The sequence below is a fragment of the Pleurodeles waltl genome, chromosome 10 (assembly GCF_031143425.1).
Source record: "Pleurodeles waltl isolate 20211129_DDA chromosome 10, aPleWal1.hap1.20221129, whole genome shotgun sequence".
Taxonomy (NCBI): domain Eukaryota; kingdom Metazoa; phylum Chordata; class Amphibia; order Caudata; family Salamandridae; genus Pleurodeles; species Pleurodeles waltl.
The window spans coordinates 581,150,931-581,223,019 of record NC_090449.1 but is presented as its reverse complement, the minus strand read 5'-3'; positions in this window follow the sequence as shown (position 1 = coordinate 581,223,019).

Sequence of the window (72,089 nt, the reverse complement as noted above, 5' to 3'; positions counted from 1 at the left end):
GGCGCCACAGATGTTTGGTCAGGCACTAATATTCGGAGCCTCCTAAGTATCTGTCTCATCTAAGGCTAAAGACACCTCCATGCTATATACAAAGACATCTGTGGTATTGAGGATTTCTTCCTCAGCTAAATAGGTAGTACCTATCTTGAGCAGTAGGTTGTTCACGCTTGAACCTCAAAAGGACCAATCCTCACTTGGTGTCCTTATCTCTGAACATACATGTACCATTAAAAATTACAAACCCCAAATGGGTATCAATTGCAGTAAACATGCAACCACTCCTTAGTGCACATTTATTGGCTAATGGCCTAACAGCTCAGGGCGGCCCAGTCACTTGTGTATTAAGGCTCATCCAGCCTATAGAAAAGACATTTTTTATTCTTGGGCCACCTTTCCAGCAGTAGATGGAAACACAAATACATTTCAACACTATACAACTGCAAACATACCTGTGCAATAATATACATATTTAGAAATACCTTTATCCTATCAATACCATAATAACTGGCTTAATGGCGCCCTACCACATACAATATTACATGTTAGATTAGGTCCTCTGAGAACTGATAGCCCAACCTGGCCTTTGTTGGCCACATATACAGCACACCCTGATGCCCTGATGCAGCAACCTTAGTGGTAGCTGAGGTTCGCCTATATATACATATATCTCACGACAATATACAGACTATTGGTACAGTTTGGCATGCAAACATTAAATGCTAACCCAGCACGTGCTGCCCCAGTGCAACAACATGCAGTTATGCCAGGCATTAACCCTGCGACTGGACATTAGATCTCGGGTAAGTTACGCACCAAGCGAGAGGAAATTCAATTTTTCCTCATACCGGACCTCAGGATAAACAGAATTCTCACTATGTGCTTGTCATTCAGGATGGTGCCCCCAATTGAAAAATGCAATACATGGGGCACAGTATTCGCCACGCTCTATGCTACTGCACACAGTACAACAACACTTGCCAATCTTCTGGACGTTTTAAAACAAATTCAAGATGAATACGGGGCTGCCTCTGCCCTAGATTTAGGGATGTCTTTAATGGGCAATTTTGCCACAATATCCTCAATCATATTAAGTAACCTTAAAGGGGAAGCTGTTGCACTAGCAGTGCGCATGCAGCTCCATGATGTTCCTCCACAGGATCAAGAACGTGAGCTATCAAAGGTTTTTGCAGAGACTTATTCTAGTATTGGTTGAGATAGTCTGAGGCCAGACTGATTAAACCACAATTTAAGGCACATCTATAAAAGATACCACCAAGCAAACACCTGAAGGTTCCAAAAATGCTGGGATAAAAAACAACAAACACTTAAAAAACAGAAAGGGGAGAATCTCTGCACATGGAGACCTCACAAAATAGGTATAACCTTAGAAATAGGGATAATATAAAAACACCTGACAGATATCAATATATGCCAATCTCATTACTTTCAGGACTCGCCGGAAAAATGCAGTGAGAAAGGTGGGCGGTTAGAGCAGCAAACTGAGTACGTGAAACCGAGAAAGGACTCACAACGCCCCAAGAAGTTTCAGTTAAAAAAGAAGAGAGACTTCCCCAACCAAAGCCCCAATTTAAAAAGAAAAAAGTGGCAGCGCTTACAATTTGACATGCCACTCAAGAAGAGTGCTTTACTGAAGAACAGGAAGTGGGCACTGGCACTGCTCGACAGTGCAGCAGAGGTCACAATAGTTTGCCAAGATCTTCAACAGCATCTGGAGGTGAAAGCAACTGATGACTTCTTACAAGTTGAGACTGCGGGCATGAGTGTCTCCACGCCTGATAGGGTGTAAAGAGTAACTATTCGATTAGAAGGAAACATTGAACATAGGATAGACGGCATCTTTTGGGACCGCGTCGTCTCTATTTATGATATTTTTGTGGCTGAAAAAGATTGACCACCAGAATTCATCTGCAATCTCCATCGGATGTGATTTGAAAAATCCTTCTCGCCCCTTGTTCCTGAAAGCTCATTGAAATGCATGCCATTGATTGGGCAGTGAAAACTGGCACCTGTGTTTTATCGCAATCACGTGGAAGGGACAAAAATGTCCCCTACAATTAAAAAGCAATAAAATCTCAACCCCTACTACAACCTCAATACCCTATAAAATATGATGCAAAAGCCCCTGTGAGGGAAATCCTCAATCAATTGGAGTACCAGGGTGTCATTGAACTTTCAGACTCATCCATGAATAATCAATTATTTCCAGTTGATAAACTGACCATTCATATAGAGTAGTCTTAGACTACAGACATTTAAATAGTCACATAAAAACATTTGCTATACAAAATGCACACAGTCCATTACTTATGAACAATATATTGCGCAAACAAATACAAGATGAACCTGGATATATGCAATGGGTTTTTCTGTCAAAACAAAGCGCCTGAAAGTAGGGACTTAACAAGCTTTAGAGCCCTTGGCTCACTGAAACAATTCTGCAGGCTCCCACAGGGGTACAAGAACATCCCAGGACTGTTCCCAGCTCATGTAACAACCATACTACACAACATTGACCCTGAGGCATTGTCAGATATGGATGAGATTTATCTCACAGACAATGAGTTAAAAGAAATGCTACTTAATGTTCATGTTGTGCATACACTAGGACATCAGTGTGTTGGAATACACGTTGAAGGCAATACTCTGGCCAATGAAGCAGCCAAATCAGCAGTATCCCTGGCTTCTGTGGCTGCAGTAACTCATTCTAAACTAAAAGTGGATGCTGGAACACTAGCAGCTGTGAAAGCTTGAGCAGACGGCACGCCTTTACCTAAAACGTATCCTGCTAAATATTCCTACCGGATGGTAAGCATGTTTGGTGCACAAGTAACAATACCAGGCATGGGAGTTCAACTAATTCCCAACAACCACCTAAGACCTGAACTAATAAAAGCAGCACATGAGGGAGTTGCCTCTGCCCATGCTGGTGTGGCGGCTACAATTTCAATACTACAATCACGCTATTGGTGGCCTGGTCTCTTCAAACAGATCAAGCAGTGTGTCCTTTGTTGTGACATCCTTCAGCAAATAAAAGGGTCCACCGTGAAACGCCCACCACAGACACACCCTCCTAATTTCTAACAAACAATTACAATGTGTGTACCTGGACCACTGTGGTCCCTTGATACCAGATAACGCATACAAATACATCCTAGTCGCTGTTGACTCATGCTTCAGAGTTCTATGGGTTTGGACACAATGCTTGGCTCATGCTCGAACTCTTATTAAAGATTTGCAAGTCTTTATCAGCACATATGCAGTTGCGGCTTTCCATTCGGACCGGGGTCCTGCTTTTGCCTCAAGGGCTTACAGGGATGCCATGCCTTCATTAGGGGTCCAACTGCATTACTTGTCTTCATTTCATCATGAGTGAAATAGTGTTGTGGAGCGACGAAACCTAGATTTAAAGCAATCCTTAACAGCTAGAGTATTAGGTACGGGTTGTAGTTGGCTTACACACCTATATGGAGTCCAGAAGGCACTTAACAATCTGCCTAGAAGGTCCCTGGGGGTGCGTACATCATACAAATGCCTTTTTGTAACTCAAATGTATGTTCCAGATCTTGATGGTCCTGGTATGGAGGCAGCAGATACACCCTTTGACATAAATCGTGTAACTGTCTTGCAGGACTTACAACAGTTCCGTGATGACAACGTATCTGCCAGTGATGCCTCCTTTGGAATAAGAGATGTACCAGTAACATCTACCGGCTAGATTCCTGAACTTGAGGATCTAGTGCATGAAAAGATTGCTGTAAAAAAGGAATTTCGGCACACCGGTTCCAGTCCTCGGAATACACGATACCAGAACTGTGATTCTACCACCGGTGCCTGGCTCTAAATAAAATCGCTTTGTCTCCATTGACAATGTCAAGCTACAACATGTGGCAGATCCTGCACAGCAGACCTAGAGGACTCCTGAGTAGTGCCCGAATCCCTCCCACTACAGACCAGGATGTTCCCCTACAAGTCTTCGACAGCAACGTTGATACCTCTCCAAGCTTGGGGAGGTAGAAAATGAGCTTTCATTACTTCCACTTACAACTACTTCTACAATCAGTAATTAAAATAATGAGTAATTCCTTACAACTTCTACACAAACGGATGTCGTAATTTACTATGAACCACCAAGGGAGTCTTCAGCAAGTTCTCCTCTTCAAAGCACAGCTCCAGTTTTTGCACGAACAGTTTATGGTTATTTTGTTGATGTTAACAACACTTTCATCGACTCATCTGCCTCTACTCCAACAGAACTGTCAAGAGCACGTAAGCTGATATATTGGCTTAAAATTAACTAGCTTGTTTGTCCTTGGATTGATCTATGGCTTTTATTGACTGTACTTGCCTTTTTCCTTTGGATTTGGTTTGTCATTGTCTTCTTTTTCCTTATGCATGGTCATTTTCTTCTTGAACGCTCTACAGTAAAACTGGTGGATGAGGTCCTAAAACCACATTTTTCATCGCACAAAATTCACAGAGAGTTGTCTCTGGTGAACATTACAGCTATACCAATTCCAAATGGGATTGTTTGGGACAAAGCAATATTCGATATATATGGGCCTACTGAGGTCATTCAAATACCATATGTATTTAAACTTTCTATGACAGATGTGATCATACCCGGAGTAGTTTCTGATGATTGGGATGTGAAAACTGTTGATGCTATGATGTCTGATCTGAAGTATATACAGTATTTGAAAATGAAGATGTGTACCTGTTTAAAGGAAATTATGGTGATATGTTATGGTACAATTGCTATGGACATTATTTTATTCACAGAGCAAGTACCTCAAAGAATATTTTTTAATATACACAATGGGAACACTGCCCGACTTCATCTAGGCAATTCTAAAATGTATACTGAAAAATGTGCATATTTTTCTGGGCACAATGTTATGAATGCTGAGTCATATTATTTTACACTGCCAGAAATGGAAAGCCAACATGTTTTATTGACAGACACAAAATTGATTTACTCTGATTCTTTTGTTTCCCGATTGGCTATAGAAGGCTATGAATACAGGTTAAAGTCAATTGACTTAAAAAGTGTGTGGGGAACAAAAAATGGCAAATAAGGGGAAGAGAAGCTTTATTTAAAGCATGTATGATTCCTGTTCAAATTATATTTTTAAATGACACAGTACAACAAATAAGCTGTGTAGGCATAGCAAATATTAAGGAATTGAATGCACCCAGTATTCCTACTCCTGCTAAATTTTACGAATGGCAAAAGTACACAAATGTGTCTGAAGACCAGTTCAATGAATGGGTCCTGAATGGTACACTTAACACATAATTTTCACAACCTTGTGGGTGGTTGTTGTACCTTGTAGACACCAACGAGTGCCATACGTGTTTTGTTAACTCCTTGGGGTGTTTTAGAATGAATAGGCTGGACCTTCATTATGTGTCCTCAGAGCACTCAGGTATAGTGATAACATATAGTGAGGGAAACTATGCCAGCAGTGGATGAAGATCTCCTCACTAGATGCTGTTAAGGAACATCTTAGTCTCCTGTCCAATAACACAGAGTTACAGGATTTCCTGTTAGGCCCCAGAAGACAATGCAGAAAACGCTTCTTATATGCTGCATATAATGAAATATGGAAGCTTTCCCAACAAGAAGCGGCTTCCCAGTTAAGGCAAATAGATCAGGGAAACTTACAGAAGGCATTAGCGGTTGTAGATAATGGAATTAACACCTTGTCCAACTGAATATAGACCTTGAATAACATAGTATCCTCTTCAATAGATATTAGTACAGAGTGATGTATCATTTTTGCAACATGGACAAAGTCAGCTAAGATCCAGTATGCAGTTAGACTCTGAAAGCAGGTCATGTTCCTTGGCAGCGCAATTTTTTCCACATTTAATTTAATGCAACAACAACAAATAATGGCTAAGAAAGAAGCAAAATATGTCATGTTGAATATTGAAAAGTTAGAAAAATTGCCTTTTACTATGGCTGAAATACCATCTGCTGAATGGCTAATACATGGGGTTATAAATCTGCCATTTCATATCTACCCACTGGAATGTGTTTCAAACAAGATGTAAATTGAAGAGTTCAATTTCCATCTTGTTTGAAACACATTCCAGTGGGCAGATATGAAAGGCTGGGAGATAGCTACATACACAAAGTGTAGGAGCTTCCTTTCTCATACAAACATTTCAATGGCATAAAAGAGGTCTTCCTTAGTGGTAGTGAATGTGAGACTTCTATGAGCTATTCAATGAATTGTAAACAGCTGTCCTTGCACGAGGCATGTAATGCCTCTGCAGCAAATTTGGCATCTTATATGAAGGGAGTCCAAGTCCCCTCGATTAGACCTGCATTCCAGGTGCTCTCAAATGGCAGCTATGTGCTCCTTAGCAGTGAGAGCTGTTGTGGAATGCGAGCTGGAATAGCGTATGTCATTTTGGTCTCCCAAGTAGTTACGTGTTGCGGGAATGTCCTTTTTCCCCCCTATGCGGATTCAAGGAGTAGCAGACGTTTGGCCTCATATTGCTAATTCTGATGTGAATTTTGACAAGTTGAGCAGACTAAAGGCTTTATTGTTTAAAATAACATGTGGCGCTTACATCTGCATGTGAAACCTATGCACCTCAGGTTGCAAGGTCATCGGCGGAGATTCAGTCCCTTTCAACTACAAATTTCCCGAGACACTTTGGTGAACTTGTGGGACGAATCTTTGATGCCTCCAGTACTACTGGAATCGCACACTTTTTTAAGGCTGTTGGTTCTGGTTTTGTTCACACCTTCTCCTCTGTATTTGGTTTAATACCATCAGCCATACATTCAATATTTTTGAGTGTCTTCAGATGATTTCCGATTACTTTTGCTATAATAGGTGGCATTTTACTGTTGCTACTTTTTGTGCACAAAGGCTGTCCTGTCACAGCAAGGACTAGTGAAAGCCCTACCACCAGCACAACTGTGTCGTGAATGCGTGATGCAGTATTACAGAGCACCACTCCTGGAACAACTGGAGTGTGAATGGTCTTTGTCATTCCGACTGGTTTTAGATTGTGTGCAGCCTGTGTTTTGATACCTTTGGTGCCTCTTTGAATGTGTGCTGAAAGTCTGTATTTCTGTGCAGCGCTCACTTTCATAGGATGCTGATCTGTTGATGTTCTCGATGAGGGCTCATTATCAGACATGTGTGTTAAGAGTGCATTTGCTACAGGAAGCCGTTTATGAGTTGCCTTTTGTGGATTCCGCAACTCTTAATTCTAAGGAGGGCATGACATGGAATGATGCTGCCTCAGCTGGAGCTCAGGCTTTGGAACACAAGCGCTCTGTGGCTTTCCTTGGATATGATCTGGATATTTTACCACCTGCTGAAATAGAATGTCTCCTGGTTTCAATTGTCCCGGATGTAGTTGGCGATTTTCAAAGTGACACTGACTATTGAATTTAGATTTTTTTAACAGCTTGTTCAAATTGTACTTTTCCTGCCCTGGTTTCTCTTACCTTGTCACTTGTGACACATATGTTTTTTTAGTGTAACAATTATTAGATTTATTTTATCGTGAGCTTTTAAACCACCTTTCACTGGCAAGGGGAGGGTGTTGTATAGCTATTTTAGCCATGTTTTAGACAAGTTGGTTTAGCTTATTAGGCCTGGCGCTGTACACTTTAATTCAGTTACATTTTGTTGAGCATTGCTTTATTTTTGCAGCGATAGCCACATTTGCGTTGCTGTTTTATTTTCTTTATCTCATTGTACTTTTACCTAGGAAAGCATTACGTTCTTAGTAGGACATTTATTTCACTTTGTGCTTTCTCCAAGGCTACAGTCAGATAGGGTTGCCGACAAACGTGGTATGCTGTGTCTCCAACATTCACAGAAAACACAAGCTCATTAGTAGGGACTATTTCTTAGAATGTCAGCTGTTTTATTACAAAACACCCCTTTGTCCTAGACACATTAGAGGGAGATTCCAACCAGAGGACCACGACTGTATGCTGATTGCTTCACTGCAGCTACTTGCCTAGACAGCAGAGCCCCTGATCCACATGGGGACGGTGTCTCTCTAGACTACAGGCTTCTTCCTCCAGGTATGAGGGATGATGTACCACCAGGGGGAAACCTGTAGGGCAGCTTAGGCTTATTATGCTGTGCTCAAACATAGTGTAGGTAGGAGAAATATATATATACATCATTCCTAGTGAGTGTATGGTAGGGCTATTCTTGTGTTTTACTCTTTAGTCACCTGTTTGCTTTTATTGTGTTTTATCATTCTAGTTATTGAAATACATGCCTTTTTATCTAAGATGCAGTTATTTAAAAAAAAAACTTATTGAACTATATTCTGCATCTGTTGTCTTTGCCTGTATGAGACCCTTTGGTAACTGAGAGAAAGGGATGGGATCTGATTGACCACGATTCCCCTGAGGAGTCTCCTTGTCATGCACCCGGTTGCCACAATCATCTCGGCCAGAGATGAGACACTGTTAGTTAGATGGAGAATCCGGATTAGGCCAACAGGCGTCATATGATGTGGAATCATACTTAGTACCCACCATCCATGTGATCCAGTCTCCCAAATCCAGTAGCCTCATTACTGTAATGAGAACCTACATGACAATCTGACCAGTGCCCGTCTTAGCCACTATGAGTTATTGATTCTTGGATCCCTAATGCTGTGGCCAAGAGCTGTGCCATACTGAACCCTACCACATTACTGCCTGTCAATGGTAATGATTCAAATGATGTTAATGAAGTGGAACATCACTGCCTCTATGTCACTGAACTGTATGCCAAACCCACATCTGATACTCAGGATACTCCTTTAGAGGAAAACGATCAAGTTGTATTTTTTTATGGCTCCCATTTAAGAGACAGAGTAGGCATTCCAAGAGCTAGTTATGCAGTCTGCACCCTCTCAGAAGTGGGCGAAGCCTGATGGCTTCGAGGAGTTGTTTCTGCCCAAGTAGCCAAATTGGTTGCTCTTACAAGAACATGCTGCGTATCAGAGCAGATCAAAGTAACAATATTCACAGATAGTCAATATGAATTTGGTGTTGTGACTTTGGGCAGTTATGGCACCAGCATGCTTTTATGACCTCATCATGATCGTCCACTCAAAATGGTGAAAGAATTCATAATCTGTTCAATGCTCTAAAGTTACTTGGGAAAATTTTGGTTGTAAAATGTATTATCCACCAAAAGTCAAATGACTATCTATAATTGGGTAATGCCTATGCTGACCAAATTGCCAGATATTGTGCACTTCATTGCATCACCTTCCAAGAAAAGTAGGGTGGTGGAAGTGACACTGGTGAGACAAATCAGAATTTCTTGATGACAGTGGTTGATACCTGGAATGAAATCAAAAGGTTGCAGGAGAAGGAAATGGCAACAGAGGAAGAATACAAGAGTGGATAAAAGCAGGTTGTGCTCAAAGGGAGGAAGATGATGTCCTGATTTCAAACAAAGGAAAGGTTGTGTAGCCAAATTGTTTGTTGAACTCGATGGTGTGGTATTAGCATGGTCAGGTTCATCTCGGCAGAGATCGGATGATTCGCACATTCAAACAAATTTAGATTGATTACATGAGCAGTTTGTCACAGATGTGTTACATGTCAACAAATGAACATAGGGAAGTACATAGTGGTCAATTTGAGCCATATAGCCAGATCAGGAGGTCCATTTTTGCAGCTTGAATTTATTGAGATGCCTGCTTGCAATGCATTGAAGTATTTGCTGGTTTTGTGTGTGTGTTCTCCAATTGGATCAAGGCTTATCCAATACATAACAATGATAGTCTTACTGTAGCTAAGCTGCTGTTTGGGGAACTGATATCCAGATACCTAGATATGGATTCCCGACTTCTTTTAAATAGGATCAAGGAACTTAATTTAATAATGAGATCATAAAGTTGTTGTGTGCAGCACTGAACATTACGCAAAAATTGCACTGCAGTTACAGACCAGAGGCATCTGGATTGGTGGAACAGATGAAGAAAACATTGAAAACTCAGTTGGTGAAGTTTTGTGCCTCTACAGCGTTGAAATGGCCTGATGCATTGCCACTTACCATGATGGTCATGCTTAGCACCCCTGACAGGACTGTCTCCCCTCCAGATTCTAATGGGACGTGCAATTAGATTACCAGCAGTACCTGCAAATGCACTTGTGAACAAAACAGATGATTTAGTGCTGGATTATTGCAAAGATCTGTCTGATGTGGTTCGTACTTTGTCTCATTAGGTTGAAGAACAGCTTGAAGGCTGCCAACTAGATTCTAGTTAAGAAGTATGTCAGGAACACTTGCCTAGAGCCAAGGTGGAAAAGACCATTTCAGGTTATCCTAGTGACGACAACAGCTGTGAAGTGTGCTGGTCTTCCGAACTGGATCCACGCAAGCCATACACACAAAGTTCTCTGTCCTCTTGGAAACACTGAGTCTGATCCTGCAAGAGCAAATGCTGATTAAAAAAGGGGGTTGGTTTGATTAAGTTGTGAGGACGGAACCAGAGGCTGCAGCTGAAAATGTGCAAAGTGGCAAAGGTGCAAGCAGTCTGAGTGCAGACAAAGGTGAAGGAGAGCAAAGTCATTTGACTCCTGCCAGCACAGCAAGGGTTGTGAATGCAGTTTCACCAGAAAAGAGAACTGCGAAAGGAGACAAATTGCCTGCAGCTACACATGAACTGGTTGATGAACTCCCACCAATAACAGAGGCAGGTGAAGAGTCAAATCAGAGTGAAGATGAAGATGGTGCTGTAAGGAGTACGAAAAGGAAAAGAGTGCCATGTCGCACATACTCTTCACTTGAACTAACCTATCTTCTCACAAATGAATTGAAAGTTTATGGCCTTTTCTTTCGGCAGTGAGAATTCAGTTGAACATTCTGGGACCTGAAATCGCATTTGAACTGAGTTTTAAAATAATCTTGCCATTGATCAACAAAGACATTACACTCTGCAAGTGACCATAAGTGATCATCAAACTGTGTTCTATTAAAAAAGAACATTTGAACTATGTTTGTGGATCGGTTAAAGTAAGTATGACTGTGTGTATTTTATTGATTGCAGGAATGAGTGTTACAATGAAAGGAGAGGTGCAATGTACAGCAACTCCACTGCAGAGAATGACAATATCTAAACAGGATAAGTTTTATTAGAATGAGGGGTTCCTTCATTTAGATGACACAAACGGAGATTTGTCTTCCAATGTTTATTATAGTTTTCTGTATGAGTATGTGGATACAATGAATGTTCGTGATTGTTATGTGTGTACACAAATTCCTTTATGAGTATAAAAAGGAATACTTATCATAAGTGACCACTAATTTATGGGATTACTTGTTATTAACACTGTTATGCAATCAAGAATACATTCAGTATTTCTATTCAAATACTGATTTAGTTTTTCCTTTGTTCCCATTAATCAGCATTTGAGCAGCATTGCAAAGGCTAAGAACATACACATATTAGTTGATTCTTTGAATCTACACTGACATTTGGAACGGCATATGCACGCCAGAATAATCTAAAATGTCTTCTTACACAGATAGAGAAGGACCTCATTAGTCAAGTGGACAACAGAAGAAAAGCAAGATAGAAAAGGGTATAGTTTCCGGAAAGAAGTAAGTTCACAACACACCAGATACACTTAGCTTTAGATTGGCAACATGTAGGGAAGCTTTGTGTATATAGGCCTTTAATCAGAAGCTGATAAATTTGTAGGAACAAGTGAATGCAGATGTGTTTTTGTTTAAAAGTGTGTGGGATTTTATGCTAAATAGTCAAGATCCCGCTGTGCCTGGCTTATATTAAATATGTGGTAAGAACGCCTATTACAAATTACTGAGAGGTCGGTACAACACATGCTACTTATGAGTGTTTTTTCCGAAAATGTATCAAGTAGGCAATAGTGACAATCCAGCAGGGATTAAGAGATTTGAAATGAGATTCAGAAGAGGAGCAAGTGGTTCAGAAGTTACAGGAGACATTTTTGGAGCTTTTATTTCAACAGTGGGTGTGATCTTCAATGATATAAGGATAAGGAAGTTATTCACAATTGTAGGAAAGATGCTCCTAATGGATATGGAAATGGTTGCGGTAAGATCTATGGCTCTCCAGAATTGTCTTTAGCAAAGGAAGGCAGAGTCTGCCGAGTTTTTTACACTGCGTTGAATAAAATGGAAGACTGGACAACCCTGGTATGACAAGCTTCTCACAATGAACCACTTTTTTATCTTTGCCTGGGAGGCCTTGTTGGACCACTTATGGACACTCTCCTATGAACAATTTTTGTCCTTCCTGAATAAACTTCACATAAGCCCTCTGTATATATAGTTTATATGACATGTTCATTCAATTGTATATGATTAGCTGTGCTTGTTCTTGATCCATTCCCCCTTTTTTTCCACCATGGCTCACTTTCAATAATCCTGTTTTTTCTTCAAACTCTTCAGCCTCACAACCCTCCCTAAGATGGCCAACACATAATTTATTTACTCCCCTTGCTCCTACTTAGACATGTCATGCAATAGGGTTGCGGCCCTGTCAGTCGGCAGTATGTATGCCTTGATTCTCCCCAGTGAGTTTTCCCTAGAAAGCTCGGACTGGCCAAAGGACAATACATTCCCCAATTAAGTTTTCCTTACCAGTATACTCTTGAAGATGGCTGCCACCTTTTCCTCACTGCATTTCGCCATCTTGATTTTTTTTCTCTCTCTCTAAATGCTTTTTCCAAGATGGCCGCTACCTTTCTGCTGTATCCACGCGGGACACAGAACTTGCTGCCCCCATGCTTATACAAAGCCCCGGGCTGTCCTGCACTGGGTTCCACTGCAATTTGAGGGTGATTCTACCCCAGCACATCACGTGGGTGATGGGTCACATGGTTAGTCTCCTGGACCCGCACCCGGTCTTTTTGCCATTTTGTATTCCTATTGGTTAATTAGTTCATCTCTTGATTCTTGGTGTTGCTCCCCCAAGATTGGAGGAATTATGGCTTGGCCTCTATACTAAGCTCTTCTTCTGTGAGGTCCATTCCCATTCGTTACCTAATTCTATGTGGATTCTATCACAAGTTGGTTTACTCCTTCTCATAGGCAAACCATACTAGGGGCCCTTAACTGCCGCCTTCCGGTCACCCCATTACTTTTCAACTTTCTGAAGCCATACTGGCCCATTAAGGCTTATCCTTGATATATCAAGTTGTGAGTTACTTTTCACCAGGATTTCCTTCGTGCCACGGAGCAATTAGTCCCCCCTTTTGCACTGTCGTGTTTCACTATTCTCTACGGCAACTGGATTATATGGTTTCGCAGGGGATCCCTTGTCCAAGCTGCATGCCTTTCTGGTCACTTTCATATCCTTATTCTCTACCTTGTGGCACTTGATGATGCATTTGTATTGGCCTTCCACATTGCATTGGTTGCTATCACTCAAACACCTGGCTGCCCCCCACCACTGGGTGTTTTAATTTTTCATTATATTAATATGACTCAGTTCATGATAAGCTCCTTTTTTCCTTGTTCCTTCCCCTCCTAATCTCCTGTCCTCTCTCTCTCTTTACTCCTGATATTAATACAGGAAAAGAATAAACAGAGGAGGGAAGAAATAGAAAGGGAGAATTTATTTGAGAAACAGGAATTATCAGTCAATGAAGAGAACTGACAATTACTGCAGACCTAGACCTACTCATTGTCAAACTACAAGTTTTTGATTTGTTTCATTGTAAATGAGAAACGTTATTTTGTGAAGGTATAGATTGCCCTCAGAGGAGGGACTGAGAGAGATAACATTTTATTTAAACATTAGTGCAAAGAAGTTAGCATATGGTGACTAACCTTTTATGCAGGAAAACATAAGTTATGTGGGAGCACTTCGAGGGTTAAGTAAATTTGGTGATTTTGGAAATCTCACTAATTCATTAATAAGGAACCAACTAGTTAGGTGTACAAATGATCTAAAAATCCAAGAGAAATTACTGCAAAAACAACCAAACTTACAGGAAGCTGTGGAAATCGCGAAATCTCTAAAACACATGGCGATATGTTTGAAAGAAATGAAAGTCACAGTAGCTAATGAACAAATTAAAAAAAAATCAGAAGAGGACTTGGAGAGTAATATATGTAAAATTCAACCAAAAAAAAATCAAGCAAAGAATATTGTCAAAAAAAGGATTTAATACAGAATAATACGAAGTGTTATCGATGAGGTAGCAGTAACCATTTGGCAATTCATATCAATTGCCAAGCAAAATCTGCCATATGCAGGAAGTGCAATAAGAAGGGTCATTTTGCCAGGGTGTGGAGGGACTTATCAAAGAACCCAGAAGGAAAAGAGAATAGTGGTCGAGAGGAAGAGTCTCAAAGTGTAAAGAAAATAATTGTACAAATAAAGGAAGACAGCATAGTCAACCAAATAAAGTATCCTGTGTGCTATATTAGTTTAAATGGCAATCCTGTGAAGATGTTTGCAGACTCATGTTCACCATTCACGCTTATCAACATTTCTGACTTCAAGTTGATAACCAACAACAACAATTCTGAGATCAAATCACCAGATATTTCACTGAGAGGATATACCAAGGACCCGATTCCTCTCAAAGGCATGATTCATACACATATCGCTTTCAAAGACAGATCCGCCATTGGCAAAGTGTATTTAGTACAAGAAGGCTCTAATCTCCTTGGCTGACAACATCAGAAAGAATTAGGAATAAAATTAGATCCCAACAACCCGGAGCAAGTACTACTAGTGGATCAACCCTCTGCAAGTGAACAAATATGTAATGAATTCCCTGAAGTATTTACAGAAAGATTGGAATTCCTGAAGCAATACCAACATAAGATCAAATTGAAAGCAAACTACAAACCTGTTGTACATAAAACAAGACCAATACTGTACTTAACATGGGGCCCGTTAGAAAAGGAGCTGACTAGACTAAGAGAACTAGGGGTCATGCAACCCATAGACTGCTCAGAATGGTTATCTACGATTGTTTTAGCCCAGAAATCAAAAGGTAACGACATCAGACTATGTGTTGATCTACGTGACCTTAATGACAATATTTGCATTGAAAGACAGCTGCTACCCCGCATCCATGAGATGCTAAGCACTATGGGAGAAGCTACATGTTTTTCCGTACGTGACCTATCAATGGCATATCATCAGGCAGAACTACGCCCGGAGTCTAGGTGCCTAACTGCATTCACCACTCATATGGCAACTTTCATGTTCAACAGAATGCCATTTGGTTAAGCATCTGCGGCGGCATTCTTCCAGAAAATTATGCAGCAAATTCTAGAGGCGATACCCAAAACCATGTGCTTCTAGGATGACGTTCTTATTTATGACTCCACAGTAGAAGAACATGATAAAGTACTAAGCAATGTCCTCAAGAAACTCAAAAGAGTGGGGCTCACCCTAGGGAAAGACAAGTGCAGAATCGGAGTCAGTACAGTGGATTATTTGGGCCACACCATATCCAAGGAAGGGTTAAAACCTAAAACATACTTACTAGAAGCAAAAAAGGAAGCTTGTGCCCAGAACCTAAGGAGTAACTTAAATCATTCCTAGGCTTGGCAGAATATATGACAAAGTTCATTAAGAATTTTGCTTGCATAACAGCTAATTTGAGAGACGTATTGAAAAATCACCCTCAATACAGATGGATGGATGAACATCAAGAATCCTTTAGAATGTTGGAAGATGCTATTCTTACAGCTCCGTATCTGTGCACTTTTGATTCCAACAGGAAAACTATACTGACAACGGATGCCAGTAACAAAGGTCTGGGGGTACCCTCTCCCAAATTATCAATGGCAAGGAAAGGATTGTTGCGTTCGCCTCATGATCCCTCAGAAAATCAGAAATGAACTGCTCTGTAGTAGAAAAGGAAGCCTTGGCATGTTTTGGGGGGTCAAACACTTCAAATTTCTGTGGGGATTACAGTTCAAAATCCGTACTGATCACAAACCTCTGACGTATATGTTTACAAACAAAGGAGCTACCAATAGTACTTCACGTTTAAATGGGTATCAGGATTGGAGGATTTTTGCTTCAAAATAGAATATGCCCCGGAAACCTCAACACAGCTGCAGACTTCCTTTCAAGAGTTCCATTGAACAAAGTAGAAGAACATTAAACCCTTGAGTATCCCATTTTAGAAATTAACTCTTCAGCCATCACCAAAAAAGAATGGGAAGATTGCACTGTGAAGAATGAGGTGTTGCAACATCTAAAAAACGACATTCTGCAGGGATGACCTAAAAATAATAAAAACTTACCGGAGGACATCAAACAATATTGGGAGGTACGTCAAGAACTCAACATGAATAACAACCTCATAATGAGGAGTGACAAAATAGTCCTCCCAGATACACTAAAAGAAAAAGTCATAGATCTCGTACATGAAGGTCATTTAGGCAGAAGCCTCACAAAGGCCAGACTAAGGGAGCATTACTGGTTTCCTGGAATGGACTCTGCTATTGAATTAAAAGTAAAGAACTGTACTATCTGTGCCAACAGTGACAAATCCAAAATAATTCATAAAATTCCTACATCTCCGGTGTCTGTCCCAGACAAACCTTGGGAGAAGCTAGCTCGGGATATAATTGGCCCAACCAACCGTAAGGATGTGGCAAAGAGATTCACATTTGTGTTGGTCGATTACCAATCCCATTGGGTTTTTGTAAGGATGATAAACCAGATTACCACAGACTCCCTTATGACATTTTTAAAATACACGTTTAAAATTGAAGGAGTACCTTCTAGTATTATTACGGATAATGGTGTACAATTTACTTTCCTTGCTATGACAGAATTTTTAGAGCAGCTAGGAACCAGACATTTGAGAACAGAGTTGTACTGTCCCAGGGCCAATGGTATGGTTGAAAGAGTTAATAGAATGATAAAAGAATGTATTCAATTGACTTGTGCAAATCATATTCCAGTGGAGAAAGCAATTCAAGGCATGCTCTGGGCGTATCACACTACCCCTAACCAGATCACAGGGATCTCATCTTTTGCAGCACTCAAAGGAAGGAAACTGTGCACTAAATTCTTTCCTGGTTGGTTAGGAGGGGGAAGGGAGGTGGTGCACAACACAGGAAGAAGGAAGGACAAAATCATTCGACACCAGAACAAATACAAGGAACATTATGACCGCACACATGGAACCAAACAGCAAAAATGGGAAATAGGAGACTGGGTTTATGTTAAGAAACCGTTGAGGAAATGTGATGAGGTCTCCAAATTTTACAACCCTATGCGCATAGCAAAAGTAAAACACAATGTAGTCATAATCGACAATGGCCAAATGTGGTGCATGGACAGACTGATAAAACAGCAACCATCCGTCACCATAAATACTTCATCTAATTGTAGGTTAGGATATGTGTTATAATTTGTACTATGTTATGGCATTTTTAGTTAATCCTTTAGTTTAGTAATAAGAGAACAATAGTGGTACAGCCCTTCCTACCTCCTCCTCATGAGGTAATGGTATAGCCCTAGATTGGTGAAGCTTGCCTTAGAATGTTGGTGAGGAACTGCTGACAGGAGGCAACGAGGAGGGAGTGGCTAGTGGAGACTGAATAAATAACACTCCTGAATGAACCTGTCTTATTGGTATAATTACAACAGTATTAAACACTATGATTTAACATCAAATATGTTTTGCATTCATATTAAATAAAATACTAAAATGAGTTAACTTAAAAAATATTTTATTAGATGAATATTAGAAGTGAAATATTAAATGAATATGTGTTAGACCTGTCACCCTTGGTGTGGTCTCCCCTGTCTTTTGTATCTCTACCACTGCTGACCAGGACTAAAGTGCAAGTGCTCCCTGTGTAAATTGCATGTGTAATTGGCTTTTCCATGATTGGCATATTTGATTTACTAATAAGTCCCTAGTAAAGTGCACTAGAGGTGCCCAGGCCCTGTAAATCAAATGCTACTAGTGGGCCTGCAACACTGGTTGTGTCACCCACATGAGTAGCCCTGTAAACATGGCTCAGACCTGCCACTGCAGTGTCTGTGTGTGCAGTTGTAAACTGTCAATTCGACCTAAGGCCTAAACCTTTCCTTTTTGTAAATGTAAGGCACCCTTAAGATAGGCCCTGGGTAGCCCCATGGGCAAGGTACAGTGTATATTAAGGGTGAGTACTGATGTGTTTCAAATGTCATAACAGTGAAATACTGCTAAATTTGTTTTTTTACTAGTGCAAGGCCTATCTATCTCATAGGTTAACATGGGGACTGCCTTTAAATAACTTTTAAGTGAATTTTTCCTTTGAACGCAGCTAGATATTTGGAGCTTGGTGTCTCTGAACTCATAATTTTGAAATACAACTTTTAGTAAAGTTGAATTTTAAATCGTTAATTTGAAAATGCCACTTTTAGAAAGTGGGCATTTTCTTGCTTGAACCATTCTGTGAATCTCCACTAAACAGTGACACAGAGGGAGCTGGAGTGTAGCCTGTATACCCTGATGGGCCATCTGGCCTAAAGTGGAGGGAGGAGTGGTCACTTAATCCTGAAAGGGCTGTGCCTGCCCTCAGACAATGCAGTCTCCAAACCCCTGGTGTGAAAACGGAGCCAGGCCTGGGCAAGACCTTCAACAACAGAGACTTTCCTTTGACGTTTGCCAACTTCAAAGGCAGAAAGGGGTGTAAGTAGTGGAACCAAAACCCCAGATGTTTAGATTACTTCTGGAACCAAAAGGAACCTCTGCCGAGGAGAAAAGCTGAAGAGTTGAAGGAGGAGTACTGCTCTTTTGCCTGTGACTCTGCTTTCCTGGTTCGGCCTGCAGTTGCTGCTTATGCCTTGAAAAGGACAAAGACTGGACTTTGTGGTAAATTCCTGCTTGTGAAGTGTCTCCAAGGGCTTGGATGAGCTTGCCTCTAGATTTGAAATCTCAGGGCCATCAAAGACTTCCTCTGCCAGCACTTGGACTCTCTGCTGAGACTTCTGCCCTGCCAAGTGGTGCCATACCCAATCCCTGGGCCCTTGAAAGGTGAATCTGGTAGAACCAAGGTGGAAATCCATGCACAGGAGCCATGCTGGGGAAATTTCCAAGCACCACCTGGAATGCGGGTGTAAAAATGATGCACCACCCACCTCACGACTGAAATCAATGCACCACCTGCATCATGGTTGCGTATTGCGGCCGGAGAAACGATGCAACACTCGCTTGCGGCTGCTGAAAATGATGCAAACCCCATGCAGCATGGTTTTCCATCACTGTGCAGATGGATTTCGCACGCATCATCGCTGGGCGTCAAAATCAATGTGAGCCTGCGCTAATCTGAGGTGCTCCATCCAGAAATCAACACATCACTCTCTTGCAGGAGAGAAAAACGACACATCGCCTACCTGACCGCAGAAGAAATGACACACATCCGCACTTGCGTGGAAGGAGTTGACGCATCGCTAACTTTTTTGACACACGCTAGCCCGTGCATCTTTATTTTGGACGCAAACCAGGTACTTTGTGTAACAACAATGTTTACATTGTTTTCTATGAAGTACGAATCTTTTATTTTAAAAATGTATAACTTTACTTGTGTATGTTGGATTTTTTTTGTTTTGGTCTTGTTTGATTTAGATAAATATTGGCTATTTGTCTAAACTGGTGTGGTGTCCATTTTGTAGCGTTTTCATTGTATTACTGTGTGTGATGGTACAAATACTTTACACATTGCCTTTGAGATAAGCCTGACTGCTTATGTCAAGCTATGAAGATGGTGAGCAGGGGTTATCTAAAGTGTGTATCTCCCTTGCTCTGACTAAAGTAAGGGTCCCTGCTTGGAAATAGTGCAAACTGACTGCCAAATAGAGACCCCATTTCTAATAATATGAATTTATCTTACCTATATATTGAATTAAATGAATTTTATTAATGTGAGTTATGTGGGCAGAAAATATACATGCATGTTTGAAATTATTCCAACATGTCATAATAATGTTTGCAATAAAATAATTTGCTTTGGCTATTTGAATTGATTTGTAAGGTGCGCAATACATTTATTAATGTATTAAATGTATTAATGTGCATTTAGGCTTTTTACCTTGACTAGGCCTGAAATGTTCATTTTGCCCTAGTAGTGGAAAATCACTTGTTTATTCTGTTCCCTCTGACCTGATTTTTTTTCCCATGTTGCTGATGTCATGTTGAATGAACAATTTTATTAAAGGCAAGGGACATGTTTTTACTAACAGTGTTGCATTATTTGTTCTAGCTGTTGAAGAAGACAGGACAATTATGATTCCCATGTAAAATGCATTAGTTTATTTAGTGTGTCATGAGAGAGGAACCTGATGTTGCAAATAACCAGAGAATGTCATATTTTGGCAGAATTGTTTGAAATCATTGAAATGAGAATGCACTTTTGCTGAGAAAATCCAGAATATTTGCAAACTTTGGGGTGCCATCGACAACCACTGGACACTGAATCTGATATCTAAAGTAAGCCCACGTGAAGGACCAATCAAGAGGATCATGGATATTTCTACTTAGTGAGGAACTTTGGAAATCTAGAGTTACTTAGTTAGTCCTCCCAGAACTCTGCCAGAGTCAGTCTACCTCTGTCTTAAGTCTGCTGTCACCCTCTGTTCTCTTCAGATCCCCTTACTTTCTCATCTTAGTCTTAATTGTCCCATGTGTTTATGTTGTTCAGTACTAATATGCCAAACTAATTCTGAATCGCTGACATCATCCTATGTGCAGCTCATGTTCTGCACTGTCCTGATGCTCCTGTCAACAGAAGTCAGAAGAAGGTGACTGTTCTTGCAGACAAAACATTGCTGTCTACTGTCCCACGAGGAGAGGTATAATTAAAAGTGTTTTTTTTATATTTCTTTTCCAATTTAGGTACTTGCACCAGCATTTTGTTTTGTGAGTTGCCTTAGTTAGATAATTTTTCACAATTATTTTTGCATTTATTTTGCTTTTGTCTGCATGTGTTAATATGCTCCCACACATGCAAGTCCTAATTCCTGTTAGAGATAAGAATGGCCCAACTCTGAAACTGATTATTAAATTTATATTTTGATGATCTACTGATGTCACCATCATGTGCTTTAAAATCTGAACTTAATGTGCATATTGTACTTATACTTTTGGAGTGGTTAACAGTATTGATGTATAGGCCTATATTTATACTTTTTAGCATAGCATTTGCTTCATTTTGTGACGCAAAAGCTGCGTAAACTTACAAAAAAATATTGTATTTTGTGAGTTTGCGCCACTTTTGCGTTAAAAAGCGGCACAAATGCGGCACTAAAAAAGTATAAATGTGGGCCTTAGTAGGTTAAATCTTTTCAGACGTTTTGGTCAGTCAATGGTTTTCATGCATGTTTATAACTTAGTTTTGAGCACAATATACATAACATTGATTTTAGAATTGTAATAAAGCTTTGAAACCTATTCAGTTTAGAGTTTGATTTACTCAAATTGTTTATGGTGTATAGAATTGTTTATGGTTTTATGTTACTGATTTGTGATTGAATGATTCTGACTGGTACACTCTTCGCCATGTCCAAAAATTTAGTTGACCTCTATTGGTGAGAATACTGATGGTGTCGTACCAGCGCGTTTGTGGTTTCTGAACCAGAAGTGGAAAAAAGACTTCTGTGAGTTATCCAGCTCAGACTTCACCTTACCTTCCCCAAAAAGGGCCGTGAATGTTCATGGACAATCTTAGTGAGAGACCAGATACACCTCTAGTCAGTGAGCTTATAAAGGACTCTGAGAAGGGCAGGGACAACTGGTAAGGAATTAGAGAGTTCAGGGAAGCTATGTTGTGGCTTCATGGGCTACAGACTGGGCAAATTTGTGCCGTCGTTTCCGGTGCTCAGAACCGGCAATTAATTGTCAGCACAGGCCCTTGTGACAGTCGACAGCATGGTGGAGTTGTCTGCCTAATTTTGAGATGAACACAAGTGTGTTTAAAAAGTCAATATACACTAAAAAAAAAAAAATACTTGTGGCTCACAGTCTGAATTGTCACACTTGTAGGGGGTGCAATGGTTAGTAGTTGTGTTGGTATTGTCATGGCAGTGCTGGCAGGGGCAATGGGCAATGCAAGCAGCAGTGCCCTCCAGAAAAGGGCCCTGTCACTTAGTTATTTTATGTATTAAGCACTGGCTACAGATAATATGAAAGAGAGCTCCAGATAGCTCTGTGGTGAATCTGGGGCAATTCTTTCTTTACCTACCCATATCACCATTTAAATATTTTGGGTACTGATGTGAAAGGCGTCTTTCGATATCTAATGCGTTCCAAATCCTGCCAGTCATTATCAGTACATGTTTTTGCTTTATCCCTAGCTCTGCTCATAAACTATGCACTTCAGTTCCTTTTTTATTTTCCTCATAAGAGTAAATGCTTGTCTACTAATGTGACTTGGAATAAAATATTCAGCTGCTTTTTGCAATGAAGTCAGGAATTAGATTTTTTTAAACATGTATTATATTTCAAATATTCGAGTTTACAGTCCTGAGGACCTATGTTAGACGTGCCCTACCTCGTAAGATGTGCCAGATGAGTGTTTTATTTAATATTAAATGATTCTATCTTTTTGAATGAGGCTTTGCAGTTAACCTTTTTCGGGTATTGTTATGTTTTAATCCCCTTTCCTCTATCAGTAATTTGCCGCCGAGTTCCCTTTGCATTTAAATGCCCTTTGCTGCTGAGAATCCGTCTCTGGATGAAAGCCAAAAAAAGTGGTCCTTTGAACAGAAAGCAGATTGTCAGCAAATCCCTTCTTTTCCAGCATAGGAAAGTGTTCAATTAATGTTAACTTTCTCTTTATAGGACCTCATTTACAAGCTTTTGGCACAGGGCAGTGCTGGAAGCCTCCTTGCGGCTCATCCCCACATCAAAAAAACGGCAGAAATGTGCTGTATCTACAATATACGTGCATTCCTGTCAGGCGTCATATTTATGGTATGATGCTAGCCGGAGGGAAGGTCCGGTTAGCATCGTAAAAAAGGATGCTAGCTGGGTGTGGGAGGCGTAGGGGGAACAGGGTTTTAGCATCAGAGGCTGACGCTAGTACGGGCAGAGGCAAAATAAATGCCTCTACCCAGACTCACGTCATTTTTTTATGTTAAAACAAAACCCCATGCACATGACTCCTGTCTCAGTTAAGGCAGGAGACATGCCCCCCTGCCCAATGGCCATGCCCAGGGGACTTATGTCTCTTGTGCATTGCCAGTGGGCACCGTGCCATGTAGGGGGGCCCAAATGATGCCCCCCATGACACTTTGAAAAATAATTAAAAATACTTACCTGGGATGGGTCCCCCCATCCTTAGGTGTCCTCCAGGTGTGGGTGTGGGAGGGGGTGTCCCTGGGTGCAGGGAAGGGCACCTATAGGCTGTTTCCATGGTCTCTGACCATGGAAAAAGGCCCACAGATCCCCTAAAGCCTGCCATACCCAGGCGTTAAATAATGGTGCTAAGCAGGCTTAGTGCCATTAATTAAGGCCCTCCTCCTCCCATGCGTGCTTTTTGCACGGGAGGATAAATAAGTCAGCATGGCCTTAGAGTCATTTTTTGCCGGAAACACCTCCCTTGCATCTCATTGACGCAAGGTAGTTTTCTGCAGGCAAACAATGACTATAACTCCAATATTTGGGTGCTAGACATGTGTAGCGCCAAAATATAGATATGGAGTTAAGGTGGCGCCAGATTTGCATAAAAACAAATTACACAAATCTGACGCAAACAGAGTATAAATATGCCCCTTGGTCTTTTCACTTACTAATTTGTGCTGGTGATGGTAAGGGCACTACCACTCACTTGAGGGGACCTGGATTAATTTGACCCAAAATGAGAGAGACAGAGGCAGAAAAGTGAGAGCGAAACAGGGGAGAGAAATAAAGGCAGCCGTGACACTAGGAGAAAGCAGGGATGTAAAAAGATAAAGCAAGAGTGAGCTACTGAGACAGGAAGATAAGGAGGAGGAAGAGGCATAAGGTGAAAACAAGACTAAGCATTCTTGGTATTCAACATCCCGCCACGCTGGCTGTGAGCTCCAAAATTTGTTTTTGAGGTACTGCACCTCTTCTATTTTTTACACAGTAAGCACTGCTTCATTCCATGTAAACCCCAATATCGTCACCTTACAACCCACAAAATGGTGGATGGTGGATGCAATCACCACGCAACTGGCCACCCAATTCAAATTCTGCTATTGCAGCCTGTCCAAGAATAGTGCTTGATTGTTCTTTTCCATATAAAGTTACTGCTGGAAATGCACTTGAGTTATTTATTGAATACCCGGTCTCTCCTTCATATATCAAATAACTTGACCTGCATATGTAGACAGGCACTGGCAAAGCCAGTAGGCCTGGCCACAGCAAACTAACATGTTTTTTTTTTTTTATTGTATTTTTTACTGCAAACATGTGCCAACAAAAATAATTAAAAGCAAACATCACCCTGCATAAAGGTACTGCCCATAGGCTTAATATGAAAACATACATATAATTGTAATAAAACAATACGGAGTGCTTCATAGCAAACGTAAACTTGAAAGAGATATAGAACCATGTTTTAATTTTAATGTACACCACAGAAAATATGACTGGTATTGGTACTGCTTTTAATTACCTGAAGACGTGCTTTAAACACATAAGGGTGGCGAATAAAAAAATAGATAAAAGATGGAAAACAATTGAAATAAAAATGCATTTACAAGGCAAAGTATTAGTCTCCAACCCTGTAGATGAAGTGCACTTTGTTTTCGCAGATGCGCACATATGATCATGCAAAATACCACCATTCAGTGTTCACGAAAGTTACCGGCTGACTCGGGCCATCTTTTCGGACTTGGTGCCGTATTCCGTGGTATCATGGAGGTATGAGGGGCAACAAACGAATGGATGAAATAGGCTGACCCTGAGGTCCTTGGTATGTATGTATGTATTTTTATTTCTGACTTGTTGGGGCAACTAAAGATCTCCCTAGGCGTGACCTAAAGAAGACAGATGACTACCAAATATTATAATGGGCACCCCAGGAAGCGGACATTGCTCACAATGGACTACAGTAGGATAAATTCTACTAAATTGTCAGATCTAAATTGCTGTCATTATCAGTCTCGGCCTATAACTACATCACAAGCACTTTTGATGTAATATGGAAAACCAACTGGTAAATGGGAAGGAACAAAGAAACGTCCCTGTGCTACTCTGTGCCAACCAATGCACTAGCAGTTAAGCAGTGCTTAATTTGAACCCTAATAAGTGCGGGCTTCCAACGTGTTGCTCAGAACCCTGCAGCCAGTGCTGACGTGTGTGTTGGGATTGCTGAATGCCAGGTTGGTGTAATACTGATTCCACATCATGCCTCGTTCTTCACCTGCTAGCTTTGCTGAGTTATTCCACTCGCAAGTTATTTTTCGTCCTTTCGTTCTGTTGTAATTGCTTTTCTGCCTTTCACTTCCTCCTCCTTCCTTTTCATTCTTTCTGTTTTTTTCTGACTAGTTCTGGGTCAAAGTTGAATAAGGAAACATAAGTGCCGGTGGGCCCCAGCTGCAACCACGGCTCAAATTAAGCACTGCAGTTAATGTGGAAAAGTGACAGACTTGTCAAGCATTGCAGTCCCTCCTTGAAAAGGATTCACACTGCAGCTGATTAATGTGCGTTTCAAAAGGCAGCACGCCGAAGTAGGCTGCTGCCTTAGTTGAAAATGTATGCTGAAGTTTTAATTCCATCTTAAACGTCATTAACTTAAACTAAAGCAGTCAAATATGACTTTAAGTCTTTTTTCAAATCCAAATACAATTCACTGGAAAAACTTTTAAAGTTCAACATGCAGAAAGTAAAACATCTGAGTAAAGACGTTTTGTGAATAACTAGGGTTTAAGGGGGACACATTTTTTATTTCTGAGCGATGCCAAGTGTAAGCTTGAAAGCTCCAGGCAACGAGTTGAAGGCGAGCTTTAATAAGAAAGCCAATTAGATTTTCAAGAGGTGTTATTATCTCTCAAAAACAGAGCGGATTTCAGTTACATATACAGTGTTGTAATTATAGAACAAAACCTAGCTAATAAATATGGATTTGAGTAATTAATACAAAGTGCTGTGGCTTTCTGAAAAAGTGTAATGCATAATAGCAAAAACAGCTGGTGTTTTCACCTCCTACAGCCTAAAACAAACATCAAAATAGTGCCATATTTTTTAATGTGCATTCTCCGCGATCGTAATACTTAGCATACGCTTGAAATTGACACACCGTGAAGCCAGAGTCCTAACTACACTTCCCAAAGTTTTTTTTTGTTTTTTTTTAGTAACATTTCTATTTAAAAGCTAATTTAAAATCATATACATACAATATAATAGCCCTTCAGAACATTTTTAACAGTAGATGATACTGGACACTGGCCCAAACCTTACAAAACACATTAGTGGTACGTGCACGGGCTTTTCGACCATTGGAGACATTTAGGCCAGATTTAGGAGGGCCTAGCGCCATTCCAACGCCACATTAGAATCATTTTTTGATGCTGATGTGGTGTAGAAGGCCAAAATGCTGCGCCATATTTACAAAGTGGTTCAATGTTTGCTTTGCGCCACTTCGTAACCCTAGGAGCTACATTATGCCTGCTCCAGGCATAATGTATGCAAGGGGGTGTTTCGGCATGGGGGGCAAAAAAATGGGGCAAAGATATCTAAGAGATTTCTTTGCATCAATTTTATCAGCATTGTGAATGCCTGCTAAGAGCGATCGTTTAAGGGAGGCTCCCATTGTTTTCAATGGGCCTCTGGATGCTTTGCAGGATTAGCGTCAACATTTTTTACGCTAATCCTGCAAAGCGCCAGACTTGCGTAAAAGATTCTGATGCTAGTCCTCTATCTACTGCCATGGTGCACCATATTTTAAATGCGGCGCACACATGGTCGCATTAGGGGTGCTAGGGGGGCACAAGAAAAGTGAGGTTGCACTAGATGCAACAAGCTTTGCATAAATGTGTCCCTTATTTTAAAACAAAAAATGACTACCGAGAGAGGGATTTCCGAAAATCAATTATCAAGTATCCTTCTAGGCCACTGCGATTAATAAATGCAAGCACCTCTTTGTACCCAAAGGAGAAAGTTATGAAGAGGTAAGTACTTGCATGTGCCAATTTTATGTCAATTTGAGATGATGTTATGCTGTCCAATGAACTTAGCCGGGGGAGCTTGTCGATTTTTCGGAGAAACATCTTTTTATTTGTGCAGAGGACACTTTATAGAATCTTTCAAAGGTGTTTTTTCTAGCCAACAAATATGAAACGTTTTTGTTAGCGAAATATGCAACAAAAACACTTAAACTATTCACTTCTAGAAGGAACTTTTCTCTAAATATTACAGGAGGAAAGTATTGAATATATTAAGGAACGAGGTGCCAAACCTTCAAAACTATATTTACGTTATCATTAATTTAAGTTTAACTTACTATTTATGGTATTTATTTCAATGTATAAAATGCCTTCACTACTGGAACGAAAAAATATATAATGATTTGTGTGGTGGTCCTGCCTTCAAAGTACCCCTTTTCTCCTGCCTCCCTTCTTCTAATGTATTGCAATTACACATGATGGTAGTGAATTATAGGGTTTTAATCCACTACATACTCAATTGATGATTTTATCCCATTACTGAACACTTCGCTATATTTGATAATATTTCTTGAAGATATTCGGGGCTATTTATCAAAGTCTCTATCAGTAATAAGTAATCTTATTAGAGTACAGTTTTCCATATTCTTATGTGCCTTCGAGAATCAGCCCCCAAATCTAATCATATTCTATTATGATCATTATATTAATTCTGCTCTGTTGATGTACTAACTGGAAACATTGTTTTCTTCTCCATTAAATCAAATACAATCTCTCAGACAAAAAACGGCATCTAGAACAATAGATACAATGCCGGTGTCATTAAACCTTAAACGAGAGCTGTACAGAAGCCAGTTCTTCACTAAAAATTTTAACTTCACAGGGAATTACAGAGGAAAGTAACACATACTCTTAAAAGCGCATACACGCTTATGGGATATTGTTACCTAGGAAAAAGGCCATTGACTTGAAGTAAACTATATAGCCTTCCTGAGTGTTTTGTCTCAAGTAGGCCTTGGCCCTGCAGCAGGTATAATGATGTCAATGAAATGTCCATTTGGGAACTTGAACCACATTCGTTTGGCAAACTCTTATTGAACATCATTGTAACACTCAATATCGAACATTAGCTGTATTATCACCACAGGCAAAATATCTGAGTTGGTATTACTTTACTTAAATATTAGAGACATTTTAGCATGGCGTACTCTGCATTTGGCACTGTGTCATTGAACATCAGTTGTACTCTCACCACAGTTATAACACCTTAGTTGGTAATACAGTGTCTAAATATTTCAAAATACTTTAGTATGGCAGACTCTGTATTTGTCACTGTCAAAGTTCAGTTCTTGACTATGTCACTCTTCTAGTTTTGCCAATTTCTTCTAGTCACAATTGAGCAGCAATGTGTTACTTACCATTTGGCTAATGCTAGCTTTGATAATCTCTCCATCTTCAAACAGGAGGGCAGACTCAGGGATAGGTGAATGTATGCAGGATGTGGCCATAGCTATGTGTCAAGTCAGTTAGAAATTACACTCTGATATGCCTTACTTTGCATGTCTATATAAGAGTCTTTCATTCAGCAAATAAACCCAGAGAATATTAAATGTTCACACACAATTAGAGATAACCATTCGAACTGCTGATCATTCAAGTGTTCCAAGGCAAGCAATATGTTAGATTATCCGAATATGTCACCTTAGGGTCAAATTTGTGTGAAGTGTGCAGCTCTTTAGAGGCATCAGCCTCTCTGACAAGCAATGAAGGCCTATTTTGAGGTCTGGCTAGAACAATGCTTCAGTACTTGCTGGAACTCATTGGAGCAATTCATAACATATAAAGAGAGGGTTTAGCTAGATTCCTGTTAGCCATTGGTTACTGTGGATCATCACCATTAAGCCGTGGCTTGATAAAAGAGTCATTTACACTTTGGATCAGCCTACAGCAATGGTTCCCAACCTGTGGTCCGAGGACCCCTGGGGGTCCGCAAAGCCTCCTCAGGGGGTCCGTGACTGCTTGGAAAATTGAATAATATTAACAGATTAGGTCCCCAGCTTTAAGTAATGACTCAGTGAGGGGTCCCTGGATGCCAATAGTATTCAGAGGGGGTCCCCAGGTTCCAGTAGTGAGAAATAGGGGGCCCCAGAAGTCAAAAGGTTGGGAACCACTGGCCTACAGTATATTTCCTCTTTGTTAACATGCTGTTATAGAATTAGGCCCTGATTGAAGAGGGCCTAGCGCCACTTTAGCGCCGCCTTAGCATATTTTTTTTTAGGCTAAAGCGGCGCTATGATTGCCTTTTTCCCATGCCATATTTACAAAGTGGCGCAACACATGCATTGCGCCACTTTGTAACTCTTTCTGCTACATTATGCCTGCGCCAGGCATAACAGGTTAGATTTAGGAAAAACAGCATTGCACCCAGTGCAACTCCACTTTCCTTGTACCCCTTTAGATTTCTTTGTGCCATTTTTTCTGCCCCCCTCATGGGCTTATGCCCCCCTTGCATACATTATGCTTTGCTCAGGCATAATATGGTGCAAAGGGTTACAAAGTGGCACAGCGCATGTCTTGTGACACTTTGTAAACCTGGCCCAGTGTATTTGCCATATTATTGCAACATTAGCATAAAAAAAAATGATGCTAATGTGGTGAAATTATGGGGCAAGGGGCTCTTAAGTCTGTCCTAATGTATACAAAGGGGGCGTTCCCCCGTTACGGGGGCTGAAAAAACGGCGCAAAGAAATCTAAGAGATTTCTTTCCATCATTTGTTTTGACACTTTTAACACCTGCTCATTGTTTACAATGGGCCCCAATGTACTGTTCAGAGTTAGCCCCAAAATGTTGGCACTAACCCTGAATAGTACATCAATAGCGTCAGAAATTCTGATGCCATTGCCCCCTACCCTGCACCATGGTGTGCCTTATCTAAAATACAGCACACACATGGTGGTGGTGGAGGGGGCAGAAGGGGCCGCAAGAAAAGTGGTGCTACATGTGAAGTAGCTACACTATTCACAAATGTGGCCCTTAGTGTGTTACACATATGGTTGTACAATGGGAGGCCTAAATTAACAGGAGGAAACAGTGCTTTCGTTCTGAAATGTCAAGTATACTTAAAGGACTAGCCCCAAACTCTTTTTAGATCTTGCCCTGAAACAATCTTGTGTTGCTAAACGAATCCAGTGCTGATCCCCACTTCAGTATAGTCCAATGATCTGCACTTTACAGCCAATGCTTATTTTTGGTTATATCAGAATCCTTTTTTGAATAACAATACTAATGGAGCTGTATCACATAAAGCAAACACTGAGAATGCTAAGTTAAAACTCAGGGCTTGATTTAGATATTGACAGAGGGGTTACTTCATCACAACAGTGACAGATATCCCATCTGCCGAAATCTAACTCCCATTGGAAATAATGGGATTTAGATTTCAGCGGATGGGATATCCATCACCGTTGTGACAGAGTTATCCTCTGCCAATATCTACATCAGACTCTCAGTCTCTGCCACAGTTTTGGGCTGACTAGTATGTTAAATAGTCCTCAAAGTTAGAGCACCACTAATTAACTAGATAGTGATCAATGGTTGCTAGTCATAGAAACGTTCAAGGTATCTGCTGCTTTGTTTGGAAATGTAGCATCTTTGGTTGACATATCTAAAGTAAACAATGGAACATAAAAAAACCCACACAAAGCAAACACACTGCAATTCCCCACAACAAGGTACATCACAACGAAAGGGGCAAGACAGAATGCAACCTCAGAATTAAAGTACAACAAAACAAAATCACATTGTAATATGGCAACGCAAAAACACTGCAGCACAAAAACAAGAGAACCATAACATAAATGACACACAACAAAAATGCCCATATGTTGTTGTCAAACATTACAACCTCCCGATTAAAAATGTTCATAATATGGTGACAAAAGACATTTGGCGCAAGGAGTGCCTTAATTTACCACCGAAGACATAAAAGAGCAATAGTTAAACATGTTTTATGATTCGACCCATGGTGTTGTTACCATATTGCCCTTCTTTTTGCCTTAGGCGGCCCCAACACCAGTTCCAAGAACCGCATCTTTCACTTGACCCACTGGCTAAAGTATTCTGTGCAATTATTCATCCAGCAACTGTACAAATGATTGTATAAACGCCTACTAATGAACTGGTATGCTCTGACAAAATCCATGACTAGGTGCTATTTTGTGTCCTGCCACCACTGCTAAAGTATAAAGGTACAGTAAAAAGCCCACTACTAGATGTTTTTCTGCAGTACTGCTGTATCATAAAGTGCAGTTCCACAGGTTCATATTAGGTGAAATTGTTCAGGGCAGCTTCACTGAAGTTATGTTTTAGGAACCTTGTATTGAATAGATAGGATACGATGACTGAATACATCATGAATTCCGTGTTTGACTGGTCGAAAAATGAGAAATCTAAAAAAGGTGGTTTAATGTCATTTAATACAGTTCACAATGTGGCGATGTAATATGGCCTTTGGGAACTCAAGTCGAGTAGAATAAAGATTTTCTGAGTCTGGTATTGATACTGGGAAGTGACATATAGTACATAGGGATACACACTTTATGTAAGGGGTGACAGAAGGTGACTAACACGTCGTATAGGTAGGATAGATTTTATAATGTAGGTGTAAATGATGCATTGGTGAAAAAAGCATCACTAAAGAACGAACCACATGTGTTTTGTGAATTAATTAACTAGGCAGAAGGTGTTGGTAAAGAAAAGCGATGAATTTATTTGTTTATAGCAAAAGGAACCTCCAAGAGTGCACTATTCTTAATGCTAGTTGAGCTTTATAAATTAATTGATTAGTAAAAGTATGATTAAATTACCATGCAGCTTTGGCACAGAACGTCTACATTACTGATTAAGTAAAATGTTGCTTTATGCTCACCCATGTTTTTTAATCATTGTATTTCAGATCTACTACAGGTTTTGTGAAAGGCGAATACCTCCAATACTACATTTTATTTGGCTTACTTAGTAAACTGTCCAAGTAGGCAACAGAATGTTGACAGTCCATACATATTTTAGCCTGAAGAGAACACTGGATGGTCTGGTTGATTAGTTTGATGAACACTGCATTGTGATTGTTGGGACAGAAATGTCCCTTGCTTGTTTCTGACAGCGTGCACCACTGCTGAGTTACCTAAGGTGCATGTTTCTGGTGTTTCTTAAATTTTTTCTGTTGTTCTACTGTACAGAAAAATGATGTGCCCACTGTAGCATTCATTGTGATCCAGAGTGGGGCTGCACGGTCTAATGGGGCAACTGATGTGCACACATCTTATTGAATTTGAAATTCTACCTCTATGATTTAATGGGTAACCAAATGGGTTACACTGTTATTTGAATTGAAAGAGTTGGTTTGTTTTTCCTTACCGCTTGGAACTCCTAAAAAGGTTTATCAGAACCAGAAAAACTAGAAAATGGGCCAGATGCGTTCCCAGATGGTAGCAGAGTAGGATGGTACAAAGTAAGGAAAGCTAGTACCCTGTTTACTAGATCAGTAAGTCCCCGATGCCCAGTCTCTCATGCCCATGTCCAGCCTTTGGAGTATTAGTAGAGTTTTGAAGATTCAGAAGAGAGTCATATCGGCGATGGAGGAGTGAGTACCAATATGATTGCCAACTGCAGTGGTTCTTGTTTAGTTTATGGTGTTTGTAAATTTGGATGTTTTGCAGAGATGTTTTGAATGTTGTGAGAGTTTTGTGTTTAGTAAAGAAGTTGAAGTTGTTATTGGGTCCGATGTGACCTAAGATCCCAGGATAGCCCAGGATAGTATTAAAGGTGAAGAAGGCGCCATATTGTGATTATTTGCTAAGTATGGTAATGCTTGTCGTGAGATGTCGGTGATGGCACAATTGATATAGGGGCTTAATCTTTGTGTGAATAAGAGGCGATTGGTATAGGGGGTCTTAATGCACTAAGTGAACCTATACTAATCTGGATGATACCGCGCAAGTCGAGGTTTCACCTGAAGTTTTGATACACTTGTATGACTGGAAACTGTTGATTCTTTAGCAGAGCAGACAAAGGTTGTATTATTGTATATTGGTATACAGGTGTGATTTTGAAAAGAGTGCATATCTGCAGATTGTAAAGGAGAGTAAGCCATTGCAAAGAGCGGGATGGATGTCACAGTGTGCCACGCTGATATAGGTGGGTTAATGTATTGCAGCGCTGCTATTGGTTGTGGATGTCTTAAGAGTTTGTGCTGTGATTAGTTTTTATTGCTGAACAAGGGATTGTGAATGTGGGGTTACTTCCTGATTCAAAATGAAATTTTACTGTGATTACTAATATGTGATTGGTAAAACGAAATGTTTCAGAGTTACGTAAGACTTGTTCAGGGGAGATGTGCTTATACCTAGCAGAGAGGGAGAAGAGGCACCTCCTGAAGATACCTCAGACTATTATTTGGTGATAAATGTAGGGTTCCATACATGTGTTTGGCTTAGTCAATGACACAAGAACATAGAAAACAGAGGTGCATTGAGGCTTCCACGATATGGTACATTCAATTTGAGAATTATTGAGAATCTGAGGAGGGCCTTGATTGAGGTGACCTACCTACACAAAATGAGGCACTTAGGGCCATATTTATACTTTTCGACGCACAACTGCGCCAACGCAGTTGTGCGTCAAAGAATCTAACGCCGGCTAACGCCATTCTGAAGCGCCATGCGGGCGCCGTATTTATTCAATGACGTTAGCCGGCGTTAGCCGGCGGAGCTGCCTGGTGTGCGTGAAAAAAAATGACGTACACCAGGCAGCGCCGGCGTAGGGGAATATGGAGCTTGGGCGCCAAAAAATGGGGCAAGTCAGGCTGAGGCAAAATTTTCGTCTCAACCCGATTTGCGCCATTTTTTTAAACTCCCAACCCCCATTGAAATGACTCCTGTCTTAGCAAAGACAGGAGTCATGCCCCCTTGCCCAATGGCCATGCCCAGGGGACTTCTGTCCCCTGGGCAAGGCCATTGGGCATAGTGGCATGTAGGGGGGCACAAATCAGGCCCCCCTATGCCACAAAAAAAAAAAAAACATTACTTACCTGAACTTACCTTATGTTCCCTGGGATGGGTCCCTCCATCCTTAGGCGTCCTCCTGGGGTGGGCAAGGTTGACGGGGGGGTCCCTGGGGGCATGGGAGGGCACCTCTGGGCTCCTTCCGAGCCCACAGGTCCCTTAACGCCTGCCCTGACCAGGCGCTAAAAAACGACGCAAAAGCGGCTGGATGTCATTTTTTTTGACCCGCCCACTCCCGGGTGTGATTTTTGCCCGGGAGTGTAAATACGGTGCACATGCCTCGGAGTCAATTTTTTAGACGGGAACGCCTACCTTGCATATCATTAACGCAAAGTAGGTGTCCACGCTAAAAAGTGACGCAAACTACATGGACTTTGGCGCTAGACGCGTCTAACGCCAGAGTATAAATATGGAGTTAGTTTTGCGCCGAATTTGCGTAAAAAAAAACGACGCAAATCCGGCACAAACGGAGTATAAATATGCCCCTAAATGCTTGGGCTGCTCATGCTAGGGAGAAACAGATATATCAGGGTAGAGCCCGAAAAGCTGTTTGCACCTATGCATATGCTAGATGGGATGCTGAACAGAAAAGATGGAGGACTGATATGATAGAGGAGTGAGATTGTATCCAACCTTTACGAGCTAAACATTTGAGGTTGGAAAAGAAAAGAAGAGTGACAAGAAGCAAAAAAGGGAAAGCAAAACAAACCAGATGACTTGATTGAGGTCAGTGATTCTGGAGACAGTCTTTTTGATGTGTTATTGTCTGAACATCCACCTCCATATAATGATACTTGGGAGGAGGGTGGAAATGAAACAGGTGGCAGTGGAAAGGTTACAATTGCTACTGCCCCAGTAAATGTGACTCCAGCTCCTGTTGGGTTCTCTTCAGCTAATGTACATTATGAGTGAAGAAGAAAAGTTTGGGAACTCATACTCTAGCTGATGCTTCCCCAAGCAATGTTGACACTCTTACTGTTCCAATTACTATTGGTCCTGTGGTCCCCATGCACAAGCATGAAGGCCCAGAAAGACAGCTTATAATTTGGCTGTCCCAGGTGAAGTAGGTGGATTAGATAAAGTTTCAGCAAGTCCTGATGAGAGAGTATGTATTCCCTTAGTTCCAGGGCACACACGTTCTCCATGTGTGGCGAGTATAGATTTACCTTTAAAGCTATCAGGATATAGTTCCAAAGGTACATTCCAAAGAATGCCAACTACTGGTCCGCCAATATGGGAGCTGCCTTTAAATCTCACTAATGGTGTCCATGGAGATGGAAATATGCCTAAAATTCCCATAGTAACACAGAGTCTCTGTGCCAAAGAAATAGATGACTGGTTGAAAACTTTTAAGGGTGATACCACTTCATGTAAAAGTGTGAGCACAGAATAAAAGTCAGGGAACTTTTCAGTACCAGAGGGAGAGTTTGGCAGATGTGGCAAAATTAAAATTGGAACTAGATGAGATGGTTAAAGGTACTCTTAAGATGACTCGATAAGATACTTATCATGAAAATCTTCTTGCGCTCAAGGTTAAGGATATTACTTAGCGTTCAGAACACGTTTATGACAAACTAGCAGAATTGTCTTAGAGATACGAGATAGATTTGAACAAGACCAATGCTTAACAGAGAGTTATTGTGTATGTTTTAATAAAAAAGGACATAACCGATGTGAGAATCCCAGGGATGAAAGCACAAATTAAAGAACTGGTTCAAAATAATCAGAAATGGAATGAGTTGGACAAATGGGAAGCTCAATGGGCAAGAAACAAATATCCAAAGAAATCCGCAGGGGAACCACCTCCTGTAGTGGTGGTGGGGGGGGAAACACATTTCCTGTTAAGAGAAATGCCTGGTGGAGGTTATTTACATGGAACTTGGAGTAGAAGTGATCTTGCATCATTCATTAATAACTTCCCAAAACTGAGAGAAAAGCCAGTGGAGTGGTACAAGCAAGTTGAGAAGTTTGTAAAAACTTCACAGGAGTTGTGGGTCAATTTGAACACTCTGGGGGTCATTCTGACCCCGGCGGTCTAAGACCGCCGGGGCCAGGGTCGGCGGGAGCACCGCCGACAGGCCGGCGGTGCCCCGCAGGGCATTCTGACCGCGGCGGTTCGGCCACGGTCAGAAGAGGCAAACCGGCGGTCTCCCGCCGGTTTACCGCTGCCCTTAGAATCCCCCATGGCGGCGTAGCTTGCTGCGCCACCATGGGGGATTCTGACACCCCCTACCGCCATCCTGTTCCTGGCGGTTCGCCCGCCAGGAACAGGATGGCGGTAGGGGGTGCCGCGGGGCCCCTGGGGGCCCCTTGCCGTGCCCATGCCAATGGCATGGGCACGGCAGGGGCCCCCATAAGAGGGCCCCGCAAAGTATTTCAGTGTCTGCTAAGTAGACACTGAAATACGCGACGGGTGCAACTGCACCCGTCGCACCCCTGCAACTCCGCCGGCTCAATTCTGAGCCGGCGTCCTCGTTGCAGGGGCATTTCCTCTGGGCCGGCGGGCGCTCTTTTGGAGAGCGCCCGCCGGCCCAGAGGAAATGTCTAAATGGCCGCCGCGGTCTTTTGACCGCGGTGCAGTCATTCAGCGGCGGTACCTTGGCGGACGGCCTCCGCCGTCCGCCAGGGTCATAATCAGGCCCTCTGTCTGAAATTGTGGGAAGAATATAAGATGTCTTTTCAGTGGCCTGAATTGGAACCACCAAGAAGTTTAGTGATGAAAGTTCCAGCGTCATTGGTGATGAAAAGGTATCAGCAGGTGATGACATTTTTGAAATGGAGGATGCCATTCCATGGTATAGATTGGATCAAAATTGATAGAATGACTCAGGAACCCAAAGAACCAATTCATTCTTACTGTGAGAGATTGTTGCAGGCACTCAAGCATTACAGTGAAATGGAAATGCTTGAAACCAAGGATATGGGACATTTTGTGTTGAAGTTTGTGACAGGATTGAGACTGGAGATTAGCATTATGATTCAGCAAACTTAATTTAATGGCAGAATAAAATAGTTGAAGAAATCTTGAGGTTTGTGAAATATTGCAGTGATGAACTTGAGATGAAGCAGAAGAAGCTGATGGAGAAGCTAACGGTTGGCCAGATGGGAGCTGCTCAGAGGAATACTCAAGTTCAGCCATTTTTAGGGAATGTTGGTGCTATGCAAGGAGTGTATCAACAGGGACCAAATCCAATGCAGAGTAGAGGTTGGGGAGTCCCAATTGATCCTAGTACAGGGATAGATGTTAATAGCTTGAAGAAGACACCCCCCTTGTCATTTCCGCAACAAGTTGGGACATTGAAAGAGGAAATTTCATCTCAACCAAGTTGATCAGCCTCAGAATTTAGGGTTTGTACCATCTCAGAATAAAAAAACCCACACAGATGCAAAATGTTCAAAGATAGAGAGGACAGAAATTTAATGTGCCACAGGCTCCAGTAATGCAGGTACTACAACCCTCGATGTCACAGCAAAACACTAATGGTCTAAGACTAAATTCAAACCAAGTCCAGAACATGAACCCAAATGTGTTCCAAAATAATAATACTTTCCAACAGATTCCCATGTCTGAGGCATTTTAGAACTATGGCTTCAATCAGTCGGCCTGATGGTGCCTGAGAGCGGAGGAAGACTGCATACTTGGCGGAGACTTTGAGGTAGACTACAGTGGTTTATTCATAGATGCTGAATTGAATGGCCACCCAGTGTTACTTCTGGCTGAAACTGGTGCTACCAGTTCTACTTTAAGAACAGTCCGAAACCTACCCCTCTTGGGAAAAATGGTCCACATTATAGGAGTGGTGAATAAACAAATGACAACCCAAAAATAACAGAAGTACCTGCAAAAATAGGATCTCATGAAGAGAATTACCAGTTTGTGGTGTGTGATTCCAGCCCAGTGAGTCTTCTAAGAAGGCACCTTCTCTGCAAGTTGAACTGCGCCATCTATTGTACGCTGACGGGCACAGTGATGCAGACTTGGGGGAATACTGGGCTGATTTCAGAAGCCCCCTAACTTTTGGCCCCATTTTTCACTTATGCTGGTGTTTTCCTGACTTCGATGGTACCCTGGGCACAGCTAACCAGTCCCAGGGCCTCTGCTCTGATTAAAATAATAATGCAAATTATAATAGGCTGTGTCAACCTACCTATAGGTCCCTAGTATATGGTACAGCATGTAGGTTTAGAGACCCCAGCATAGGCAGTGCACACAGAGGTTCACTGCTGTGGTGCCCATAGTCATTTTAAAGGCTGGCATGCCTTTCTCGATGCTCTTAAGTTAAAGTTAATCTCAAACTCCATTTTTGAATTAAAAGTACTTCCCAAGTCTTAAACTACCTCATTGTTACATATAGGCCATCCCTAAGGTTTGCCCTAGGTGCCTCCAGGGTTGGGTGCAGTGTACCTATAAGCAGGAACTTTATAAAGGATAATTTATAAACCCTGGTGAGGGGAAAAAAACTATAGTTGTTTTCCCCTATTGTAGTGAATGGGCTCTGTAGGTAACATGGGGAGAATTTATTTTTAATTAATTAAGTCTCAGAAGGAGCTAAATATTTCAAGTTTTGCATCAAAAGTATTGTGATAATAAATCCAACAACGTCATTGTTTAATATAACTAACTCAGAGAAAAAGTCTTAGAAATCTACCTGAAAGTTACCAGTTTCAGCTCTGTAGTGCCCTTCTCTGATTGGCCAGCCTCTGGCAGCCTCATCAGGCTGCTTGATGAGGAGTGAAGTGGCCTCAGCTGAACACAAAGGAAGTGCCTGCAGGAGGAGAACTGCTTCCGCAAATGGTGAAAGAGGATCGTGTAGAGCAGCCAAACTGTACTTCAAGAGAGGGAAGGACATTTGGTCCTGCAAGTGGACCTCCCCCACTTCTTGCAAAATCAGACAGCCAAGTACCCCCTGATTAGATTAAGAGAAGGCTAAAAATGGGCGGGTTAAGGGAAACATAGCCACACTAGTCCGTGGGCTCAGCAAGACTGTTGTACCTGGCCCTTTCTACAGGGTAATTCCCCAAACGTTTTGCCTTCTCCTCCTTATTTTTCTGACCCTTTTTGGCTGACGTTAAGACTCTAGGCACTTTACCACTGCTAATCAGTGCTAAAGTGCATGTGCTCTCCCTTTTAAACTTGGTATGATTGGCTTATACCTTATTGGCACATTTACTTTACCTTTAAGTACCTTGTACAGTGGTATCTCTATACCCAGGGCCGGTAAATGAAATGCTACCAGTGGGCCTGAAGCGCTGCTTGCGCCACCCACTGAAGTAGCCTTTCAAACCTGTCTCAGACCTGTTAGCGGAGTACCTGCATGCGCACTTTGCTGCCACAGGGACCTGGAATCTAAATCTACTTGCCAGGCCCAGATCTCTCCTTTTACTACATGTAAGTCACCCCTAAGGTAGGCCCTAGCTAGCCCTATGGGCAGGGTGCTATGTATTTAGAAGGCAGAACATGTGCCTAGTAGTGTGGCCTGTCCTGGTAGTGACAAACAACCTATTTTGTTTCTCACTGCTGCCTTCTCATAGGACTGAATTGGAAATGCCCGTCCTTATGTGTAGGGGGTATTGTCTGATTTATGAGAAATGCTGCTTACTGGTGTAAGTGGATTTTTTATTACTATTACAGAAATGCCACTTCTAGAAATTGAGCATTTCTCTGTGCTTATAACTCTGATGTTTTGCAGCTTGACCCCATCCACGTCTGGACAGAGTGAAAGTTGGGACTTGTGCATACTTCTCAGGCAGCCTGTATACAGGGAGGGTGGAGGAGTCACAGAGGTGCATCTACATTTTGAATAGTCTTCCTGGGCTGAGAGAAGGAGTAGGCGGTGCACATATGCATCTGTAAAGGCTGTGCCCTGGCCTCTCACAAAAGGGTTGTTTACCCCCAACTGATGTTTGGAGCCTGTGCTGGAGGAGAGAAGGGACACTCCCAGAACCAATTGTAGCTGGTTGAAACCCCCTCTCCTCTTCATTGAAAATGCCTGGCAAAACTGAGTATAAGTACAGGGGATTTTTCCCCACAATTAACACAAGAAATATACTTGGAACTGGACACAGAACGCTGCTGGAGGGACTCACCAGGAACCACCTTGGACTGCTGCTGCTGTGCTGACCTGTGACCTGCTGGGTCACTTGGAGGATCTGCCACTGACTGCATCCCCTTTGTGCTGGCCTGATGCTGGGCCCTACCGCCCTGTGCTCCACCTTGTGTCCCTATGGGCTGGGTGCTGTGGCCCCTGCCAACTACAACTCTTTGCTCACAGAGCTGGAGAGCACTACGTTCAATTCATCTCAGAGGCACAGGAATAGCTCTCTGCTTTGTTGCCTCCTTGCTCATAGCGCTAGTGAGTGTTGTATTCTATCGATCTTCAGAGCGCAGGAGGAGCTCTTGGCTTTGGTTGCCTGAACGGCTGCCCACAGACCATGTAGAGAGCTTCACGTTGCCCCCCTCTATATGCCCTCCTCTCTTTGATGTGGGAGAGGTAGAGGGCCAGTGCACTAGCGTGGACGAACGCAAATTTTGTCAGGTACTCCCGGGGTGCAGGAGCACTTTGAGGAGCGCCCCAGGGGCATCAGAAGGCATCACTTTTAGATCCCGGGGCTGCTGCGGCCAAACTGTAGAGAATAAGGAAGCCAGCTCCCCTCGAGGAGTCAGGCGACGCAGAGGAGGATTCCCTTGCCGGAGTCCTCTGCCCTCCACAAGGATGGGCTGGCTTGATCCTGAGCCGGGCGGCGTCCTAAGCTAGGAGGCTCACTACTGCCCAGTGTGTTGAGGCCAGGGACATCGGTCTCTGGCCACGATAAGGGAAGGGGCTGGCTCCTCCCCTCGCTTTGCACCACACTCACCTACCAACGAGCCCAGACTGCGGGATAGGAGAACTGACCTCGAGGTAGCAGTCGCTGCGCTGGCTTGTTTTGTTCTGCTCCCCCGGTCCTATTTTGGGGATCACGGAGGTCTTGATTGCGGGGTGCATCCTACCATAGACGGGCGGAGACCTCAATGAGGCTTCGCCCTGCCGAGGACCAATTAGTACCTTCCGAAACTAGGGGCTCCTGTGTTTCATGCAGGAATCTGAGAGTTGCCATCCCTGGTATCAATACGTCTATTCTGACACATGTGGTGATGTCTCACTTTTTGGGCATTTATGCTAAAGTCTAGGCAGTAATAATCATGTCTTTGGTCATGACCCATACTTCTATGCTAATATGTTTTAATGGCTTGCCATATATTTTCTAAGGTTCCTTTTATGGGCATTTATGGTAATCTCATGACAAGTGCAAGTCTGTAGTAATGTTTTCCTTACTACTGCTGAGGGTGCAAAATCATAAGTAACCTGTGTGTTATGTGGGACTGTTGCTGATATCTGCAGAGTAACAGTATTATGTGACGTTCTGACAACTGTTTAGGTAGCAGGATATTACTGACATGTTAGGTTTGGTTTCATTATGTTTTGTATAATACAGGTTATTTTTACATAACTTGGTGTTGTGTTCCTTTGTGGTATATTTACTGTGTCACATGTGTGTGTTGTGCAAACGCCCTACACATTGCCTCCGGGTTAGGCCTGACTGCTCGTGCCAAGCTACCAAGGGGGTGAGCAGGGGTTATTTTGGACATGTAACTCCCTTGGCCTGACTAGAGTAGGTGGGTTTTGCCTGGCTTAGGTGCATACTCTAGCGAACCAGAAATTCCATTTCTAAAACAGACCTAACCTCTGGATTTTGGGAGAATGTTGCTCCCTGGGATTTCTTTTTGCCACATGTCCCAGGAAGTAGTCACTCAAGAGGGTGGTGGTCTGCACATGACTGGTCAAGAGACCCCTGTGCTTTCCACCCCAGGAACAAAGATAACATTGGCAAAGCTGCACCCCTATATCAGATCCCAACAACGAACAAGACAAGAAGAAGAAGGACTTCCCTGCTGGCCCCCTGACCTGCTCCTGCATACTGCACTCTGAAGGACTGCACCAGCTACACACATGGGCTTAACCACAAAAAGGACCTTTTTTCTGTCCTCACATACTTCAAGAAGACACCCCCTGTTTGCTACAGGTAGAAGATAGCTGACCAGAGACCCCTGCATCAAGCCCTAGAGAAACTGATGAGCTGGTAATTTTTTAATTTGAGCCAGGTGCATTCTGGGAGTGGGAGCCCTAACCCTCAAGAAGCAACTCAGAGCTTCTGTAACCTTGGGGTGAGTTGTGGACTCTTACAAGACCTTTAAAGACCTTCTGGAAGAAGATCCAGAAGATTGGAGAACTTTTGATAAAAAGCTCCAAGAGTGGACCGAGCTGATGTTGTGAGTCCAGGAATCCACTGGGGACTCGTAGAAAGGCAATCCGATGACAAGCACTCAAAATCAGCTTGCTTTGGAGGGTCATACGACTTAGGATAAAAAAGCTCCAAAAAAGTAACAAAGCCCGAATGTAAAATATTGATTGAGACTTCCCGCGCAAGGGATCTGAGGAGGGCTCCAGGGAGGTTGGCTTGAATTTTGACTTGGGCCTGGTTGAAGGTTTCCGTCCTGAAAAAGAGTCTAAGGTGGTCATTCTGACTTCAGTGGTCCTTCCTGAAGACCGATGTGTAAGCGGGTGCTGAAAGATCGCCAGTGATGGCGGTCTGAAGACCGCCGTCTTATGACCCACCAACACAACACCGCCACAAAATTACCAAAAAAATGGCCCCGTGGTCTGAACGACGGCGTGAAAGAGGCGTCTGCACCACCAGCACTGCCATGCCAAGAACATACCACCCAGCAAATCATGAATCACAAATCGGCATCTTGGGCTTAGCACGGTGTGCAATCCATTGGCGGTCCGAACTGCCAAGGGAAAAAAGCACCTCCACCAGAACACTGAACCACATTGAACAATACCAATACCCCACACCTGATACACATACACATGCCACACACACCTGGTCATAGCACTACAAAACACACACCCACACATTCCCAGAACCCGTTGCACCCAGAAAGTCTGACATAGCGAGGCAAGAGCATACTGACAGAAAGCGTTGCACCTAGATATCACAGGCACCATCACACTGAACACGCATCACACAACACACACATCACCACTGCACACAAACACCACAAACCACACGCACATCCTATCACCCCAACTCACACCAACAAACAGCACATTCAGCATCCCTGCACAACACACACCCCACCAACCACAACACAACCACCATCGCACCACAAAAAAACTCACGATTCACAGACTAGGAGCTGAGAGTCATGGTTGATGAAATCGTCAGAGTGGAGCCGCAACTGTTTGGAGCACAGATCCAGCAGACATCCATAGCCCGGAAAGCGACTTATGGCAGAGGATCGTCGTCAGGGTGAGCACTATGGGAAACCATCAACGCACAAGGAAGGACATTGGGAAGAGGTGGAACGACCTACGGGGGAAGGCACGAGCTATGGCATCCAGGCACTAAATCGCCATCATGAGGACTGGTGATGGGCCCCCTCTATCTCCCCCATAATTATCATCAAGGGAGGAGAAGGTCTTGGCCGTCCCACACCCATAGGGGCTGACGGAAATACCTACTGGACTGGACACTGGTAAGTCAACTACACTCCCCGGCCAACATGTTCCCCTGCACAGCATGTACCCCCACCACCCTCTCATCCCCTCACACCACCCTAATGTTCACAAACCCACCATGGACCCAATACCCACCCTTGCATGCCACAGCTTCCTACTAACACCATTCCTTCACAGGCCCACATAGTGCACGGCTACCCCACACTGCAGCACATACTACAACTACCACAATGCAACACTCTCTACCCTTGCATTACTGCTAAATCCACTTCACATTTCTGCACCTGCACGTAAAACCGTGTCACACTCCTTCACCAACAAGTAAATGGAATGCACATCAGTACATGGCAATGATAGTAGCGAGACCAATACCAACTATTGACCAAAATAGGACCATTGAAACATTCCACTGATGGAAACACACGCAGTAGTCTAGAAACTGTTAATTACATTATTGCCCTGAAAATCCAGACAATGATGGCATACAACCATCACTCATACAATACCATCATGGGACACAATACCTCTCATTCCACAGGTCTCCAACGTACTGCCACACAGCAGAGGATGCCAGTGACAGAAAGACCAGCCCCGGAAGCAGGTCCATTAGAGGAGGAATCCCCTGTATGTCTGGATAGGGATGATGTACCTGGCCCATCAGGCATGAGTGGTCAGTCCACCACCACCAGCTGCCCACAACTGAAATCACCTCCCCAGTGGCATCCATTGCACAGCAGAGCCCACCTTTCCATAACTGTGTCCCAAGGTGACATCACACATCAGGGTGCCCCACAGGACAGGGGCATGAGTCAACATTGCAATCCCAAGACAATAATGGTCCTGGTGTCAGTGGGAGTGGGCACACTGCAGGGGCACAAAGGGCAAGGGCCAGTGGGAGGGCAATCGTGGGCCAAAGGACAAGGCAGCAACAGAACCGACTGGCCAGGAGGCCATCTCCAGAGTCCTGGGAACCTACCAACAATCCCAGGACAAGATGGGACAGACACTCACCACCTTGCATGAGACCCAAGGGCTGCAGGGGGAATACCACCAGGAGGCTATGCAGCAGTGGCAGGTACTCAATGCCCCCATAGTCTCCATGTTAGGGGAGTTCAAGGAACTCAACACCGTCCTGTGTACATCCTCCACCCAACAGCAGGCCCCATCCAGTAGTCATACAATACCACTGCCCTCTACATCAGCCACTATTACTGTAATGGAGGCCCAGCAGGAGGGCCCACAGGCACCAACACCTCTACCCTTGCAGCTGAGCCCACCCTTAAAAGATTTCCACCATCCAGGCATCCTGCAGGACCTGAGGCAAAGACCAACCCCCCATCAGGAAGTGATCCCTCTCCTGGACTGTTACCCTTGTGTGCCACTGTTACACCCTGTTGGCTGTCCAATGCCAAATTCCCAGCATCCCAAAGCTAATGGGTGCAGGACCTGTGAAACATACAGCTGGACCCCCCACTCTGATCTTCACCTAAACCAAGTCCCCACTCCTCTGGACTGTGATGTAAAACACTCAATAAACACCGATTCATGGTGCATGTGTCTTCATTATTTAATGTGGCATTTCTGTATACAAGTAACAATCAAATACACATATCGGCACTATAAGAATGTCAAAGTGACAGATGTAGTATGAATCTCCAGAAAGTGTGTAGTACATCCGTATTATAGTAACAGCCTGTGACAAGGATGCCAACAGGCATATCAGTAATAAGCTTGCAAACAGACGTGACCTGAAGAGGGAAAATTACATGGAATTAGGCTCAATGCTGTAAGGCATGTACTCCACATTCATACATCAACAGCAGTACAACACAGACACAGGGTGACTGCGCCAGCAACTATGATATCACATATGTAAGGGCCTGCATTGTCACTCACACACACATGTGTAGGAAAGTACACATAGGTGACAACCTCTACTGATCACCTCCTTGAGTAGTCAGGAACAGGTAGTTGCCACACAGATGCTGACAGTGCAGCATGATAGGCCTACACAGCAAGACAAGATTGATAAGTCCCCCTTATGTTCACTCAAACAGCCAGACTGAGGATCCATAACCCTTGGTACAACCATAAGATGTTCCGTTATGGCACCAGCATTTCACACATGTGATTGGCAGCAATGCATTTCCACTATCCCTCGTGCTAAGTCAGCTACCTTTCAGGCTTGGAAACCAATATGAAAGGCAGTAGTCTCCAAACACACCTTAATGCGTGCAGAGTCCTGGTACAGACTAGCTTTGCCAGGACATAGTCCAAGTGCAAATGACATACAAATCACACATACCTGTCTATCATCGAAAGTAATGACCAATCAGGTCAGTCCTGTTGTCATGTGCCCCATCCTCGTCTGCCTCCTCCTCAGTATCAGAGTCACCGGCCTCAACCACTGCTCCAGCATCAATGTCCCCCTCCTCCAAAAATGAGATGTGCCTTCTGAGGGCCAGATTATGGATCATGCAGCATGCAACCACCATCTTGCAGACTTTCCCTGGACAGTATTGAAGGGCACCACAGGACACCTGGAGGCAACAAAATCTAGCTTTCAAGAGGCCGAAAGCCCTCTCAATCACCAACCTTGTCCGGCCATGTGCCTCATTCTACCTGTTCTCCCCCCCTGTAGTTGGTTGTCTATCAGGTGTCAGGAGCCAGGGCAGGTTGGGGTATCCGGAGTCACCTGTACGGAAAAGGAGATATGGCAATAGGTAACAATGCTAGGAAGAGTGAAGACTGTGTAGGGAGGGATATCAAACGTTTGACATGGAGAGCAGTACATATACCTATTAACCAGGCCCTTTCTCTCTGCAGCTGTAATTTCAATGCAGGGACACTGCTGTTCCTCAGGACGGTGGAATCATGTACTGATCCATGGAATTTCACTGTGACATGTGTTATATACTCGTCTGCAAGACACACCACTTGTACATTGAACAAATATGTACTCTTCCGGTTTCTGTAGACCTGCTCATTGGCCTTCGGAGGAACCAAGGTGATGTGAGTCCCATCAATGGCCCCTATTACATGTGGGACATGTGATATATTGTAGAAGGCTGCTTTAACAGTGGGCAATTCAGCATGTTGTGGGAACCTTATGTACCTGTTCACATACTTGAGTAGGGCATCCAGCACATCCTGTAACACCTTACTGAACTTGGGCTGTGACATCACTTCAGCCAGTCTCACAGTCACTTGAAATGAGCCACTGGCCAGAAAATGCAGGACTGCTAACATCTGGACTATTGGAGGGATGGCATGGGGATTTCTCAAAGCTGGCAGGAAGTCTGGCTCCAACTATGCGCCCAGTTCCCTGATGGACACACGGTTCAGTCGATAGGTCATGATGATGTGGTACTCTTCTGTGGTTTCAAGATCAACTAGGGGCCGGTAAGCTGGTGTATTCCTCTTCACTCCATTTTGGTAGTATCTAGGCAGGGAGACAAACAACAATCTGGGCACCTCTCACAATGTTGTGAACCAAGTATAACAGATGACAATCATGAAGTATTGGTCATATAAGTTGGCTGACATGTTGTGGAAGGACACATTGCTTAACAATCCATTCCTAGCCAAACAATGCCACATAATCCCGGTGACAAGGGATGTGACCAGGACATGTAAACATAGACTTTCCACTTGTTCCACCATACGGATTGTCAATACAAACATATGATGTGAAAAGTGTGGTGATGTCACCTGACACCCACTACATATGTGATTATTCACAAAATAATACCTACATGAATCATTTTGTGACGATATGCAGGTAATGACGCAGTGTGATCCCAGGACAGTCATGTAACATACTAAAATGGCATCCGCCTGTCCTGCATTCACTAGACAGATGGAAGTGACCTCATTGCTCCAGAGACAGTCATCATGCGGAAGGCAGTTGGAACCGCTGTGTAACTCCTCATTGGTTAACATTGATGTCTATGGAAAACTGGGACCAATGACGATCATCGCCGGCACTGACAGTCATGACAACTGCAGTTGTGACCTCCATTTTGTATGGGCAAGCTCACTTAACTCCTGGTATTTGGGCAAGGAAGACCTCCACTTTGTGTGCTGCTGAGTCCTGAATCTTGGAGCAACGATTGCACGCACTGTAGAGCATAGGGCCCCAGCCCACAAAACTGAAGAGCTGGGTGAAATGGTGGAAGTGGTCCTATCCCTGTATGGGTGATTGTATGGGGCTCCAGGGCAACAGGTCAATGCAATGTCCTTTGTCCCACATTTTGGGTGGTGTTTGATGGGGAATGTGTGTGCATATTGACATGTGATGACTGATTTAAGGTTTTGCATGCACATTATGTGTGTGGTATTTTGGCAATGTGCATGGGCCGTTTGTGTTGTGTGTCGCCGAAGGTTGCAGCTGTATTGGTATCATTTACATCATGTCCTCCATTTTCGGAATGTTTTCCAGGCAGGTCATCGCCCACCAGAAAAATGGGTTGTGGAGAACCATAGCCAAGGAAGTGCAGACCCTGGGGGTCCATAGCCGGCGGAGCACCCACTGCAGGAAGTGGTGGAAGGATCTGAGATGATGGGCCTGGAAGACTGTAGAGGCACAGCTAGGGATGGCCTCCCAACGTAGAAGGGGTGCCCGGCAGACCCTGACTCCCCTTATGGCCCGCATACTGGCAGTGGCCTACCCAGAGTTGGATGGGCACTTGAGGGCAGCACAGTAGCCACAAGGGGGGTAGACTGTTAGGTGACTTCTGCATGGTTGTCTACTGCAACCCTCACTGGATTTGGGATTTACGTGGTCAGATGAAATTTGGGGAGTGTACAGTCCTGGTTGTCACACCAATCATGTTGGAGTGTGACACGTTAGCTATGTCGAGCAATGCAGGAACAGAAGTGGTGGTCCTTTAACTCACATTCTATTGTGCATATGGGTTACTCAAATGTTCAGGCATTTTACTGGCTTCATACTCCATCTCTGCGAATGCTGTGGTAGTCCAAAGTGTTCTTGTTGGCACTGTATTTGGGTATTGACAGGTATGTTTAGTTAACATTGCAATTGATTCAATGGACATCTGTACCAAAAGTAATCCACATATAACTGTCATTTAGTTTGTGTGCACAGTTCCTCTGAGGTCAGATTTGTTCCATCCTGTCATGACTGACATAGAGTTGGGTATGTTAATGGGTTAAATTGTTGGATTAGTCAGTTAGCTAGTTGACAGGCATGTAGGAATTTTCAATCAGGTGTCTAGGCTGAAGGAATGAGTTAATCAATGATAAGTTTGGATATGGCTTGCAGGACTCTATTGTTCATGACTGCAAAAAGGGAAAATGTGTGTGTTGCTTGTATGTGAAGTGGATGTTTGGGTTTTTACCATTCCCTCCCTTTCTTTTTCTCCCACCCTTCTTCTCCCTCCACCTCTGTCTATGTGTGCATTAGCATCATCTGGCAAAGGAGGAAAGCCACTGGCGAGAGGGGATGCAGCAGCCCATGGGACCCAGGAGCCAAGGGGACCAGTGGCACAGAGGACGAGGGGAGCACCACGGGGGAGACTGGAGCTACCACCACATCAGATTCAGATTCCTCCTCCTATGGTGGCTACCTGGCGGTGGCAGACCCATCTGGAACCACCCCAGCACCATCCTTGTCTGCCACCCCCTTACCTGCACCTCTCTCCCTGTAGCTTCCTACCCAGATTCCCGTGGCCGCTCACCCAGGAGGGTCGGCATCTCCTTCGCCACAAGCACCTTTGCCCCTTCCCCAGTCAGCCCTGCTGCCCTCAATGAGGTGGCTGTTGCCCTCCTGAGGTCCATCTCTGTGGGGCAGACAGCCATTTTGAATGCCATTCAGGGACTGGCATCCCAGATGCAGCAGTTCAATGCCTACCTGGAAGGTATTTACAGTGCCCTGTCTGGCCTACAGAGATCATTTCAGGCTCTAGCCTCCTCGTTGATGGCAGCCAGTGTCCCTTCATCTTCCGTCCCCCTCCAGCTACCTGTTCCCAATGCACAACCCCTCTCCCCTCATCCATCCAGGCCGCCCTACAGACTGGCATACACCCACTACAACAGACAAGGTGTTCAAAGACAAACATAAGCACTACAAACAAACCCACAGGCATGCACACACACAACACACATCTGCATCCACAACAACAGACACTTCCCACATTGCCTCCCTTACAGTCACATCACCTCTCAACCTGCCAGCACTGCATCATCACACACTGGTCCTGCTAGCATTCCTGTCAAACCCTCAATCACCACAACAGCATACTCACAGACACCCACCCCACACACCACATCCACACTCACCACGACCACCTTCACTGCCACCTGCAGCACATCCACCTCACTTGCACACACCACACCAATATTCACTCACATATCTTTAATTCCCTCTCCCTTCATCTCTACCCCGTCCTCCCAAGAAAGGCGCACACACCCACTCACCCACCCAACATACTTCCACTACACACATGCACACATTGCACACACCAGCATCTATGTATAGCACACCAACACATCACACAAGCACTCCCACTACCTTCATTCCCATCCCTCATTCATGTAACCGCCCTGTGTATCTAAAAAAGTTTTCCTTTATCCCCTTGACCTCTTCCCCATGTTGCCCCTAAACGTCATGTCTCTCTGCCCCTCTCAGGCCCTTCTACCTCCCATTCCTTTAGTGCCCCCTCTGGTGTTTCCCTTGCTCCTCCACCCGGCAAAACGTCCACCTCTCCCAGAGCCAAAGTACCCCACCAAGCTCAAACAGAGACACCCCATTCCAAATCAAAGCCACCACCACCACCAACCCCAAACCCCTGAGTTGCCTGCATGTTTCATTGATGCCCCTATCACATGGTCTATTTGCTGTCAGGAGTCAAGCTGGGGCCATGATATGCGGACTATGGGTCCTGCAGTTCCACAAGTTGGACTTGCCATGTGACACATTTTATATATAGTTCATTTTAATGTTATGGTTCACAATACATCTGCCCACATTGCTGTTGTTGGCAAGGTGATATGCTTGTCCTGGTTTCCTTCTACATGGTGGTGTGACATCTGCGTGCAATGGTGTGTGAGGTCTGTTTATGGGTTGTGTCTGTAATGTTGCATGCGCTGGGTAGATGGGTTGCTCATGTGCATGTTGTTATGTGTCTGACTGATTGCTTGTGGGATTGTATGGGGTTTTGTGTGCGTCTGTGTGTATGGTGATCTCAAACTTTGACTTTGCCCCGGTCGATGTGCAACCAGATATCTCAAGTGGCGCTATTAGTTTCTACGCACTAAAGAACAGGTATTCTTTAAAAATGTATAACTCCAGTTCCCCTTATCCAATTTTATTCAGTTCAGTGTCAAATTAAAGATACAAATATAATCTATTTTTATAAATTGATTTTAGATTTTTTACTGCTTCCTGTGTTTTATTTTATTACTGTTTTGTGATTTTCAAAAGCTTTAAACACTTTGGGCCTCATTTTGAGTTTGGCAGATGGAAAAGCCCACCTTCCAAACTCCCAACAGGTAGCCGCTGTCTATGTGGTGATCTCCCCGCCAGAGTCATTAGAGTTTCCCGATAGGTCGGTGGAAGGAAACCTGAGTTTGAGCACGCCGGTCTAGAAATGAACTGGCTACAGCATTGTCTCTTAATCGTAATCGAGCAAAGCAGACAGTGAACATTGTGACAGTGATGGGCAGGGGGGGCCTCTGAAGTTGCAAGAGCATGGCTATTGCAGGGGCTCCCCTGTGGTCTCCTGCACCTGTTCTCTGCCAGCCTTTTCATGGAGGTGTTACCTCCAGGAAAAGGCTGGGGGAGAACGAGGTCGTAATCCATAGGGCAGTGCTGCATGTAGTGTTGCCCTGGCAGATTAGGATCTCTGCCATCTTGGATCTCGGCAGAGCTGGCAGTTCCCTAGCAGTCGGACCGCCAGGGTTGGTATGTGGCCGTCGGAGATTGCCACATAGGCAGTGGTTCAGACTGCCACCGCAACCCGCGTAATGAGGCCTTCTGTCTCCTAAGTTAAGCCTTGTTGCTCATTGCCAAGATACCAAGGGTTGAGCCAGGATTACTTTTTTGAGAGTGGGGGAGTTGTGGCCTATTGGTAAGTATAGGTACTTACCTGCCCTTACCAATATCCCACTTTCCAACTTTTTTCATGAGAATGTCACCTTTATTTTGGCGAATGATGAATGTTACAGTGCATTGTTTACTATCTTGACAGTTAATGGTTTATCACCAGATCTTACAGACGCAGTTAAGCATGAAGAGTGATATTTCTCAGGAAAAGACATCAGGGTGATTAAAAGTGTTGAGTCTCTCCGAATCAAAGTCAGACCAAATGCTGAATATCTGAGAATGCCTCAATACAATTTGACACCTGAAACGATTGCTGGAATAACTCCAGTGGTTGAGTCTATGATTCAGCAAGGGATTTTGAAAGAAATTATGGGAAGTCCTTGCAATTCACCCACTATGGGCCTACAGAAGTACAGAGTTGTACAGGATCTCAGAAGGGTGAACAACATTGTTGTTCCTTGTTGTCCCATTGTACTGAATTCAGCTGTGAGATTTTTTCAGATACCATGTGGGGCTATGTGATTCACAGTCATTGATTTGTGCCAATCTTTTTTTCTGACTACAGTTGCATGAGGACAGTCAGTTCCTCTTCTCATTTCATTTTGGAAATTGTGTTTTGGCCTGGTGCTGAGTCTCACAAGGGTGTACTGAGAGACCCTCCATTTTCAACCAGATTTTTAAGACAAATCTGGAGTCCCTCGTCATGCCTTGTAACTCAGTAGTAATACAACACATCAAGGACCTATTGTTGGCATCAATCACTCAAGAAGTTGTAAACTAGATACTCTTGCACTGTTGAACCACCTGGCTGAGAATGGAGAATGGACATAAAGTATCCCCAGGAACTTGCAGTTTAGTCAGAAAGAGGTTCAATATCTTGGACATCATTCTGAGACAGGAGCGAGAAAAGTGCCACAAGAGATAATTTCAGCCATTGCGAAAATGAATCCGCTAACTACACATAGAGAAGTCAGAATGTTCTTGGGAATGGTGGGCTACTGTCACTAGTAGATACCCAACTTTTCACTAGTGGCCAAGCCTTTACAGAGGCTGACACTCAAGGATGTGTATGATACCAGTACACTGGGATAATGATTGCCTAATAGCCTTCCTAGAGCTCAGAGAAGTGTCTGTCATGCCCCAGCACTGGGAATGCTGATTGCTATACGTTATTTGTACTTTTCTGCAGTCAGAAGGAGGGTTGTGTTTCTCAGTGCCTTAACAAACACATGGAAATGCTGGAAGGCACTACTTTATTTCCCCGACACACTTGATCTGGTAGCTTCTGTGCTGCCTGGTTGCCTTAAAGCGGTGCCAGTTGTCAGTGTCAGCATAGACAGGTGTAAGAATAGTTATGGGTTGCCCGATAAATGTGTCTGTTCCCCATTCTGTGGAGTTATTGTTGACTATTACTAGAACCCAGCACCTGATGAGTTGCCTCCTTATCAAATATGAACAAATCATTTTTGTGGTGGAAAACATAACTGTCAAATGCTGTGGTGTTTTAAATCGTTCCACCTTGTTACCAGTACCTGAATGTGAAAAGGATGAATGTGAAGTGGACCATGATTGGCTTGATGTTACTAAACTATGTACCAAACTGAGACCAGCTATACAAGATGATCCATTACCTAAATCTTATTTTGTGCTGTATGTTGATGGCTTGCGTCTGTGAGGCAGTGGAGGAAGTCTGAGAGCTGCTTATGCTGTCTGCACAGTTTCAGGAGTTGCTGAAGCTTCCCGGCTTCAAGGAATATTCTCTGCACAAGTGGCCAAATTAATTGCTCTTACTAGGGGATGTGTGTTTCTGACCAGTTGAAAGTGACAGTCTTTACCAATAGTCAGTAAGGCTTTGGTGTCATCCATGACTTAGGACAATCATAGTCCCAGAGGGGGTTTAAGGTGGGTTCTGGATTCCCACTCCAGAATGGAGAGCAAGTGAGGAACCTCCTTGAAGCACTACAGCTACCTGAGCAGGTTGCAGTGGTCAAGTGCCCTAAACACCGTACTGAGGCTGATCATGTGACATTAGGTAATAACTATGTAGATGAGGTTGCAAGGCACTGTGCTCAGAATGTCTGTACCTTTAATGGAGAGTATACAAATGAGAGAATGGATGAAACCAATTACAACCTTTTTTAAGAACTATAGATGCATGGGAAGAGGTAAAGTGAACACAGGAAAAAGTGTCTGAGGAAGAACAGCTGAGTTGGGTCAGGGCAGGTTGTCTCAAGAGAGATCATGACATTTGGGTTTTCATGGATGGCAAACCAGTGTTGCAGATCAAAATTGTTACCCACAATGGCTAGGCCTTTTCACGGTCTAGCTCATGTTGGTAGAGATGCCATGGTGTGGTTGTTTAGGCAAATGTGGTTTAGGCCTAAATTCACATTGATGGCTGAAGCGTTTTGTCACTGATGTGCTATGTGTCAACAGAATAATGTTGGAAAGAAAACTGCAGTTACACTGAGCTACACAGGGATACAAGGGGAGCCCTCTAATAGTATGCAGTTGGACTTCATCGAGATGCCTGTGAGGAAAAGGCTGAGATATGTCCTGGTGATTGCGTGCATCTTCTCATGTTGGGTCAAAGTTTACCTGACCAGAAGAAATTACAGTCTCACTGTAGCAAAACTTCTGTTGAGGGAGCATATACCCAGGTTCGGCTTCCCAACTTCCCTGGAATCAGATTGCGGGACTCATTTTTATAATGAGGTCTTGACACTGTTGTGCAGAATATTGCAAGTGGAACAGAGATCACACTGCAACTATGGACCTGAGAGTCTTGTTGAACAGGTGAATGAGATGCTGAATTCCAGACTGGCAAAGGTGTGTGCTTCGACATCCCTGAAATGGCCTTGTGGTTTGCCTCTTGCGCTGATGAGTCTTTGCAGTGTACCTAATAGGAAGACAGGACTGTTGAGATCCTCATGTGGAAGACGATGAGGTTGACAGCAATTCCTGTGAATGCACTTGTGAACATTACAGAATATATGTACCCTGACTACTGTAAAGGGCTAGCTGATGTGCCTTCTGCGTCACATCAGTTTACAGCTCCCCCACATCAAGAATAGTTCCAGGACTGGGTCTTGGTGAAAAAAAAACATAAGAAAGATGTGTCTGGAGCCTTGTTGGTGTGGGTCATATCAAGTCATCTTGGTTACAACGAATGCTGTGAAGTGTGGAGGGTTCCTCAGTTGTCCCCTTGATGCAACAGCACCAGTTCCAGAAGTGCTGATGGTGACAAAGAGACATCAGGAGCAGGTTAGTCAAGCTGTTGGGGGATAGACAGAACTTAAAAAGGCACATGATTGGAATGAAGTAGTGTCTAGAGCAGTGGTTCCCAACCTTTTGACTTCTGTGGACCCCCACTTTATCATTACTGGCACCCAGGGACCCCCACTGAATCTTTATTGGAATCCGGGGACGCCCACTGAGTCATTACTGAAAGCTGGGGACCTAATCTGTCAACAATATTTAATTTTCTAAGCAGTCACGGACCCCCTGAGGAGGCTTTGCGGACCCTCAGGGGTCCTTGGACCACACATTGGGAACAACTGGTGTAGAGCAAGCCACAGTTGAAGAAGCTGTAGCAACTGAATCCTGTCAGTTGAGATATGTGGTTTCAAAAGTGGAGCAGGCAGATTACACACGTAAGCCAAGGATGGCATAATAGGTCCTGCAATCCTCAAGAGACATATTAATTTTGTGCCATTTTCTTTCCATTGACAATGATAAATGTTAAAAAAAATTACATTTTAGATGTCACTAGTTTAGTAAATCTTTTATTTTTATTAAATCAACTTTGATGCAGCTAAAGCTGCTAATCATACAGAGTAGAAAAACAAGTAAAACATGGGACTGCAGCATATGGAAGAGCTAGCAGAATATTTTAAGTATATAGTGGATAGAATTGAAGAGAAAAGAGCACACAAGGCTCCTGTATTCTGCTGCATATAGCTCAGATATCAGACACAGAAGAACCAGTTTGACAACACACTTCAAGAAGATAAGCTTAAGTGCTGAAATCAAATTTCTTAAATATAAATATATAACTCACAGAATACATGAATTTATGAAATTCTGAGAAAGATTTGAGTATGAACTTAAGATGTTAAGAACAGAACTGAGGCAACTGACAAACATTTAGAGTAGATGAGTTTAGGTCACATATTGTTAACGTTATTTTTTTTAGAAGTGTACTTTGATATGGTTGCTTTTTTCCAACTTTTATTGCTACTTCTGTTTTTATTTAGGATTGTTGTAATTGAAGTTTAACAATGTGTATTTAGAGAAATGTTTTACAGAAAATAAATATGGCTTCATTATATGAAATGAAAAGTAGTTGTTTTCAATATATTTGTTACATTTAAAATTGTGTATTTAGATATTTTCAAAATGTTTGATCTTTATTTCAATAAGTGTTATAAATTAAAAAGTCCATTCAGTAAATTACTGTTTCATAGATGACCTGGGGCCTGATCAGGACCTGGGCGATTGAACCACCACAACGCCAATCCGGCAGTAGTGAGGTGACCATCAAGCCGGTGGCGTCACCATCGCGGTAGTACAATTCCCATCCGGTTGACCAGCGGAAATGATGTTTTATGATGTCTTCGCCGGTGAGTTTGGTGGAAACAGTGCAGTGGCATTGGCCTTGGGTCCCCTATGGAGCCAAGGCCAATGCTGTCACACATTGCACCTTCAAAATGCGCACTGTCTGCAATAGAAGGCTGTGCTCATTCCGAGTGTGGTGGCTGGGGAGCTCATGCACTGCCCACTGCCTTTCCACCAGTGACCCTGCCATGAAAAGGCTGGTGGAAAGCAAAGTTATTATCAGCACGACGGTGACAAACTCAGAACCGCTGTGGCTGACCACATCTTTGACCATTGCAAACCGGTCGGGATCCCTGATCCCCACGGAGTCAGTGGTCTTCTGGCAGTCCAGCTGCCAGGATTGTAATCTAGCAGTCGGACTACCAGGATTGCGGTGGTCTGACTGCCACCGTGAGTTTGCCGGTCCGTGGACCACCATGCTCGTAATTAGGCCCCTAGTATTTAATTAAGTAATTAATGATGACATATCATAAAAAAAATACTAATAAAATGTCATGGAAGAAAAAATGCTCAGAAAAGACTTCAGTTTTTGGAAATGTGTCAAATACGATTTCAGCATATATGAAATAATTATCATAATGTTAGATAAAGTTACACACTGTACAGATATTGACACAGTGGTTCATCTTAACCAGACATATCTTTTTCTTTAGTTGAAGGAGCAATTTTATTTGCAGTTTTATTGGTTTCCATATGTTTTGATTCAAAATGATTTTGTCATTCCAAGCACAGCTCTTTGACCACAGCAGTATGCTCAGGTGTAAAGGCTGCTTTTTCATGCAATCACGGAAATTAGTTATTTGGATCAATGACAATCTTTATGTCATCTCATATGCCGGTGACACTAGTTTTGAAATATTTTAATAAGCTTGTAATTTCTACATTGTTCAACTGAATATTTTCATTGGTGATTTTATTTTTCTCACTGGAAGGATGAAGTAATTTTTCCTCATTACATTTTACAAACTTTGCGCGTCTTCATGAATGTCGATTAGTGATGCTTCCATTCCATGCAAAAATTGCTATAATCTTAAAGTTGTTTTCAAGTACAGACATGCTGCACATTAAACCCCCGTATCCTCCTTCCTACCCCTACAGACTGTAAAAGAATCATCATTCACAAGCTCGGGAGTTTGTTCCTATGTGCTCTGCATGCAACGCAGAAAATCTTGTACATCTACATTCACAATAGAATGCTGGGTGTATCTTCTTGTAGACGAAAAAGTCTTAGTCGATGTTTGTGTTTACATCTGCCTCTCCACATCTTTTTGGCTATGATTTATTGATGTATTACTATCTAAATCATCTAGCAGCACATGTAGTGAATCATCAATTAATGTAATGAATCATCATCAATGCATTGTTCAGGCATATACAAATGTTGGAGACATTCTTCTTGAGTGGACAGCTGTTCTTGTAAAATGCCATTACCTAAACAATTCAAATATTACAACCATTTAAAGGATTCATTTTCCTATTATGGGCAAGGCACCTAACTAATTTTGTATATTCTTAAACAAATAGATAAAAAATAATTAAACCACGGATCATTAATCTGGTAACAGACACTTATAATCATTATAACTTTGTATTGGATGTTTTCATGAAAAATATGGATGTGTTGTTATTTATATACCCTAAACCTAGCTATGTAGTATTAAAGCAATTTAATTAAGTGCTGATGTTGAGAGGCAATCTAGAAGATTGTGAACATCAAGTGGTGATTACACACAGACACATCTATTTTATATTTCTCTTTTAAGGCACAATGAGAATACGTGATTTGCCCAGAATCACATGATCTTGAGTCAAGCCCCAAGCCCAGGATCTGAATCTGGTTTCCCACGACTTAAAGGAAAAAGCTCCAGATTCTAGGCCACATCTGAAGACAAATATTGATTTTTACCTGTCCCTAAAATATCACCTGTCTCATTGAAATTAGACCTAGACTATTTATAACATTATGCATCAATGTCTAGCTAAAGAGTAGGAATAATATAATTTACAGGCAAATATAATATTTTAAGTAGCCCATCAGCATGGACTGATAATTACAAACAAACTCTTAATACAGACTTTTGTGCACATATGTTACAACATTAGCAATCTATAGTCAAATAACATACGCTTTACATAAAAAATAGGTAAATAAATTTAATGTTTTAATTGGATAGTAAAATATTTTCATTTTCTACCTTATTGACTAGTGAATAACTACTGCTGTGCAATCTGGTTATAAAACAAGAGTGATTTTTACAACCAATTTGATGTCTGTTTCTAGATATACAAATATATATATATTATTATTTTGATATGTTTAAGGATGTCTACAGGTGTAAATGTTATTTTTTAATGCACACATTTATCTATTTTTCATAATTGGACACTCATATTTAATGCATGTTATTTAAAAAGTACATAACCATTTCTCAAACTGGATTTTTTATTTTACGTAACTTTTAAAAGAACTATAACTATAAATACCTTTAATATAAAAAATATATATGTGACCTGTTGATGTAAGTACAGTGGACAGTGTAATATAATTATTTTCTGTTCTGGATTGCCAGGGAAAGGCTGGTGGTTTGAAACAGGAAAAAGAAAAATTGCACCTACAACTACAGGTCATTACTACTTTGTTTTACAAAAACAAACTCACACTGCAGAGAATTGTAAAACAAAAAAACTTTGCTGAGCAGCCTGATGAAGCATGGAGGCCACTGAGTAAAATGTCCATGCTGGCACAGAGATCTCTGCCAGGGCTGCCGAGACCGCCAAATATACCAGGCGGTGGTAACCTGCCAGGGTGGCAGAGATAAAGGCCTTTACCACCCATGTGGATGGGCAGGCCACTTGCTAAGTTCTAAATGAGGCTCTAAATCTGAAGTATCTTTCAATGATCCTTATTGTGGACTGAACTAGTGGCTGTTTTCATTTAAGAAATTAAAGCTGAAATAACTTTGGGATTGATTACAAAGCATTTTTGACTTGCAAAATTTCAAGTCCTCAGGGGGAAACTGAGGTAGTGATTTTCCAAGTACCATTTACCTTTGAGTTAGGAAACTATAATTCTGATGGGGGTAGGGTGTCACAGAAATGTTTGTTCAAATTTATTGTGTTGTGGTGGTGATGTGGCTAGTTGTTCTTTTATGTTGCTGCGTCTAAACCTGGCACTCCCAGTACTTGCTATATGTGATACAGCCTTGGGTCTTCAATTAGCACTTACAGTGCTCACTTTGGGGCATATTCACAAGCCCCTTACTACCCTTAGCACCACAGGACCATCATTTTAGCAGCGCTAATCAGACCCTCTCCCTGCGCTGTATTTACAAAGTGGTGCAATGGTACTGTTGCACCCTTTGTAAACCCTTGTACCACATTATACCTGCGCCAGGCATAATTAATGCATGGGAGGGGTTTCCCCACAGGGAGTTCCAAAAAATGGCGCAGTGAAATCTACAATCTACAAGATTTAACTTTGCCATTCTAGTGTCATTTTTTAATGCTTATAACCTATTGGCCTCCCTGAGCTTTGCTGGAATAGAGCCAAATGTTTTCCAGCTAGATCAGTAAAGCGCCATAATTGTGCCAAATGTTTTGGCACAGTTGTGCTAACGAGCACCATGGTGCGCTGTATTGTAAATAGAGCACTACCATGGTGTCATTAGGGGGGTGCAGGGCAGTGCAAGGAAACTGGCACGTCGTAGCTGACATGCCAGTTTCTTGTAAATATGCCCCGTAATGTGATAATGCCCACCAGCAATCTATTACATTTTAGGATCCAAAATGAACTAACTCTCTCTGACACATTTAAAACTTGAGCTTCAAGTAATTATCTCTAGTCCATGGATGTCATTTAGAGGTTGCCAAGTGTTGCAACTGCGACCCCTGGCTTGCCCCTTATGACCCCTGGCACTGCCTTTGCGTCCCTGGCTTCAAAAGTGACAAAATCAGTTCAGGAGCACATAGGCAGCTCCTGATTGTGGATGTCCATTGAAGCTCTACTTTCCTTGTTTTTTGTAAATGTTTTATTACAGTAAGAGTAAATAATGCTATATTATTCACTATTAGTGTAATAAAGAATGGAGTACAGTTAGCTGGAATATGACCGTCCCTGGCAGCTGAGGTGAGCGAAACATGCTTTTCAAATGTATGTTGTGTGCTTGCTTGTGGGTGAGAGTGTGTTTATGTGGGTGAAAGTGTGCATAGGTGTGAATGTATGTGTATGCCTAAGCGTGTGTGTGATTGAATATAAAGGCCAAATGGTGTGTGATGTCACTTCCGCTACCCCTGGCATGACGTCCATGCTCTAGTTCATATAAGGCTCCATGATTGAAGTAACCCTCACTGGTACAATTAAACTAAGTGCAGCACCACTTTCCTTGTGCCCCTTAGCACCCACCTACTGTCACTATGTGTGCGCTGTGTTTAAAATATGGTGCAAGGTAGGGGGCAATAGCTTTTTTTTTTTTTTACACTATTGTTGTACTCTGCAGGAGTAGTGCCAACATTTTGGCACTACTCCTGCAGAGTACATAGGGGCCTGTTGTAAATAATGGTATGCCCTCTTTTCATGCCTGCTCTGAGCGGTGTTAAAAGTACCCAAAAAAATGGCGCAAGGAAATACCTTTTTTGTGCAGGCATAATGTGGCGCAAGGGGTTGCAAAGTGGCACAATGAATACATTGCTCCACTTTGTAAATATGGCACAGGGAAAACGCCACTAGCATCAAATGAATTATGCTATGGCTGTGCTAAGGTGGTGCTAGGTGCTCTTAAATATGCCCCTAAATGCTTCAAGTGATTTTCTTTAGATTCGGACCCCTGTATAACTTTCGCTTATAGATGCAAGACTGTGAGCTTTTCACAACTTTCTTAAGTGCATGTGATTTTCTGCGATTAATGTAACCTTTTCTTATGGTTATGCATCCATTTGAATTCCAATTTTTACTCATATATCACAATGACCAATTCCATTTCCTCAGAAGCTGACACCTTCATTACAGTGGTATTTCTATTGCCTATTACAATGTCACATTCCTATGCATTTATTTATTTCTCACATTTCCTTACAGACATTTTCGTGCCTTCTCAATTCAACAGATTCACAATGTGCCACTGTCACTGCTGAGCGTGCACTTCTCAGTCTTATTTTGGTTGCTGCATTCCTCATCATAATGTTCGCATAATTTGAATTATTATTGTTGGTTGTTTTATACCGCACCAACTGCCATAGCTGTGGCATTACATAATCTTCAGTAGTTTGGAGGTGACATTCCACATTGAACTGAAGTTTCCGCTGCAGACTGGAGGCGTATTCAGGTCCACATTGCACAGAAAATGACAGAGCACGACACTGCTCCAAAATTGGCAGCACCGCGCTCTGTCAGTTTCACAATGCAGGGATGTGGATTATTTAATAGAATACGGCGCACCCCTGTGTTGTACCCCACGCCGGTGCTAATTTTGCAGCCGAGTGCCAATGCAGCCACCCTTGCACCATGGTGCAAGGATGGCTGCATTAAGGGGGAGATTGTTTTTGTGGAGGAAGGGACACCTTCCTAAACAAAAACAATCTTAAATGGTGATTTGCTCTTTCTATGCAGCACACACAGTGAGAGCAAAAAACAAGGAGAAATAAAAGTATTTCTCCTCATTGTGTCACTCTAACACCCCCCACCCACTGGGTGACGTTAGATTTTGGCGCTGCCTCAGGTTTACAAAAAATCATAAAACTGGGGCAGCGTCAAAATGCAATGGGTGTTGCCATGACACGCCTACAGCAACATCCATTGCAAGCCCCTTCCATGCAAATTGCTGCACGTGAAGGAGCCATGTTTACAAAGTTCAGTTAAGCCACAAAAACTGGCTTAATACCACCTTGTAAATACAGAGCAAAAGTGACGCTCGGGTGGTGCTAGAGGTTCTTAAATATACCCCTCATTTTGTTAAGAATGCACCATCTGTAGAGTAAATGGAGGAGTGCCTTTGTCATGTGACTCTTTCAGCTTATATGAGATGCTGGTAAATGCTCTTGGTGCTCAGTTGTTGAGACTGAAAGCGTGCAAAAAATTACTAATGCATCCTCAAACAATTCTTTTCCATTTCATCTCAGACTGTTTTATTAAACTACTCATTCACTGTGTGTAAATTGGAGCAGCACATATATATTTATGCACTATCTTTTGGCATGCCTGTTTTTAGCTCACTTCGTAGGATGTGTTGCTTTTGTAATGGTACCAATTTGAGACTGGAAGAATCGCAACCAGCACCCCCAGAGGGGACACCAAATAGAGATATGTATGTTAAATATAGGGGTTTATTCTAACTTTGGAGGAGTGTTAATCCGTCCCAAAAGTGACGGTAAAGTGACGGATATACCACCAGCCGTATTACGAGTTCCATAGGATATAATGGACTCGTAATACGGCTGGTGGTAAATCTGTCACTTTTCCGTCACTTTTGGGACGGATTAACACCTCCTCCAAAGTTAGAATAACCCCCATAGTCTTTCTTCTATAATGTACAGCACATTATGGATTAAATATACTTGTGCGGATCCTGAGTTACGTTGGCCTATGCATGGGTCATTTGATTTGCGAAAGATTGAGTATGTGGAACAATGTATGTGTAAGTGAAAGTCTAGGCAAGATATGTTTGACTGTGTACGAATGTGGGAGAAAGAAGTGCGTGGACGAGTGAAGCGTGAGCAAGCCTTGCTTGAGAAAGAGCAGCGGAAGAATGTATATGTGAAAGCATTGGAAATGAGAAAGAAATAAATAAATGACTTAAAGGAGCTAGAAGAGAATGAACGTAAATTACAGGTAACTGGCCAATACACCGTTGGGCAACCTCGCTATCCCATCCTTAATAAACCACATCATGATTTTTTGTTACTAGATCGCCCTCCACCTCCGTATGTCATTCCTTCTGCCCCTCATAAGTTAGCTAAGGTCGCCAGTTCGGAGCAACAGAAGATGCGAGACAGTCGCTCTATGTTGCCTGCTGACCGTGCGTCTGAGCTTAGATCTATTGCTCGTAAAACAATTTGTAGCGTTGTCTCTGCTTCTGAACTTTTAGACAACATGAAAGGGTGGACGGAAAAGGAGCAGCTATATTTTACTGAGGCATTTGGCTCAGAAGTTATTGAACTATATCGGAAATATTCTGATGAGTTAGAGCCCGATGATATAGCAGCTGATCATAAGCAAATGCGTGATGGTCTTTTTGTTTTCTCCCAGGTGGCTGATGCAATCAGGCGTTTGGTGAAATTATGTGTTGTGGCAGTCCGTTTGCAGGAGGAGAAAAGGGCTGTCGACGTAGTTGAACGGACATCTCAGACCGGTGGATTGCAAGCTTCCATCTTCGGAACAGATAAGACTATGATAGTTCACGCGAAACCAATGCGGGAGGCCGTGCCTTTGTATGTTCCCCCTAAAGGATTGGGTACAAGTGATGATAAAACTTCTGTTGATGCTAAGGGTTATTTTATTTATAATTGGGTGTATACTCCTTGGAATAGGGCAGATGTAATGGCACTTAAAAGAGCATTACCTGACCAGCGGAAAAATCCAGCCGCCTTTTATGAGGAAGTTGAGGGAGCAATTAGTTCTTGTACTATGACTTTGGCTGACATTGATTTATTTTTGGGATTGATATTACTGCCAGATATGTGGAGAACTGTTTGTAAAATTGATGATCGTGCAGTTTTTGGGGCGTCATGGAAAGAATTAGAACAGATGGACGGGGATAGGGAACCTGCGAAAAAGCCATATCAGTTGATTCTAGATCTTCCTGCAGCCATATTGGTTAAGTTAAAAACGATTATTCCCCCTAAAAAGATAGATTGGACTGTTTTAGCGTCTTGTAAGCAAAAGGCAGATGAATCGGTCTCTGATTTCTTTTCACGCTTTGAAGAAGCATTTCATGATTTTAGCGGCCAGTTATTGTCAGATGATACGGGCAGACATGTGTTTGTCGATAAATATGTTGCAAATCTGTTACCAGGAATAGCTAGTCGTCTAAAAGCTAGTGAAAGTTCATGGACTACCTCTACTCCGGTTTCTCTTTTGAATATGGCTCAGTATTATGAACGTCAGGAATTAGAAGCAAAAGGGAGCGAGGATAAAAAGATTAAAGAATTAAAGACGAACTCAAGCTTATGATCCGCCTTTTAGAGGTAGTGGTAGAGGTGGACGTGGATCTTATGGTTCTTCTTCACTCGTTCGAATTTGTCTGTTGATCAGTGTGCATATTGTAAAAGATTTGGGCATTGGGCTGCCGATTGTCCAGCACTACGTGTTCAGCAGTGTTCACATGGTCGGGGACAAATGAGAAATCGCTCAGGATATTCAGGACCTAGAAGAAGCACGAATGATCATGCTAGGGTTGATGCTAATGTACGAGGGCAGGATGGGTTTAACACTTTTGATAGACGGAACCAATACCAGATGTCTAACCATGTGCAGCCTGATTTCCAAGATTCTGCTTATGCATAGGATTGCCTAGGACGGGGTAAGGAATCAGTTGAAGTTCCAGTAGATCAGAGGGGTCCCTATGTTACAGCACATGTTTTGGGTTCTACTGATCAGTTTCTGTTTTATACAGGAGCTACTCGTAGCACCTTGTCTAAACAATTGATTCCAAGGGCTCCCCTGTCTGGCTTAACCATTACATCGATAGGTTTCGATGGAACACCTTCCCATAGCCCATTGTCACAACCACTTGCATTCCATGTTGATGAATTTACTGCTCCATGTCCATTTTTGCTTTCTCCAAATACACCAGACAATATTGTGGGTCTTGATATGCTCAAGTATTTCAGGGCTACAATACGATGCTCTCCTGAAGGGGTGCGTGTTATTTTAAATGATAATCATCCTGTGATGGAAAGAGTTTGTCTTGTTAAAGAGGATATTGCATTAGCTTCACTCCCTAGTACTTTGTTGGCTACTTCAGATACTGATGTGGGACAAATGATTATTCCACCGGTACATATTAGTGTCAAGGAGGGAGCTGTATTGCCACGTTTGCCTCAATACAAAATTTCACAGGAGGGCGAAGAAGCACTCACACAAATTGTGCATGATCTTATTGCAGTTGGAGTTGTTGAGGAAGTTCTGTATAATGTTTGTAACAGTCCGATTCTTCCTATTCTGAAAAAGGATACTGATACCAGGATTTACTGATTCATTATTGATTTACGAGAAGTCAATAAGATTGTGATACCACAATATCCTGTGGTATCTGACATCACAACACTTCTTACTTTGGTTCCCCGACAGCAACTACGTTCTCTGTGATAGACTTGAAGAATGCTTTCTTTTCGATCCCTATTCATCCTGACAGCTGATATTTGTTTGGTTTTACTTCGAATAAACTATCATTTAGATTTTGCAGAGTTCCTCAAGGCTATACTGAGAGTCCAAGTATTTATAGCCAAGCGTTAAAACGACAACTTGGGGCCAGATGCAGGAAACACTTTGCGAGTCGCAAATGGCAAAATCTGCAGTTTGCGACTCGCAAATGCGTGTTTCCAATGCAGAAATGCATTTTGCGAGTCGGGACCGACTCGCAAAATGCATTTCAGAATCACAAATAGGAAGGGGTGTTCCCTTCCTATTTGCGATTCGTAGTGGTATGCAATACCATTTGCGACCGCATATGCAGTCGAAATGGTGTCGCAGTTACCATCCACTTGAAGTGGATGGTAACCCACTCGCAAATTGGAAGGGGTCCCCATGGGACCCCTTCCCCTTTGTGAATGGACCCAAAACTATTTTTTCAGGGCAGGTAGTGGTCCAAGGGACCACTACCTGCCCTGAAAAAATACCGAAACTAAAGGTTTCGTTTTTTTTTTTTAAGTGCAGCTCGTTTACCTTTAAGGAAAACGGGCTACACTTAAAAAAAAAAAAAACTGCTTTATTTAAAAGCAGTCACGAACATGGAGGTCTGCTGACTACAGCAAGCCTCCATGTTTGCGAGTGCCTATAGTCGGTATGGGGCCGCAATTTGCGACCCACCTCATTAATATTAATGAGGTGGGTCTCTGCGACCCCATACCGACTCGCAGACGGTGTCTGAGACACCGTTCTGCATTGCAAATTGTGACTTGCAATTTGCGAGTCGGAAGGACTCGCAAGTCGCAATTTGCAATTTTCCTACATCTGGCCCCTGATTCTTTTGTTTTGCCTGAAGGTGTGGCTCTCATACAATATGTTGATGATATTTTGTTGGCGGCTGTTAAGCCTGAGCAATGTGAAAAGTGCACTTTGTCCTTACTTTCTTTTCTTGCTTCACACCATCATAGAGTGTCACGAAAGAAATTGCAATATTGTAGACCAAAGGTAACCTATTTAGGTCACCTGTAGTCTAAGGAGGGCCGTGCACTTACATCAGATCGTATTCAAGCAATTTTAGACACACCAGTACCCTCTACTCAGAAAGATGTTCGTGCATTCCTTGGTCTTACTTCTTTTCGTAGGCAAAGGATATTAGGGTTTTCACACATTGTCAAACCTTTGCTAGCACTTTTGACTAAAGATACTCCAATGCCCCTCCCATGGACAGATGAATGTGAGACTGCTTTCCGGCAGCTACGACAACCCCTTTGTTCAGCACCAGTGTTAGGTGCCACGACCCCTGGCCACCAGCACTCCCAAACCCCACAGCATCGCTACGACCCCGTCACCCTCCACGCCCTCAACCCGGGGCGCTCCAGCACCTGCTTCCAAGCCAACCCGAAACGCACCCACGGACCCTTCGTATGTCACACCTGCAAACTCACCTTCCACTGCGAAAACACCATGCCCGCCAGCCCACACGCCAACAACCACCTCAAATGCCTCCTGATCAACGCACGCTCCGTCCACAAGCACGCCGTTGATCTATGGGACCTCCTGGACTACACTGCACCGGACGTCGCCTTCATCATTGAGACCTGGATGAACACCTCCTCGGCCCCCGACATCGCCATAGCCATCCCCGACGGCTACAAGATTTCAAGGAGAGACCGCACCATCCAAGTAGGTGGAGGAATCGCCATCGTCTTCAAGGACTCCATCAACGTCACCACCTCCACCGAAGATACCCCCTTCGCCGCCGAACACCTGCACTTCCAGATCCACACCGACCCCAGGACCAGACTCATAGGAACTCTCATCTACCGACCCCCTGGACCACGCGCCCTCTTCAGCGACTCCATCACTGACTTCATCTCACCGCAAGTCCTTGCCTCGCCGGACTACATCCTCCTCGGTGACCTCAACTTCCACCTGGAACAGAACAATGACCCCAACACCACCGCCCTGCTCGACAACCTCGCCAACCTCGGCCTCAAGCAACTGGTGAACACCCCCACCCACATCGCCGGACACGCGCTGGACCCCATCTTCTCCGCCAGCAACCACATATCCTTCAGCCACTCCTCAGCTATACACTTGACCGACCACAGATGTGTCCACTTCACCTTCTGACGCGAGACTCGCCACCTCTGCACACAACCCATCCCACGTCGACAGTGGAACAAAATCCCCGAGGAACAGCTTCTCTCCACTCTCAACGACAACCAACCCACCTTCTCCTCTGACCCCAACGACGCAGCCCTCAGCCTCACGAATTGGATCACCAACTGCGCAGACAACCTCGCTCCCCTCAGACGCCTCCCAAGACAGACCAACACCAAAAAACATCTCTGGTTCACCGACACCCTTAAGGAATCAAAGAAAACCTGCTGCACCCTCGAGAAAGCCTGGCGCAAGGACCACACCGCAGACAACATGACTGCCCTCAAGAACGCTACCCGCGAACACCACCAACTGATCCGCGCCGCCAAAAGAAATTTCTTCACAGAAAGACTGGACAAAAACAGCCACAACAGCAGAGAACTCTTCAACATTGTCAAAGAGCTCTCCAACCCTAACACCAACGCCAACGCCATCACGCCCTCACAAGACCTCGGCAACTCCCTCGCCACCTTCTTCCATCGTAAGATCACCGACCTACACGACAGCTTCAGACACCAGACCCAGCCAACCACCACAGAACCTACAACCCCAGCCATCACCCTCAACGCCTGGACTCACATCAACACGGAAGAGACCAAAGCCACCATGAACTCCATCCACTCCGGTGCCCCCTCGGACCCCTGCCCACACTTCATCTTCAACAAAGCCGACGACATCATCGCCCGCACCTCCAGACCATCATCAACTGCTCGTTTTCGTCTGCTACCTTCCCCGAGAGCTGGAAACACGCTGAAGTCAACGCCCTACTGAAAAAACCTACGGCGGACCCAAGCGACCTGAAGAACTTCCGCCCCATCTCGCTCCTCCCAATCCCCGCCAAATTCATAGAGAAGACCATCAACAAGCAACTTACCAACGTCCTTGAAGACAACAGCCTACTCGACCCCTCTCAGTCCGGATTCCGAGCCAATCACAGCACAGAAACCGCCCTCATCTCAGTCACAGACGACATCAGAACTCTGATGGACAACGGAGAAACAGTCGCCCTCATCCTCCTCGACCTCTCGGCTGCCTTCGACACCGTCTGCCACCGAACCCTAATATCCCGCCCCGCTCCACCGGGATCCAAGGACAGGCCCTGGACTGGATCACCTCCTTCCTCTCCAACCGCTCCCAAAGAGTCTACCTCCCACCGTTCCCCTCAGACCCCACCGAGATCATCTGCGGTGTCCCACAAGGCTCCTCGCTCAGCCCGACACTCTTCAATGTCTACATGAGCCCCCTCGCCAACATCGTACGCAAACACAGCATCATCATCACCTCCTACGTCGACGACACTCAACTGATACTTTCCCTCACCAAGGACCCCACCAGCGCCAAGATCAACCTGCAAGATGGAATGAAAGACGTCGCAGTTTGGATGAAACTCAGCCGTCTGAAACTGAACTCAGACAAAACAGAAGTCCCCATCCTCGGAAACACCCCAACCGCCTGGGACGACTCCTGGTGGCCCACGGCCCTTGGCACCGCACCGACCCCCTCAGACCACGCACGCAACCTTGGTTTCATCTTGGACCCACTTCTCACCATGACCAAACAAGTCAACGCCGTATCATCCTCCTGCTTCCTCACCCTCTGCATGCTCCGAAAGATCTTCCGTTGGATCCCCGCCGACACCAGAAAGACCGTGACCCACGCCCTCGTCATGAGCCGCCTGGACTACGGCAACACACTATACGCAGGAACCACCGTTAAACTCCAGAAACATCTGCAACGAATTCAAAACGCATCCGCCCACTTCATCCTCAACATACCCCGCAACAGCCACATCTCCGCCCACCTGAGACACCTGCACTGGCTTCCCGTCAGCAAAAGGATCACCTTCCGACTCCTCACCCACGCACACAAAGCCCTCCACAACAAGGGACCCGAACTCCTCAACCGCCGCCTCAGCTTCTACACTCCCACCCGTCCTCTTCGCTCCGCCAACCTCGCTCTCGCCGCCGTCCATTGCATCCGCCGCACCACAGCGGATGGGAGGTCCTTCACCTACCTGGCGGCCAAGACATGGAACTCCCTCCCCACCATCCTCAGGACCACCCAGGACCACTCCGCTTTCCGGAGACTACTCAAGACCTGGCTCTTCGAGCAGCAGTAACCCCTTCCCCCTTGCGCCTTGAGACCCGCACGGGTGAGTAGCGCGCTTTATAAATATTTATGATTTGATTTGATTTGATTCCAGATTACATGAAGCCTTTTGCACTTTACGTACATGAGAAAGATGGATGTGCATTGTCAGTTTTAGTACAGACACATGGCGATAAGCAGCGTCCCTGTGCATATTTTTCAGCAGTACTTGATCCTGTCGCTCCAGCGTTGCCTGGGTGTTTTCGTTCAGTTGCCGCAACAGCTGTGTCAATACGTCAGAGTGAAGGGATAGTTTTGTCACATAAGCTGTTGGTGTTAGTACCCCATGCGGTTGATGCTCTTTTAAATCAAACAAAGACACAACATTTAATTAGCGCTCGCATAACAGGATATGAATTGACATTGCTGGCTCCTCACATTACACTGAAGAGATGTGCAACACAAAATCCAGCCACTTTGTTGCCATATCCGGTGACTCAGCCTCAGTCGCAAGAAACACATGATTGTATATTCCTTACCGAAGAACAGACACAGGGTCGTATCGATTTACAAGATACGCCCCTTCCAGATGTAAACGGGGAATTGTGGGTTGATCGGTCTTGTTTGAAGTTGCCAGATGGTACGACCTCAGCTGCATATGCAATCACCACAATACACATGGTAGTGGAGACAGCTCGTATACCACAGAAGTCAGCTCAAGCAGCTGAACTAATAGCTCTGACACGAGCATGTGAGCTTAGTACTGACTTATGTGTGAACATTTATACAGACAGTCGCTATGCTTTTGGAGTGGCTCATGATTTTGGTTTGCTTTGGAAGGAGAGAGGCTTTCTCACATCCCACTGGATGCAGATAATGCACAGAGAATTAGTGCATAACCTCTTGACTGCATTGACATATCCAAAGAAACTAGCTATTGTCAAATGTAGTGCACATAAGAAAGTGACCGATAAGATAGGGCAAGGTAATGCTCTTGCGGACCGCGTGGCACATGAGACTGTGATGCAGCGAAGTACTACTTCTAAGTATGTAGTGAAGTCACAAGCTGAACGTTGGCATAATGCTAGACAAGACGTATTAGATATACAGAAATCTGCTTCTGTGAAAGAACGTGAGCAATGGTCTGAAGATGGAGAATTGGATGATATGGGCTGTTGGCGGAATAAGCAGATGGATAAATGGAAATTGCCTATAGCTTTTGTACAACCTATGGTTCAGATGGCACATGGGCTGGCACATGTTGGAGCTTCAATAATAACGAAGTTGCTTACGCAAGTTTGGGAGCATCCAGAAATTTCCAGTACAGCTAAGAGAGTAGTTCAGTCTTGTTTGATCTGTGTATAATACAATCCTGGAAAAGGGACACGTACTCCTGCGGGAGGGTTTGCTACACTAACTGCACCTTTTGAAGTTCTACAAATGGATTATATTCAGCTTGAACGCTGCAACAATTTAAAGTATGTCTTGGTGGTGGTATGTGCCTTCAGTAAATGGATAGAGGTGTACCCCACAAAGGATAATACTGCTATTACCACAGCGAAGGTGCTTTTGAAATAATTTTTCCCTAGGTTTGGTGTTTGCAGACTTTTATGGAATGATAATGGACCTCATTTTGTTGGGGAAGTTATTAAGTATGTCCTGAAAGGCTTAGGGATCAAACAGAAGTTCCATGCGGTTTTCCACCCACAATCAGCAGGGTTGGTGGAAAGGTATAATCCTACTTTGAAGCTGAAGTTAGCGAAGATACAGGCTTCCACATCCTTAACTTGGCCGGATGCATTACCGTTGGCATTATTGTCTATTAGGTCAGTGCCACACTCTCGACTCGGCTTTAGCCCATATGAAGTGGTATTTGGAAGGCCAATGAACATTTGGGGAGTTCCTAAGCCAAATTCTGTATATGATGTACCTTGTGTCCTGATGAATGATTATTTGGCACAGTTAACCGACAATTTGGTTTCTATTCATCAACAGGTTCGAGAAGCACTTCCTGACAGATCTACAGGTGAAGGCTATGAACTCCGACCTGGTGACCAGGTGATGATTAAGTCCTTTGAAAGATCAAGCA